The 60,948-nt window shown below is 38.1% G+C and overlaps 2 pseudogenes; one reads left to right on the forward strand and one right to left on the reverse strand.

Annotated features, from left to right (window-relative positions):
- Positions 1-38,231: 38,231 nt before the first annotated feature.
- LOC102508930 lies at positions 38,232-38,920 on the reverse strand (annotated as a pseudogene).
- A 6,740-nt stretch (positions 38,921-45,660) lies between these two features.
- On the forward strand, positions 45,661-60,068 carry LOC102510380 (annotated as a pseudogene).
- Positions 60,069-60,948: the final 880 nt, after the last annotated feature.

Below are 60,948 nucleotides of genomic sequence, written 5' to 3' on the forward strand. Positions count from 1 at the left end.
GATATAATGTTACTGGTCCTTGTTTCATGGGAAAACATGAATTAATCCACATCTTAATTAATTCACAACTGTGCTCATGAATTTCTCCCAAGAGTTTAGCATTAAACAATGAGCAAGGGTGATGCATAAGGATCAAGGGTTCTCTCCAAAGGTGGAAATGTTGGCAGCGTAGTAGATAAGCAGAGGAAAACACAGTCTTCTAAACCCAGGTTTATTTGATCTTGGTGAATGAAGCTTCTAGTCTAAGAGAGATGTTTCTGAGACTGAGAAGGGTGTGGCAGAACTAGGGATTTATCCAGGACCAGGAGGGGATGGTCCCCTTCCCAACTTCAGAGGAGACAGGGGACTGAAAGCATCCTCAGCAGAGGTGAATTTCTTGTTTTTTAAATGCTGCTGAGTGTTTATTTTCTGCCATCTTCTTTCTCCAGATCTATGGCCATAATTTACACTGGACCCCTGGGGGTAATTAAGCCAGCAATTCCTTTGCCAGTGAAGTGAGGAAAGCCAGCTCTCAATAAATTCTGAATTCTACCATGGATGTTGCAGAAACAGGACTACAAAGAGCTGCAGTTTATCTGTGCTGCCGAAGTGACTATAATTTGCTGCTACCCTCACCCATACCACACAGCAATCCGTGTACAGAAGTAGAGAATTTTAAGATGATGAATGTTTTATTTCTTAAAATAAACAGTAGCAATGTAGAAACACATTTATGTATTTTTCATTTATTTTATTTTTTTTTGTATGGTGAAAGTGTACTAGAGACTTCCTTGGTGTCAAAATCCTTCCGTGCACTTGTCAGAAATATCAGGATGCCAAGCTACTATGGAATTCAGATTTAAATAATAGACTCTTCAGAAAGATTCCATGAAATTTCTGATTGTTTTGTTTGCACTGAAGGAGCAATGCCTATTCCTTACACATGGCCGGGTGTTTCAAGGGTGTCAGTGGTAAGAGTCATGCGTTCCAAAAGTTAGTACTAGGCTAAAATGTGAGGATTTGTTTTAAAGCTAACGTTCCACCCATCTAGCAAATTCCAGTCCCTGAATTAGTTTCCTTGTTTGGAGTGGCTTTCCCAGTCTGATAATCCACGTGCATCCACTCACCGTGTTTCTAGCCCTCCCCCAGATCCTCATGAAAGTTGTTTTTTTAAGACTATCTCTTATCAAATCTAAGCTCCATGGATGTTAATATGCACTGATGTTTCATTTACCACCAAATAAGAAAAAGCACTGCCCATTAAACTGTACTACACTACAGATTGTTAAGCTGTCCACCCATCTCAGAGAGAAAAAAACTGTAACCTTAGGATCAGTGAAATATGACATTTCCACTTTTCGGAGGAGAAACGGGTCAAGCGAGTGATCAGGGTTTACACAGCTACTAAGCGGCAAAAACAGGAGAAACAGGAGACTCCAGGCTCCCGTTTCTGACTCCAGAAATCTTTCCAACCTTGCTTGTCCAGCACTGTGACCTTGAGTCATCACGGGTTCTCTCTGTTCTCCCCCTTTCCTTCTTCGTTTCAAGTGAAGTTAACAGTGATAGTAACAGCGTAGTAGTGAGGCACAGTGGGATACTGGGCTAAAAAGGAATCTTTGAAGTCAAACAATCCTCTTTGCTCCCTTCAAGGTCACCTGATTTCTCTTTTTTCCAGATTGAATGATGTTCATTTCCCCCTAATTATTAAATATAAATGTTCAAATACTATGTATCAGTGTTTGAAAATTGGAGAGCAGTAGGAGAGATTTCAGCTCAAATAAGTGACCTTTCATCAAAGCAATTAAGATAATAAAGTATGTGACTCCAGTTGAGGATTTGGGGAGATGTCCTTGTATGGACATGGCTGGGTTTAGTACATATCATAATTGTGTGATTTTGTGAGTCTACCCAGAGGATCTATGCCAGCTTCCTTAATACATGAAATCAATCGTGAGAACTCAGCTCAATGTTTCTAAAACGTAATCAGACGCTATTACAGAAGGCCTGCCTGAAGCTCCGAGGGTACTTCACGTGTGCAGTTCCCTCTGTCCTCTGCAGTTCTTGCCGTACCTGGTGGTGGGTTTATTTTTTGTATTTTCAAATCTTTCAAGTTAAAATGCTACAGGCAAAGCGTTTGGTCCTTGCTGCTCTTAGACATTCACATTGAGACAGGAGGGAAGGGGGCAGGGCACAACCACTGAAGGAGTGACACAGAGATTGAGGACACGACAAACTGATTAGAACCAAGATGGGGGAAGATTTGACTTCCAGTAGACCTTGAACCTCATGGCACACCCATAGGCCCTATGACAGTTCCTAGGCTGGTCATAAAATGTCCAAAAGTGGGCGGGGGCCCAACTCCTGGAAACCCTGCTCCTCCCCCAGTGTAGTTGGAATTATTTTCCTGCTCTTAGCATATGAAATTCCAGCCTATAAAAACTAACAATCATGCACCTCGTGGTCACTCTCTCTCTTACCTTCTGAGACAGCCCTCTATGGAGTGTGTATCTACTTTTATTTTAAACTAAACACCCCCACACGTCATGGCCTCTCTCCCTTTCGCCCGTTGAGATGGTCTGCATTCTGCCACTGAATGTGTAAGTCCTAAGCTGCTCTCCCTTCTGAGTGGGACAGCCCACACTGTCTATGGAGTGTGCATCTCCCTGAATGAGCTTTCTTTCACTTTATTATGCCTCGCTCTTGAATTCTTTCCTGCACAAGACAAAGAACCTATTCTCCAACCACAAAACTTGTATGTGTAAGTCCTTGTAAGTAAACATGAATTAGCTGTGCCTTGCCAGGCATCCGGAGGCTATCCTGATCTTGCTGATGAGGAAGTGGAGGGTACAATTCACTTTGGGGCAATAATTTGGATCATGGTGACACAATGACAGTTTCAGAATTAGCATTCATGTCTTTGATCCCTTACTTCTCTGTTTAAGCCACACAATCATCACTGGCTATTTGTTTACTTTGGAAAGGGACCCAAAAATTATCTGTTTTGCCTGCACGGCTCCCCTGACCCTCCGACGACTCCTAGCCACACCAGCTACTGTCCTCACCCTGCGGTGAATCCTCAAGTTCATCCCACTGTCTCCCCAGGTTCCTCTTAGGCTGGAATTCTCTGCTGAGGCTTAAGGCACCTCCTTTAGGAAGTTTCCTGGGCCTCGAAGTTTCCAGAACTTGACCATCTTCTCTTCCTCGTGCTGTTGCTTCATGTGTTGGTTTTCTTTAAGTAAGTTCCGAGAAGCAGGGACTCTGTCTTTCATTTTTCTTTATCCTCTGCCTCCCTTAGATGATGCTCAACATTCAGATGCCCCTCAGTAACTATTGATTCATAACAGGAGGCGTATTTGATCCAGCTGAACACCACTGATCAGCAGGTCAGCTGTGTCTTTGACCAATCAATTGAAAACCAATTCCATGAATGGATCTTCCTACAGCAACAGTCCAGGGCCCTTTATCCCTGTTAATGTCTCCCTTCCCACTCTTCCAAACTGAGTTTTACCACCTCTCATTCCAGAACACTTGAACTCAAGAACTTTATATTTGCCTGCCTTCCCTGAGGATCTAGTGATAACATCATCTAAACCCCTCAGGGGTTCTGTGTACTTGACACAGAATATGAACGAGGCTGTCAGGATGGAAGCCATCAGGAGTGGATGGCTTTAGGGTGTTTGAGTAGGTGATGGAAAGTGGGAGATTTGCTGGCAAGAGGAAGAATCTAGGCTTTGTTTGTTTAGGGAAGGAATCTAGGTTTTGCTTACCTATGTTAATTTTGCACCTTGTTTGGAGCAATTTAGAAGGTGGCAGGATCTCCAGCAAAGTAGAATCTGAGTGTATTTCTAAAAGTTAAAAATCTTTAAAGAAACTAAATGCTTGATGATTTTGATTTCTGACACATCTTTTGATACTATCATCTTGGCCATTTTACTGATATTGGAACTTTCTGTTCTGTGTGGGGATTTCTGCTAAGGTGATCTTGAAACCACAGGATAAACTGAGGTTTCCAGTTTACTTTCATTTTTTGTGCTCCATGGTTTTTCCTCTCCCACTTTATATTAAACGAAGGAGGAGGATTTCACTTAACTGGATAAAAGTAATTATTCTTATGGATTGGCAGACTTCATCTTCCCTCTTAAAAAAGGCTTTGAAACACAAAGTAGTAGAGGGAAATCTTCTGACTCTCATGAGTTGACTGTATCAGGATCAAGGAAATGCTGCTCTTTGGGCAAATCGGGGCTAGGACTACTGACAGGTCTAGGACTAGCTGTGAGGATGCCTTGGCTGTGACATCTAACACCCTGGGATGACTAGAGTTGGTAGGGTGATATCATTTCTTAGGTATGTCATCACAATAAAAAAAAGTGACAAAAATCTCCAGTGCCCTGTGAACCGTTAAGATACATAGAATTTGGTCCATTATTAAGGCTTAACTTGAATCTTTTAATGGACACTGATTATTATTATTGAGCCACACACAGAAAGAACAGTAAATGAAAGAGTTGGTGTCTTGGATGACCTCATGAATCTCCAGAAGTCAGCCACCTTCACTCCTGTTTTATTGTGTCAGATCAATCATTAAACTGCTGGACTTCAACTTTAGACAACAGGCAGCTTCATATAAAGGAGCAAGTGAAAGTCATCAGAAGATTATTTCTTTTAAGCCTGGGATGGAGGCCAGAGTGTTGATTTGACCACCCGCTAAGACTAATAGCTGGTCTTTCTATCTTCTGGTGCCAAAGGAAATTCAAAAAAGGAACTAGAGGGATGATGGTGGTTTAACAGGAGGGTAGGAACTAGCAAACAGCAGAAATCAGAATGTCTTTAATTGGTCCTCTTAGAGTTCTCAGTGGTGTCTACACTGGACTTCTCAGAAGAATGAAGTCTCGTGTTAGATGTGCACTGGCAGCAGAGGAATCGTTTTCTCTTGTCATGGTGTGGGACTGTTGACACTTGGGGCCATGCACTCCAAATCCTGTCACCACAGATGTTGTCACCAGAAGCACAAATATTTACCGAGTTCCGACCATAGGAAGAAAGATTGGAGAAGAAGCGTGCTGTTCGATCACAGAAACTTCCTAAATTGCTTGTTTTATTTATACACTGAAGCAATGAGCTTGTTAGTAGATAAACAATTGAATAACCAGAAGGGAAAACGACGGTAGCTTTGCCAGATTCTCATGGTCCTTCAGGAATATACCCGTTTCGATATTTGTCTGTTTTGAGGTTATGGTAATTCAATTCAATATCTATATATTAAAGGCCCAACCCTTACAATCTCTTGTTGGCTCTATAAAAACTAGTCAGGAGAAAAAGACATGGTTCTCGCTTTCCAAACTCTTTCAATCTGAAAAGAGAAACCATGAATGTAAAGCATTAGCCTCAAAAAAGAAAGAACATCAAGCCTTTCTTGCTCTTACTGTGCGCCGCAGACAGTTCTAAGTGGCTTACTTGCATTTATTTACTTAATTGCTCTTACAACAGCCCTTGAAGTAGGTGCTATTACTATTCATTTTTGTAGATAAGGGAATGGAGACACAGATAGGTTGAAATACCTTATCCAAGGTCTCATCGTGAGACTGGTGTCCCAGCTTGGGAGAGTGGCTCCAGGCCTGTGTTTGTTGCCACTACACACATCACCCCCTGGACAACAAGCCCCAGGCTACAGGGGGCTTTACATTCTGAGTTTATTGACTTTATTATCAGACTCTATTCTTGTTTTTACTTTTCTCTTTTACAATCTGTTCCCCAAACAGCAGAGTGGTAAGTTTTTAGAAACACAGACCAGATCGTGTAACACAACATGCTGGTTTGAAGCCTTGCTTTGTCTCCTCTCAAGCAGAATCCAATCCACACTCACTGCGGCTGCCACCTCTCTGAGCAACTCTAGCCCATCCTGTTCCATCTGCCTCTCCCCTAAGAGCTGCTGCTTTTTGACTCACGCTCAGTCTCTCTTCAAGCCTTGTGCGTCTGCTACTGTCTCAATCCAGAATCTCCGTGATGGCTCCCTGCTCAGATCTCTGCTCAGATATCACCTCCCTTGACATAACCCACAGCAGTCATCCCATGCCTGGCCCTCTGCATTCCCTTCTTGCTGTATTTTCTTGATGACACATCATTTAAGATTTATGACAATGTATTATTTATGGATTTGTTTACTGTCTCTCACTGCTATTAGAATATGAACCCCCATGGGGGAGGGACACATCCTTTTTGTTCACTGCGGCAACCCCAGTGACAATAACACAGCCTATCATACCAGTGCTGATAAGTATTTGGTAAATGAATGAATAAATGAACCAATGGGTGAAATATCACCTTGGGGAAGATAAACTTTTTTATCAATCTAAAATTAATACAATAAGATTTTGATATTTTCTCTCTCTCTGCCCTCATTCTCATGTTGTTCAGCACCATCTCGAGACAACACAAGCTAAAAGAAACACTGCTAAGAGCTTCATTCACTATAGAGAGAGTTGTAGAAGGGGCTAGAAGCCACTGGCTTCCTGAATCAAGTATTAAAGGATGACTTTCCATCAGTGACAATGTCTCATTTTCATTCATAGTAACAGCACTTTGAGTTTTGTGAAGAGCATGTAAATATCATGAGGACACGTACATCCAAAGGGACCATCACTAAAACCAAGCATAACCGAGAAAGAGCTAATAGATTAATATTAAAGGCAATTATGGTTCAGATAAGTATAATTTTTTTTCCAGAAAAGGGGAAAAACATCTAGGAGTATCATGCATGGGTAAGGGCAGGCAGGTTCAAAAGCTGTTTTCTCCCTTGGTCAGTAGAAATGCCCACGCAAATGCTAGATTTTTTTGTGGAACTAGCACAAATCAAGTTCATTGGCAACAGTCACACAAGGTCCTTTCCACCTACTAACTCACCAGTGTGCGTGCTGATGGGGAACCAGAGAAAGATACCTAATTCTTTGAGTCCTTAGGAATGTGTTCTTAAGATAGCACAGAGATTTTCTGCAGTGGGACTGCAGTGGGCAGTGTCCCACTTTTCTGAGACTGCACCAAAGCTGAAACAGTGGCTTGGCAGGACATGTGGTTAATCTTAAAGGAAGGCTGCCTAAACATGGCAGGGTAGTCTCAGGGATTCTTTTCTAGTGAAGGCTTTCCTTGGGAGCAGGCTGGCAAGTAGTCTGTAGTAGAATCTCAACAGCAGACATGATGGAAATCAGAAGGTTAACTCAAAAAGACCGGGGGATATCCGGTCCTTTCTACCTCAATACAATCACTCTTAAATTCTTTCAGTACCTGAAGTTATCTATGACAGGGAAATCAAACATGTAGGCACAAACAGTAGAAAATAAATTTAAATAGAGCCTCTAATTTTTCAGTGTGTCTGATTCTGAGAAACTACGTATTTTTCAGTTGACAGAATGTTCCAGGCTTACCCAGCCATACAGCCACGTTAGGATTCAAGACATTTGATTGTTATTATTTCAGTCACTGGAAATCTTTTTCTTTTCCTTTAAGAAATCTGGGTGAAGGAAGTATTGACAATATAAACAATTAGACCCCAACACAACAAATATCCCTAGCTGACATTCCTCCCTGTGAAATACTGGGGCATCTCCCCAAATAATTCCTAATTGGAGCCATGGTTCAGATAAATCCGACAGTACATTAAAGCTGGCTTGGGCAGTGTGAGAGCACTCTGAGGCTTTCCGATCAAGGTTGTTTGGCTTAAGGATTTGGGGAAGCAAAGGGAAGCAGCTGCACTGAGGATTTTCTGCAATTACGTTCATGCAGATTCTGGAAGTTGCTTATTAGGGCTGTCACTTTCAATCCATCTGGTATTTTCCTGTTCAAGTAGTATTGCAAGTTGCTCAGTGGGGTCAGTGGTTTTCCTTTTACCTGCTAGACAGCACTGCACAACCATCAAGGCTTATCGGCTGGAGGCAGGATGCACAATTTGGCTGCTGATTGCAAAGCACATGAATTTTTGATTTGTCTGAGGGAGACAGCACAGACACCTCCTAGGAGTTCCCGTTTGGACCAGTTCAAGACTTAGGCAGTGTTTCCAAGATGTTCTGGGCTTATTTATTTTTATTTTATTTTTTTTGTTTTTGCAAGTATTCTTTCCCCTGGCACCTTACGTAACACATAAAACCAAAGGTAAATGCCATGGCAAGCTAGTTATTTCCATTTTATGTCCCCACCTGTCTAATACTGATTCGGAAAATGATAGCCTGTATTAAGTAGTAACCTTGGAAAAGGGCTTGATTCCTTCAAACTTCTGCTAAATTTAAGGGCTCTCAATAATGAAGCTCATATCTGATCTCTTAGAATGTGCTAATTTTTAGCACTCTTCTCTCTTTCTCCCCAGCGTGCTACTTCTCACTGTCAGCCTTCAGTTGGATGGAGGAAAACTGAATTCCAAGACAGTCAGAGAAATTCTGCATCAATATGGCACATCCTTCCCTTCCCACAACTTCCTCTCTTTTCCACCCAGATCCCCCAGTTTGCCACACATTTTCAATGCAATCTGCTACACGGGATTATGCAAAGGATTCCGTACCCTCTGGATTATCCAGTTATGAGAACTTTCAATTCCCAGGCCTAAATCTCTAGTATGTTTGGCCTCTTCTGCATTTGTATCTGATCTCTTAGAACTTTGAGAGCTATCTTTTCCCATTAGGCACAGAGTGGACCTGGGCCAGAGTTTATTGGGTTTTTTCCCGGCTTGTTTTATTTCTGTTATCTCATTTATACTCAGAGTCTACATTCACCAAAAGATGATAACCATAAGAAACCTGGTTTCTTATAAGATATACTGAAATGGGTTGCTGCAGGGACAGGGATTGATTTAAGAAGATGAAGTGGCTGCTTATTCTCTTTCATCTTGGCAATTGTGAAGCAGGTTCTGCAGGACGTACGTCTGGCCTGTCCCTTTTGCCAATGCTTCCGTGCTCTCCTTCCCAGTAGGGGTGGGGGTGCAGGAAGGATGGGAAGGCAGGGAAAGTGACTCCTCTGCTTAGCACGGGGCTGCGTGGGAGGGAAAACACAAAACAAAGCAGGTAAACCTGTGAAACTGACGGTGGTGTCAGAGAAAAGTTGGTGGATATTTTGCTTCTCAAAATTGTGGGTTCCCTAAAGGATTTCTGGATGTTAGTATGAGATCTGCTTAGATGCTCCTATTTATGTTTCTGACTTAGAGTGTAACAGAATCAGGAAATAACTACAGCTAGGTTACTGAAACAAGAAAAAGACAGAAAAGAAAAAAAGGGCTCATTTTAAGGTGATGTGGAAGTCCTTGAAGCTTGAGGCAGGAGCAGCTGGAGTCAGGAAGAGAATTCCTTCTGGCCAAGTCTATGAACTGAAAAACCAAACCTCCAAAAGCCTGCATCAGCCAGTCTACAGAGCACACCCCTTGTCTGTCCACCATGGGACATGGCTTTAATCGACGCAGGACTTGGGTGGTGTAGCGGACAGTAGTGTACTATGTCTGTATTTTTCTCCAGAGCTCAGGATTAGAACTTAAAGTTAAATTTCTTCAAGTTCTAGAGCCTCCTCTCTTCCTAACGGAAACTGGGATGAGATAGGAATGAGTGGGTGACTGTGATGACTGTCTCTGGAACTAACACTTCCCCAAGTGATTTCTGGTTGCCTTTTAGGTATTAATTGAAAAGCATCAAATATTAGGCTTTTAAGGACCCTCACTCATTGCAAAATCAGTTGGCTATAGAGATTCAGGAAGATTTTGAATTATTTATTATCACACATACACACACACACAAACACACACACACGCACACACATACACACGCACACACACATGCACACCTGACATGAACATCCTGAGGACTTGGTAAGAGCTGAGTGAAAAGCAAAAGATCACAAGACTCAAAGGCAAAGAACTGATGACTTCCTACCAGGACAGACAACCTGAGGGAGTTTTTCTTCTGTATTTTGCTGTTGCAAGAGGTATAACAATTGACTCATAAATAAAATATTTAAAAAAAAATATATATATATAAGCCAATACTGACTTCTGCTTCTAGGTAGATGGAGTAGGTATACATATTTTTATTCCTCCTGCTGGAATCCCTGGGCATTACATATAAAACAAGCATAAGAAGACCCTAATAGAATAACTAGACAGAAAAACAGCAAGGGTATAGAAAAACCAACAACTTTGTCCATCAACAGGACCTAACAGACATTTACAGAACATTCCACTCAACACAGCAAAATACAAATTCTTCTCATGTACCCATGGAACATATATCAATACAACCCTTATCTTGTGAATAATATAAATCTCAATAAATTCAAAATAATAAAAATTATATAGTGGGTTCTCCAATCACAAGGCAGTCAAACTACAATCAATTTCTGAAAGATAACAAGAAAATATCTAAACACAGTGAAGTTAAACAGCCCATTTCTACATAACACATAGGTCATAAGGAAGTCTCACAGAAATAAGAAAACATACTAAGTTAAATGATGATTAATATACAAAACATCAAGTTTGTGGGATACGGCTAAAGGAATGCTGAGAGGGAAATTTATCACACTAAATGTATATATTAGTAAAGAAGAAAAGTCTCAAATCAATAATCTAACTTTTCATGTCAATTGTATGGAAGTAGCAGAGCAAAATAAAACAAAAGCAAGCAGAAGGAAGTAAGAAGGCTAAGAGCATAACACATTGAAATTAGAAATAAAAATAATAAAACTATAAAAAACCAATAAAACTGACACATATTTAGCAAGACTGACAAAGAAAGAAAAGGTGTATTCAATTTACCAACATCAGGAACGAAACAGAGGACATCAGTACAGACCCTGCAGACATCAAAAGACAACAGAGAGCCTACGAATGACTTTAAATTCATATGCTTGATAATTTAGGTGAAATGGACCACCTCCTCAAAAAACACAAACTACCATAATTCACCCACATGACATGGTTTGAATAGCCTTATAACTATTAGGGAAATGAACTCATAACTTTAAAACATTCCAAAGAGAAATCTCCAGGTCCAAGTGGTTTTGCTGGAGAATTTGCAACCCTGATATCAAAACCAAACATGTAAAAAAGAATTCTCACCAATTCTACACAGTCTCTTCCAAAAAACAGAATAGGAGGGAACACTTCCCAATGCTATTCACGAAGCTAGGATTACCACAGTACCAAAATCAAAGACAGCTCATAAAAAGAAAATTAAAACCAACATCACTCATGAATAGAGACAAAAATCCTTAATAAAATATAAGCAAATAAAATTCAGCAATATATTTTAAAAAACTATACACAAAGATCCAAGTTGATTTTATTCTAGGAATGCAAACCTGGTTCAATATTTGAAAACCAGTTTAAATAATCCATCATATAAACAGGCAAAAGGGGAAAAATAAAATGATAATACCAACTGATACAGAAAAAGTATTTGTCAACCGTTTGTGATAAGAACTCTGGGAAAAACAGGAATATGTAGAGGATAAGTTCCTTACTTGACAAAGAACATTACAAAAAAACAGCAAACATCACACAGCAATGGAGCTCAAACTGTTTTCTCTTAATCAATCCCAAGAGATCTGGACCAGTTTCACCACTGTTAGCCCATCTGCAGCTTTTGGCTGGGACCACCCACCTCCTTATGTATGACTCTCTCCACCCCTGATGTCATGAAGGCTACACTCCCCTCGTTCTCTTAATATGGGGCTGCAAATGGTCAGGTCATAATCTGCACTGTGATAGGTCATTGGCATTTCAAACTTAATAGCTCTATAAATTAGCTGCTGATAATACCACACACTTGCTGCTCGTCCCCCTCCTCACCTGGTCTGTGAACAAATCCTGTTTGTTTCTCTTCCATATGTATCTAGAATTGGAGCACTTCTCACCACCACCATTCTCACCACCCTCACGCATGCCACCCCTTGCCTGGATTATTGCAATAGTGAAATTACTGACACAGTAATTACAAAAGTAACTGTAAGGCAGGGCAAGTCTCTGCTCAAGCCCTTCCAACAGCTTCCTGTCTTGCTTAGAGTAAAAGCCCGTCCTTCCAATGGCTTGTACCATTGGCTCCTCCCATCTGTATTCTATCGTCCTTCACTTTGATGAATCCACACCACACAGGCCTCTCTACTCCTCCAGATCATGCCAAGCAGACTCTTTCTTCAGGACCTCCTACTTGCCAATGGCTCCCTTTGTCTGAGATTCTCTTTAACAGAGAGGACCACAGCTGACTTCCTTATTCCGTCAGGCCTCCGCAGGTTACCTGAGATCTTCCCCCACACTGTGTAGAAGCTGAAAGCCCTCATCCCTGACACCTCCTCTCTCCCGTTTCTGTTCATTCTTCATTTGGAACACTTTCCACTATTTTCCATAGGATATATTTGACTCAACAATCTTATTTTGTGTCTTTCTCCTCAATTAGGCTGCAAATTCAATGGGCAGATGTTTTTGTTTTTTCATTGTCTTATTTTAGCACCCAGACTAGTACGTGGCACACAGGAGACTTGCAGGAAATATTTTTGTATGAATTGCATAAATGATTTTTTTCTCCATCCCTGTGTCTTTCCCTCTCTGTCTCTCTGTCTCTCTGTCCCTCAGTTGTCTCTTCTCTGTTCTTAGCTTCTCTTTATTTCTCCCCTGCATACATGTGTGTCCCAAGTGTCTCCTTGGTGCTCTCATCTTTTCTTTGTTGCTTTCCTTTTACTGATCCTTTCTTCTAGCATTTCCCTTCCCTTCACCATTGACCCCCACCTCCAATGCACAATCACCCCTTCTCCCTTCTTGCACTTATCACAGCCCTCTAACTGTGGTTAGGGGTGTTACACACTCCAGACCCTGCATGACACGTGGAACAAGGGTACAGACAGCATCCACACAGAGACCATTAGAGTATAGTTTATCAAAAAGACCTTTAATGTCTATCTTGGGTTAAAGGAGTAAGTGTCCGTGTCCTCTTTCCTTCTGTCTGGTAACCTTCTTAGAGGCAAGAACCATACATTATCCTTGCTTGTATTCATCCATCCTTCCTTCCATCTATCATCCACATACACACTCACCAGCAGATATTTGTGGAGTACCCACTATGGTCCGGGTCCTGAGCTAGGGCTCTAGGAATGTGAAAGTTAGGTCAAAACACAGATGGCATTCATTGCAACAGCAAGAACTTGTAGGTTTCAAGTTATGATGATCAGGGATGCAGCTAAGAAGAGACCGATGAGGAGACAACTATGGTATTATAAGCAGAAAACGAAGGTAGCTTCTAAAAGAGGGGTGAAATGATGGAAATGAGTAGACAGATGTGAGAGAGAGCCAATAAAATGCTTACATAGATAGCCTTTCATTGTGGTACTGTTAGCAGTAGATAACTATTTCCTCTGCCAGAAACTGATTCTTTTTCTTAAAGGAAAGGGAGAAAGCAGGTGTTCAGCAGAGAAATTCTGTCCATCTGTGGACTATGCTGTCTGCTCAAGAACAGGGAACACGCATTAAATATGGATGATTTTCAAGGCACCACTGAGGTCCTCAACAGGCAATATCTACTTTAGTCATCTTAAGTTCTATACTAGTTCTTAGTTTAGGGGCTATTTTGAGATTCAGAGTGGAAAGGTAATTTTCCTTCAATATACCACATAGTAAGGCCACAGATCTGTTAATTAACATGACCAATGGTCATCTAATGTTCCAGACATAATGTAAACTTTGTTTTTTTTTTACTCTTATTTACAAAGTGATACATCTTTGAATGGGGGCAAGGTGGACTTTCAATGCAACCCTTGATTGCTTGTAGATTAATATTAACTTAGAATAAATCAAGTAGATGGTATCCTAATCCATCCAGCTTGATTTTCTCTATTTTTGTTCACTTAATTTATTGTTCAGTTAGGATTGTTGTAATGTATAGATTCATGTTAATGTTTACCTGGGCTGTCAAAAGTCTAGAGTTTATTCACCTTATGCTTTTATGGCATTTAGACTTATGACATATAGAAAATAAATCTTTGAGGACGCGGATGGTGCCTTTTACATATTTTATCTATCCCGCCCTCCTCTCCCCAAGGTCAAGTATAGAGCTGAACACCTAATAGGTGCCCTACAGATCCTCATTGATTGGCTGAGTGTTTATGAGAACAACTTTATTATAGACTTATCATGGTAAGAAGCTTGACATGTGCATAAAATAATGGACTGAAGGAAGAGATGTCACATCTCCCAATCATATATCTATTGCCTTCTTTTTATGTTAAATAAATCTATTAAATTTCCTGTATATCAATCTCCCATTTGTAAGAGGGGTTATTGGAAAGTGGCCCCAACAGTAAGAGAATTTGGACTATTTTGTGGTATCTCAAAATGCCCATTTCTTTAACTGAAAACAGTCAAAGACATTGAGTTACTCACTGCCAATATTTTACTGATTAGTAATAAAATCTACCAAGAGAAAATGTCCAGATGTTGTTAGGACTAGAAGTGCTTGCACCAACGCAATGCAACTTTAAGGGGAAACATTTTATTTATTTATTTATTTGTTTATTTATTTATTTATTTAAATTTTTATTGAAGTATAGTTGCTTTACAATGTTAGTTTCAGGTGTACAGCAAATCAAATCAGATCAGTTATATATATACATACATATATATATATTTTTTAGATTCTCTTCCATTATATGTTATAATAAGAAACTGAATATAGTTCACTGTGCTATACAGTAGGTCCTTGTTGTTTATCTATTTTATATATAGTAATGTGTATGTGTTAATCCCAAACTCCCAATTTATCCCTCCCCACCCTTTCCCCTTTGGTCACCATAGTTTGTTTTCTATGTCTGTGGGTAAATTTTTGGTTCATAAATAAAATTTGTATCTTTTTTTTATTCCACATATAAGTGATATCTTTGTCTGACTTGCTTCATTTAACATGATAACCTCTAGGTTCATCCATGTTGTTGCAAATGGCATTATCATTCTTTTTATAGCTGAGTAATATTCCATTTTACATCTATTTATTTATCTATTTATCCATCTATCCATCTATCTATCTCACATCTTCATTATCCAGTCATCTGTCGATGAACATTTAGGTTGCTTCCATGTCTTAGCTACTGTAAATAATGCTGCTATGACAGCACACGTGCACTTTGGGGTGCATGTGTCTTTTTGAATTAGAGTTTTCTCTGGATATATGCCCAGAAGTGGAATTGCTGGATCAAATGGTAAGTCCATTTTTAGGTTTTTAAGAAACCTCCATACTGTCTCCCATAGTGGCTGCACCAATTTACATACCCACCAATAGTGTCAGAGAGGTCCTTTTTGTCCACACCCTCTCCAGCATTTATTATTTGTAGACTTTTTAGTGATGACCTTTCTGACTGGTGTGAGGTGATACCTCATTGTAGTTTGTTTTGCATAAAGGGAAATATTTTAAATCCCAATATTTTAAAATCCTGCTCCATTTATCTTATAACAGCTACTTGAAAAAAAATCAACTCTTTATTCTGAAGGAAAAATGGTAAACTGTACATATAGTGATTCTTACAGAACAGTCTACATGGTACAGGACCAAAATTCATTCACAAAATTCAGTGTTCATGAAGCATCAACTCTGTTCCAGGTAATGCTCTGCTTCTGAGACATCCAACCTCTCTTGGGGGAGATACTAACATAAACCTCTCGAGTTTTATGGTAATAATGCTGTAGGGCCCAAGAGAACAAAGAATATTGGACCTTCAAGGAGACAGCAATACTTTCTGCTTTGAATTTTTAGGGGAAGTTCAAAGGTAGGTTGGCAAAGTGGCACCTTCTAGGCAGAAGAAACACTGTGAGCAAGGCTTGGATGAAAGGGGGCACAGAGTAACCAATGGATATTAAGGAATTTGGGCTTTACGCTAAAGGCAAAGAGGTTTGGTTTATTTTATAGTGGTAAAATATACATAACATACCAATGGTTACCATTTTAACCATTTTTAAGTGCACAGTTTGGTGGCATTAAGTACATTATATTGTTGGGCAACCATCCACCGCCATCCATCTCCAGACCTTTTTATCTTGCAAAACAGAGATTCTGCATCTGTTGAACAGTAACTACCCACTCCTCCCTTCCCCTGACCCCTGGCATCCAACATTGTACTTTCTCTCTTTGATTTTGACTACACTAGTTTCCCCATATAAATGGAATCATAACACAATGTCTTCAAGATTCATCCATGCTGTAGCATGTTTCATGGTTTCTTTTCTTTTAAGAGTGACTAATACTCCACTGCATGCATATACCCTATTTTGTTTATCCATTCTTCAATCGATGGACACTTGGGTTGCTTCCACCTTTTGGCCCTTGTGAGTAATGCTGCCATGAACTTGGGAGTACAGATATCTCTTCAAGATAGTGTTTTCATTTCCTTTGATAGATATTCAAAAGTGGAATTGCTGGATGATATGGTAATATTATGTTTAATTTTTTGAGGAACCACCATCCTGTTTTCCACAGCAGCTGCACCATTTTATATGCCCAAATGAGGTTTGATTTTTAAAAGGATTTTAAGCTAGTGAAGGACTGATGAGTGTGGTTTAGAGAGCTCCCTGCCTGCCTGCTGTGTGGAGAATGGAGGAGAGGCAGCAAGGCTGGAGTCAGGCTGTCATGTGAACAGCTCAGAGATGAGGAGGAGGAGGCTGACCCTGTGTGGATAAGGATGGATGAAAGCTTGCAGAGCTTTTTAGAGAAGCACAATCAAGTGCTTAATGAAGGTCCATCATAATGGCATCACTGATAACCAGTCCCTGCCATGGGGGGAAATTAAGGAAAGACCAAATCCTCAGTTATGAAATACGTTACCTGGATAGGGTGGAGAATAAAATAGCACAAGAAGTAAGAGGAGAGAGGAGATAAGAAATGAGGGAGCTGAGAAAAGAAGGGAGTTGTCTGGGCAATCCAAGGAAATGGGAAAAGATAACTGAAGAATCTGATCTTATGACTATGTTTATGAAAAGATGATCATATGGGCTTATATGCAACTGAAAAATGTTTTTACTGTATTAAGATGTACTTGAGAAGCGGCAAACAAAGCAAGAGACAAAAGAGGTAAAAATAATGGACCTAGAGATGATCATAATAAGTGAAGTCAGACAGAGAAAGACAAATATCATCTGACATCACTTTTATGTGGAATCTTAAAAAATGAAGCAAATGAACTTATTTACAAAACAGAAACAGACTCACAGACATAGAAAACAAAGTTATAATTACCAAAGGGGAAAGGTGGGGGGTATAAATTAGGAATTTGAGATTTACAGATATAAACTACTATATATAAAATAGATGAACAACAAAGTCCTACTGATAGCACAGGGAACTATATTCAATGGCTTGTAGTAACCTACAATGGAAAGAGAATCTGAGGGGAAATACACATATACATATACATATATATATATACATATACATATATATATACATACATATATATATATATATATATATCTCAGTCACTGTGCTATTCACCAGAAACTAGCATTGTAAATCAACATTGTAAATCAACTATACTTCAATAAAATAAGTAAAAAAGTAAAAAAAAAAAAAAAAAGTATAAATGGTTTTCAAATATGAATGAGATAATTCTAGGATGACCCAGCATGTTCAATCACTTTTATCACTGTGGCTTAACTGGATGGCCTAGGTCACCAACAGGAAGATCACACTAGTTTTGTGTGTGAATATAAAACACACTTTAGTTTTAGAGATGAAAGAGAGGAATTCACATTTCAAAAGAATTTACAAATACTCCATCAGGGAAGTGAGAAAATCACTGTAAGCAGTTGGAGGCAATGGACTTCTGAAAGTTCAGCTGAGAAAATCCTAAAATTAGGAACAAGGTCCAGTTGCTACCCTGATGCAGGGAAACACAGGGCTGTCAGCTCATGTTTTTAAGAGTGATTAGAATGAAGATTATCTTCCTGAATATACTGAAGAGGAAAAGCCAAAGAGCACCAAATGAATTCAAAACTATTTCCAGTGCAGACGCTGCTGGAAACCTCATTTAGTCATATTTTAGAATGGATATGCTATGCAAACAAGTATAATTTCTGTGCAAGACAATTCTGCATTTATTGGCTGTGTCTGGATGGGATTTTTGAAACACACTGAATAAAATACATTGAATAGATTTTAATGTTAGTGAAAGGGGCTGGATTGAAGTACCTAGACACATTTGTTTGCTCCGCTGGGGAAGTCTCGTTGTCAAGCGAGATTCTCTAACCTTGACCTTGGGAGATAAACTGCCTCAGAGAAGGAAGAATCAAGTGATTTTCTAGCTGGGATGAGATTTAAGTTTTCTTTAACCTGTCCCCCTACAGACATTTAAATAGTATTGATTTTCTTACAATAGTCACCAGGGAGCAAATAATGACTAATTTTGTGAAAACTTCATACCATCTGCCCAACTATGGCTGGATTTTTATGTGACCTTCTCATTTTCAGTTTGGGAGGTCATCTTTCGGAAGTGAAACATCTCGGAGTCTAAGACTTTGCCATTTAAATCGAAGTGTATCTTCACTCCCGTGTAGGCTTTATTAATTCTCTTGGGCAAGTTGTGTCCATTTTTGCCTTTTGTTTTCAGTGTGATGACTAACCTATTCACAGGATTCAGAGGTGGGAAAAGAATGACCATTCTCAGCCAGATTCATAACCTACGCTCATATTCCCTGGCCTGTCCCCTTCCCCTTCTTCTTTATTCCATGTAATGTTTTTTTCTTACATTAATGTGTGTATATATGTGCATATGTGTGTGTGTGTGAATCATTTCCAAGTTACTGTGGATGTGCTCCCTTCCTGGATAGACAAGAATATAGGCTCTAATCTCTGGATTGATGTGGAAGGCACTTTCCCTTCTTTTCTTTTTCTCTTTATTTCTCTTTCTTTCTTTTTTTGTTTTTAGGGGGGAGGTAATTAGATTTGTTTTGATGGAAGTACAGAGGACTGAACCCAGGACCTTGTGCATGCTAAGCACACATTCTACCACTGAGCTATATCCTTCCCCACTCCTTTCTTTAAAAATACTTCATCCTCTTCAAAATTATCAAAGACAGGTATGACTCCATGGTAAATCCCCATTAGTGTGTTTGGCTGAATACAATCCAGAAAAGTAACAATTGTTAAATCTTCTGGTGCAGACCAGGTAATTTTCCAGAGAAAAGCTGATGAGAATAAATGGCAAATTTCTTGTGATAAAGGATTAACATGATTCCTGCTTATGACAGTTTTGCAAGGCATAAAACCAAAATTTCCAACTATAGCTCCCCACCCCCCACTACCTTTTTATGATAAGATGGTTTCCAGGTTAGGCAAAACTGACCTTCTCTGACAGCTGGTAATTAGGCAAGCCAAAAAGCTCATCTTACCCACGTCTTCAAATCAAATGGACATCAGCCTAAGAAATGATGAACAATTTTTTAAAATTCAAATGTTTTAACAGTTTTTGTTTTTTTATATGTCAGGAGTGATTTTCCCCAATGACAGGCCAGAGAATTTTACTGGAAGAATAATCAAGTGTGATTTTTTTGGTAACTAATAAAGGTTTTTGAAAGATGTTAGGCCATAAAACACTCTTGACTCCTCCCAGGCATCTAAATCTTGGTACCAAATAGTTACAGAAATGGATGTTCCTTCTAAATCATAAATAATGTGATATCCTATATATATATCTATATATACTGTAAATACACACACACACATACACCTGCTACACTTTCCCTCCAAGTCTGTGATATACTCATGTAGATTAATTTTTAAATAAGAAAAATGGATAAAAAAAGAGTTGTTTTGCTAAAATTACAGAACTCATGAGGTTATTTCGTTGAAATGGTTAACTGCTCCTGAAATCTTGCCATTCTCCTGACTTCCTCCACATTTTGTTTTTAAGGACAAGTCATAGAAAACATGTTAGCACAAATCATTCTCAAAGAATCCATGGGCCATTTGATGACAACATTTCTTCAGAATATTAAAACCTGAAGCATTACCAAAAAATTGGCAGAAAGTTTTGGTGTCTCAAGCTTAGATGATAATCCTTAACTACAGTTGTTATTTTTACTTGACTGGCTAATATAAAAAATCAAAATGTAATGAAATTAAGGGCATGTCTAATATATGCTATAAACTTATTGAATTACATGAATATTTGGGGGACCCTCATTGAAATGATTAAATAAGGTGAATTAAAAAATTAGTGAAGAAACAAAAATATAATATGATTGGATGCTATTAAAGCAATAAATGCTAGACTGAGCTGACACTGAAAAATGTGTCTAAGTTTTAAATGACCAGTGGTGAGGATTTTCAGGACACTACACAGTACATATAGACTGTTTTAATTAAAATTCTGAAATCCTGGGGCTTCAACCCTCTGGATGAAGAATATGACCTAGACTCTCTGTGAGAAAGGAGCTTTGTAGAGCTGAGGTTTCATTCTTATTAGGTGGAATGATTATTATCCTCCAATATTCATGTTCTGCAGAGTCTTGGTTATGCAAAGGGGATTTCAGCTGAAAAAGCTGGTTTGAAAACGACTTATCACTGAGATGTTACAGAGTTCTCAGAAGGCATTTAAAAGACTGGGTGTTTGGGTGCATCTAAATGTTCCCTGATGATTAAATGAAGATTTGACAGAAGAGTTTCCCACATCTTTGCTTGGGAGTGAAGTTAGTTACCATCTCACTTACTCTCAACTATACCACTTGCAGTAGGGAGGGGTTCAGATGTGTCATCTCTGTGTCTTGATTGAGGATTTTGACCCCAAACCTCTTGTGTCTCCACCATGTGGTTTTTTTCCCCAAGACTTGAAGAAGAATGGAAAGATTTGGTATTAAATGCAATCCTTACTTTAACATCTAGTTTAATTTGCTAGTTCAAATGAATAGCATCTATTTCTAAAATATATCTGTTTAGTTGCTTTATACTTTATTCCCATAGAAGTAAATCTCTATGTTGAGACAGCAGAAAAATAAATAATAAAAATGTAGAAATAGAGTAATAATTATAATAATAATACCTGCCATTTAATGAGCAATTCATCTCTTTGTGCTTCAATTTCTTATCTATAAAATGGGGGTATTTGTAACTATGTGAGGATTAAATGAGAAAGTAGTGTAAAATGCATAATATATGGCTAAGTACTCAATAAAGGTTCAATAAATCTAGAAACCAGGTACCAGGCAAAACATTCTTCACAAATCAGATTTGCTTCTGAACCCAAGTCTATGAGGCAAGTATTTTTAGCTCTTTTCTTAACTGAGGCATTGGGAAGTTAAATCATCAGACCAGGTCACACAGAAAATGAATTACTCTCCTAGAATCTGAAGCAAGGTATGTCTGACTCTAGATCCAAGTTTTTCAACTAGTTTAGTCATTTATTTTGGCTGCTAAATGATTCCTTCAGAATGAGGGCTGGGATTACCACCTCTACTTTATTGTATTGATAGGCAATATAATAAGAAAATACTTCTATCAAATGATTTTTAAAATAAATGATAAATCAAGTTGATGTACCAAAATGAATGCTTCCTAACAGTAGACTATAACAGGTTTGTTTTCACTTTGAGGATTTTTGTCTCTCCACAAACTATTTACTGGAATTTACTTATTTAATTAGTAATACTCAGGTTTTCATTGTTATATAAAATTAATCTTGCATTGAAAAGTTGTCAAAGAAAAATAGAGTCCTAAAAAGATCACAAATAAGAGTTTGCAATCTTTGAATTACAAATACAACTTCAATTTCTCATTCTTGTGTTGAACTATTTGCTAAAAATATACTTTTGTACCACTTAAAGGGTTATTCATAAAAGGCCATCATTACTAATTCATTTGGTATTCATTATAAGACCTTTAATCATGATGTATCAATTTGGTATAAATGTGGATATAATATATAATTTCTAAATGAGTCCATTATAATTTACCAGTTAAAGAGTCTATTGTTATTTCAGTATCTTCTCAAACATGTATCAAAGTATCATGTTTTGTTTCTTTATGAAACAGCCAAAGTGAAGGGAAGAACCAAAGTATTTTCCCTTCTTCAGTAGATATGGTAGCCTAAAATCTAACAGAAGGATGGGATGGTAGAAATCATGAACAAACTAGTCAAAAATGACCCACAGTTAATAAGACAAACAAATGCACTCTGGTGTATTTGATTTGAAATTTCTAAGGAATAACGTACAAACCTTCAGAGACAATTTGGACCATGGGAGATCCAACCAATCAGGCAGCAGTCTGGCTTTTTAAAAGCTGAGACATCAGACAGGGAAGGGAGGTTTGTGACTATAAATAACCACTGAGCTTTCACGTGGTTCCGATTTCTGGTCACTTGACTCATCTACAATTTAGATTCTACATCTGTATTATGAGCGAGACACTGACAACCCTTGCATGATAAAGACATTGAAAACTCAACCCAAGAAGAGGGGTCTCGAATAAACAAAATAAGACATGGCAGCCTCCCACATGTGGCTGTCTGAGAGCCATTCCAGAAATCATGGGAGAAATTGTTTCTACTTCTACTTCTGAGAAATCATTTCTACTTCTCACCATGACGGCGCTGACTAAAATGCTTACACACTCTCTAGCCAAATGAAAAACATCCCTAGACACATTCTATGCAGAATCCCTAGACACAGGCTATAGAAAGTCTATTCATTTTCTGTCCGGGGAATGAGGAGATGATAGTGCAGAAAAGCACATTCTATCTATCTATCAACTTGTTGCCTTGAGTTCTCTGTAATAATTCCTCTCTGCTCCCTTCTTCCATTGACTGAACTTCAGCTGACTAATTCTTGCCCATCATTGTGGAATTTTGCTTTTAACCTCCTGGCAATTGCTTCCTAAACTAATGTACTAACTCCAGTATCACAAACCTAGGGGTGTTTACATAGATTATTTTTTTTAATACAATACTATAAAGACAGGAAACCATACATAAAATACTATGCGATAATGTGAAATGTGTAAGTTACTTTTGTATATAACACAGGAAATCCAATTTATTATGAAAGACTCACTTGAGTTCTGATGTTTAGCAGTTGTGATCTCTAAAGCACAGACAACTAGATTACAGTATTAAAAGACCATCATGGGGGCCAGTACTAAGCTTTTCTGTGTATGTGTGTCTCTGTGTGTTTAATTAATCAGTGAGAAAATGACAAGGTCTGGGATCCTTGCTTCTGAGTTCACAGTCACTGTTCATTGCTTTTCTTATTGCTTTATCTGATCCAAATTTAGCAGCAAGGGGATTTGGACCCTCAATTCTCCACTACCAGCTCTTCCACACACTCTTGGTATCTCTCTGACCTTTCAGGAGAATAAAGAGGATAATCCTGCGGAAGCTATCAGGTTTCTTTCATTTCTAGATGCTGTTATTCTAAGTCTCTGTGATTCTAATTCTACTCCAGGCTCTAATGGATGCAATTAACTCATTTTAAAATGGTGTTTTTCTTCATGTGTTTGCCAAGTATAGCATCTAAAAGTTTCTGATCATAAACACTGATGATTATAAGGATGATTTCATTTGCACGCCTGTATTTCTCTACACTGGAATCGTCAGACTTTTTTTTTTTTTTTTTTTTTTTTTGCACAAATAAGCTTCCTATTCATCTTGATTATGCTGATGTTCTGAAATTTGGCTTTTTACTTTTATGCCTCTTTGGAAGATGGACAGGACCTCAACAGTGAACTTCAGTGACTACTGCTGCACGACTCCTGGGAGTGCTCTGAGAAGAGGTGCTCGATGAACACAAAGCGGTCTGCAAAGACAGCCGTATTCATCCTCACCACTCATGAGGTGGCTGCGCGGTGAACACTGTTAAGACAAATCTGGCAGTGCCACAAATAGAACAGAGATGATTTTCTCTCACTGCGTGAGGAATAACAACTTTTCCCTCAAATTTCTTAAGGGGGATTATCCACTGGATTGCTTTGTGGCTGTGTGTGTGTGTCTGATTGCTCACAAATGTGACCTAAAGATTTATTTGGCAGAAAAACAATATCCAATTTGCTGATACACACTATGTTATATAAAACAGATAAACAACAAGGTCCTACTGTGTAGCACAGAGAACTATATTCAATACCTTGTAATAGCCTATAGTGGAAAAGAACATGAAAATGAGTATATACATGTGTATATATATATCTGACTCACTATGCTGTTCATGAGAAGTTAACACAACATTGTAAACTGACTATACTTTAATAAAAAAGAAAAAAAGAAAAGCAATATCTCAAACATAAACATTTATACATATACAGGTGCTTCCTACTGCAAACCAGATTGGAAGAGGCTAACCTGAGAGACTGAACTAAGAATGTGTATAACCATGTATGAGGAAGAGCATCTGATGAACGAGGAAATGAACACACATCACCTCCGAATATTCACACCTGATAATTGCGGGTCCTGGACATCACTCATCATTGGTTTTAACATTTTAATAAAAATTATGCTTTAACAGGGTGAATTTTATCCCTGCAATAAGGCTCAGAAATGGCAGTCAATGTAATTAAGTCTATTATCAATGATTGAATAAGAAGTTGACTCATGTGAGGCCAATCCCCTTAACAGAGACGTAAAATCTATTACTTGGAATGCCCCAGTGAAATGTCATAGTGTCCCTAGAGGGTATTTCCTGGTAGCATCAGAAAGAGTTCATAAAAGAGATAGAAAGTACAGATTGCCCAAAAAGCTTCATCAAGAAGCTATCAAAAAGAAAAAAAAATCAACAAAAGGGATCATATTTCCACTGGAGAATACCCTCTTCCTCATGACTTATTGGGAATACAGGATTTAAAGTAAAATGCACATCCAGAAAAACAGATATACTGCCTCCCTAATTATTGGGTATACTAATTAAGGATGGCATTTTACGATTTACGACAGTAATTTGTTTGGTATGTTTAATTTTTAGACTCTTCACCTGTTGAAATTTGAGTTAATTTTTGATCATTAAGATGTACCAATGTGGTTAGCTGCATACAGACAGAAGAATGGCTTGTATTCCTAACACATCTAAAGGTCCCAAGTACATCAGTTGAAAGCTATCTTAAGAGAAATAAAATTGTGTATCTTACAGAGATCAAGAGAAACATCTTTTTGAAATGGAATACTTAGAATTGTTTAATTTCCTGCATTTTTGGAGTCCTCCTTTCATTCTTTTGTTGAACAAACACAAGTCTAGGGACCAGCCTAGTAGGTGGAATACATAAAAGGTGAAATTCACCTTAGGAAGACTTGACTTTTCTCTTTCTGTTTCACTACCAAACTAAGGTGAAGCAAGACCCAAGACACAGAGAGCAATCTTAGAACTGTCTTAACTGGTTGATTTTATTTACAGGCAAGTTAGCATGACTTCTTTCTATCTTGAGGGTAATAACTGGTCAATACAAAACTTCACTCACTCTTATGTGTGTGCACCCTCCTATTTACAGACTGAATGTAAGCACATACAGAGACACGGAAGTCCTATCTGCCTGTGCTTTAGATATCCTGTCTTACGAAATCTTCAGAGCACTTTCTTCTTTTTTTAGGTTTACTTATTTGTTTATTTATTTTGGGGGGGTGGTAATTAGGTTTATTTATTTATTTTTAGAGGAGGTACTGAAGAATGAACCCAGGACCTCCTGCATGCGAAGCTATACCCTCCCCCAACTCCAAGCACTTTCTGAGAGATTATGACTATTGTCTCCATGAGGAAATAGATGCTTGGAGAAGTTATCCCATGTTATTTCAGGTAGTAAGAAACAGAGCTTGCTTTGATCCCCAGTTTGACTCCAGAGTTTATTCTCCCTCTGATGCAGGAAGCCCCATAAAAAGACTGGCAGGGCCACTACTCTCCTGCCAGCACCATCTGGTTCCCTGGCCAGGAAGGCTGTATCTCACTTTTTGTCTGAAACAGCTTACTTACCCCTAAAATCCTATTGGTTCCCTGAGCTCACTCCAGATTGGCCCGTTTCCCTCACTCCTGATTGGTTATTTCTCTCCCTTCTGATTGGGCTATTTCTACAAAGCTTGTTCCTAGTTGGTCAACTTTTGTTATACTTTATTTGCATACGATGTTGCAAAGTATAAACTGGCAGCCTATAAAGGCCTGCGTAAACCTGCAGACAGGGTCCAGAGTTTGGAGTGTTAACTCCTCTGGGCCCACTGGCATAATAAACCTGAGTTCTCCAACTCTCCAAGTGCTGCTTGGTCTCCCGCCCAGATCCAGGTTGCTGTCACGACTGAGCTGTAACACCAGGCTTTAACACTGAGCTGTAACACGTTTTTCTGCAACACCTTCTGCTCTACCAGTGTTGCCCAAACTATGAAACTGTTCTCTCTTGATTGCATCAGTGTCATTTTAATTCCTTGAGTGACTGAGTGATGTCATAGAGAGGTCCAAGCCGCTGAAAGGAGTCTTTATTATCTATACTTTCCAACAGAAGAGGGCATACCAGGCCAGGCAGGGATACCGAGGGAAGGACCAGGTTTGGTCAGGAGGCAGGAGAAGTGAGAGAAACATGGTCCTGAGCCTTTATTATGGCTTCCACAGAAAGGAAGGCATGAAGGAGGTTAAGGGGCTTCATGGCTGGATACCTGGATTGATTTCAGTGATCTCCAGCATTGGGCAGTTCCTAGTTTTATTGTACCTAACCTGGAGGTGATCTAGGGCAGGAGAGAGATCTAACTGGTGTGTGAGTTAGAAGAAGGTCCTGGTTGGGGGTGCGGACTCCAGATATGAAAGGCTTGTTCGCAGGTGTTGTGGTTTGAATGTTTGTGTTCCCTTCAAATTAATACAGTTGGCCCTACATGTCCTCGGGTTCCAAATCCATGAATTCATGCAACCGCGGATCATGTGGTATGTTTACAATTCGAGATTGGCTGAATCCATGGATACAAAGTCCATAGGTGAGAGGGCCCACTATGGGACTTGAGCATCCAAAGATTTTGGTACCCATGGTGGGTCCTGGAACCAGCTACCCATGAATACTGAGGGATGACTATATGTTGATACCCTAACCCTCAGTGTGATGGTATTAGGAGGTAGGGCCTTTAGGAGATGCTTAGGCCTTGAGGGTGGAGCCTTCATGCATGGAATTAGTGCTCTCATAAAAGAGACCTCGGAGAGCTCCCTCACTCCTTCCTCCTGGTGAGGACACAGGGAGACATTGCTAGATATGAACCAGGAAGAGGGCCCTCATCAGGATGCGATCATGCTGGTACCTTGATTTTTCCAGAACTGTGATAAATAAATTTCTCTTGTTTATAAGCCCCTGGTTTGTGGTATTTAGTTATAGCCACAGAATGGATTAAGACAGGTGAAAAATTTATCGTCTTGTAGAATACCTGGCCCTGGGAAGGATAATCTGTCAAGGATTAGCAAGGCCCCCAGGATGTCCAAGTATCATAAAATACAGAAAAAAAAAAAAAAAAAGAAAAGAAAGAAAGAAAGAAAAGAGAGAGACACTGTTGTTTGAAGAAGAAAATTGTCTCTGGTGTAAATTTGGTAAAACATGCAAACTATGCTTGATATGAATATTCACAATGTCTATTAGCATATTTAAGTTTCCATGAAGTCTTATAGTAACCTTTTTAATATTGTTTAACTCAGAGTTTCTTAAATTGATTTGACCCTTTGCAGCCAACCCTTATTAACACTTAGCAGAACGTTAATGTTACAAAACCACAGTTTTTTAAACCAACTTTTCCCCATATTTTAAATTGGGTGATTGTACCAATGTGTTGTTGAACATTAATCACTACATACATTCCACACACTTTGTGTATTGGCAATGATTTATAATGTTCCAAAAAATTAGCATAGGCATTAGGATACTTAGGAACAATTATCTTTCTAAACAGAACTCCTCCCCATTCAATGAAAGGTATGAATATAAACAACAATTTCCAAAATGGAATCATCTCCTCAAAAACATTTACTATGGGAACCATTTGCAATTCTTTTCACAGACATGAAGTATATGTGCAAATCAATATCATTCACCCACTTACAGCAGTTCCTATAATTCTAACTCCTATATCTGCTTAAAAATGTAGCAAAATGATCCTTAACACTAGCAGGTTTAAGAAAACCCCAAATGTGGACATTGAGGATTCAGAATCATGCCAATGCTAGAAATAACTTTTGCCTAAATTGGACCTTCTACATATGCAATGAGACCTGATTCTGTATTATTTCATGTACTGCTAAGCCTGTGTTTCTGCCAGTGAATAATTATTTTGAGTTATTACGAGGACAATGAAGCATAACATTTGCATGATTTCCCCCGTACTAGAGAATTGAGTCAACAATTTACAATTAAAAGGGGGAAAAATCATCACACAAAACCTTGAGCTCTGAAAACAAAGGAACGATATTATTTCTCTTTCTCCTCATCTTCCCAAGTCTTGCTGACCTAATTATAAAATTTCCAGTAATAACATATTGACCCAAATGGCAAAAGTACTGCCCCAAACTTTTAGTCTTGCCAGAATACTTGTGACTGGGATGATAATGTCAAGTCTAAAACAACCAAATCAAAAGGAGATGAGAAAAGTTGATAACCTCAGCTTTGGAGTAAATTGTTGCTGAATTATTTCCTCCAATAATTCTCTGTACAGTGGCTGAAAGGGAAGGCTCACTAAATATGGTTCATTTATTCATTCTGTATTCAGTAAATATTTATTCTGAGCCCAAATGGCCAGGCACGTGGAAACAACCAATAAGAAAATAAACAATTAAGTTTATAAATAAATAAATATGAAAATACAGAGACATAAGTGATATACAGAAAATTATCCATTTGATATGAGGGTGAATAACTTGGTGATTGTGGATTCAGAGGTCCAGGGAGATGATTATTTAAACTGAATGACAAGATAGGGTCAGGGAAAAGCTTTCCATTCTAATCTTTCTCCTTCCAAAATACACTGGGCAAAATTCCTCATCATCTGAATAATACTGAGGTGTAAAAAAAAAAAAAGATTAGTGGTGTTTGGAGATGGAAGGTAAGCTAACGGAATGTTCAGAAAACAGTTCTCAAAAAATGAATTTATTGGAATGTAGATGACTCTTTTTCCACTTTGCATTTTCCGTAAAACATATAGATTTTAGTTATTCTTTCTCCCTTTCACTTTTAAAGGTAGTTGTGAAACAGCCATCCTCCAATCTTTATGTTCCATACAGAATGAGTTTGTTCCCTTCAGTTTGGGAGTTAGGAAATCTGTGATTGTCTCATTCCTTATACCTGTGATTCTCAAGCAAGGGAGCAGCTCAACTCACGGGGGATACATGTTAAAATCTGAACACTTCATCCATTCCTCCAGTGATTCTAAGAAGGGCTATATCTCAGCATTGCTCTGACTTACCCTCAAACTGAGGGAGCACCAGGCTGGGCCAGCAGAGTTTGGGGTGGAGGAATCTTCATGCAGGGAAAGTAGCTGAGTTAAGCAAGGAGAGGGCTGAGTCGCCGGTGAGTCTGGACATTGAGTTAAGTTCACCAGTGGTTTTCCAAGGGGACTGATGGAAGTCTGGGGCCCTTCAGATGCTACTCAGAGGCCTGTAGGGTGAGGCTTGGGCTGGCATGTCTACATGAACTAGTGACACTTCCTTCACCTGATTTGTGTATTGGTGTTACACACGTGATTTCACTTGGGAAAAGTTCCTGCTTTTAAGCAGATTACACATCATTGAACTACATAGTGGAGAACGAGTTGGGAACTACATTTCTACAGACCAAGCGAGGTCCAGAGTCTATGAACAGGATTCTTGACAACAGAAATTATAGGTGCGATCCTGGGAACCAGGCCAAATCTATAGGTCAACCTTGCTAAGGCTTGGTTAAGATCTTTAGTGCACAGTTATGTTTTCTTTGCACAGAAAAGGGTTAAATTATGAATAATAATGCCCACTCATTAAGGAATCATTCAGTTACAGAACTGCCCACTTTAGACCATTAATTCGGTACAACCAATCCTTGAGGAAGGTGTTAATATTCCCATTTTCTATGTTGATAAGCTGAAGCTTAGAGATGTTAAATGACTTGCCCAAGGGTTCTTGGTAGGTCTAGAATTTAACCCTCGATCTGTTTGGTTCCAAAGCTCATGTTCTTCATCACAACTTCTAACCAGATTAAGCAGGGCTTTGCCTGTTTTCAGTGGTGACAATTTAGAAAAGTTGATGGCATAGTAGTGATACTTGGCTCATTCCTTTATTATGAGCTAGACTTGTAAGTTTTCTGAAGTTTGGAAATCAACCTAGATGAACTCTGTCTAATGAAGGAGGTCTGGTCCTTACTTCTCTATCTGTTTCAGAATGCAACAGGCAGTCCTTGCTCCAGGGGAATGGAGGCAGGGCCACAAGTCAGAGCCGCACAAGTGACTGGACTGAGTGGAGGGGCATGGCTCGTGGGGCAGGGTGCAGATGCAGAAGAAAGATTAAGAAATCCTTCCAGTTTTACCAACCCATACCAAACAAAACCAATCATTTTAACCTATTCCTGCTGCTTTTACCCTCCTACTGCTCCCCAACCAAACCATAAAATCTTCAGTTGCTGTCAATAATTTATACTTCACTGTGAATTCTTTGAAAGCTGAAATTGTCCCAGGCAGGATTGATGGAGGTGTTTTGAGAAATGCCTGGAGCTACAGAAAAGCATGTTCATGAGTTACTGACTTCTTTTGGCCTTGGTCCCTCCCTGGTGGTCACTTGTGTTATTCTGATTTAATCATTTATTTAGAATTCTCTTCATGTACTGTATTCATGATGACTCCTAATAAAACTGAAAAAAATTTTCCTCTAATGACTATAACTCAATTTTTATATTTGGGCAAGTTTAGAGAGGCTTTATCATCTATAACTGGTTTTTCTTTTTTTTTTTTTTTTCTAATCTAAAATTAGATGTAGTAACAATACCCCAACTGCACTGAATGCTATAAAAGAGAAATGCATACATTAGGCCCTTCCATCTGAATTAAGAATTTTCTGGTAAATGTTTGAGTCTCAGTAAGCATAAATCAAGTGTACAAAATGTGGAATATACTTTACAATGAGAAAGTATATTCCACATTTTGTACATAAGCTTAAATAATTAAAAGAGCCTTAGCACGGCCAGAGTTCAGGGTGGAAACCCATAATGTAATGGAAAACTAAACAGCATTGGGGTCCATAGATTTTTTTCCATCCAAGCCTTGGCTTACTTGCTGACAATAACAATTTATATGCTGCAAAACATAACCTTCTATCAGATAAAAGATAGAAAAGCTGATGGCTATCTGTTTTTCTCGGAGGATAGGTCAGAAAACTACTCATATGGAAACTGGAATCTGAGTGATTTTTTTAAATAGTTACAATTAAAATTTCATTATAAAAATACAATTCAGCAATAGCTAAATGGAACAGACACACAGGGCAAGGTCAGGGATCAGGGAGAGGAGGAGGGGACAGAGTTTCCATGCCTCCACTGGATGGAATCTGGGGCATCACCATCCTGGCACATGTGTGATTATGAATCAGGAGGCTCCATTGAGACTCAGATCCAAAATATTTAATGGAGTTTCACTGTGTACGTGTGATTGATTTTTTAAAATAAGCATTACTATTGTTTGAATTTTAATTTTTTAAAAGAATGCCCTCCTCCACACACCTATTCCCCTCCATGCACCTATTACTGTCTACCAGAAAAATGAAAGAACTGAGGGATATTTTTAATTGGGGTTCAGCAATGACTCAACAGTAAGAAGAGAGAATCAAAACAACCTCCCAAAGAATCATGTCTATAGCATTAAATTGTATTACAGATATTGTCAGGGCAAGAATAAATATCCTGCCACATTATATGCACGATCTATTGTCCTTGGGGAGCAGTTATGGATATTCTTATTAAAATAATATGAGGAATGTAAAGATGCTATCCTATAGAGTTTAAAATACAAATCCTACTGCTCAAGGGTGGGCAAACATTTCTATCAAGAGCTGCAAATTTTAGGTGTTGTGGGTCAAACACAGTTTCTGTCTCATACTTCCTCCAGTCCCTTCCCTTCCTCTCTCCTTGCTTTCCTCCTTCCTTCTTTCCTTTCTTCCCTTTTCTCTTTCTTTTGTTTTACAACTCTTAATAATGTAAAAACATTCTTAGCTCAAGGGCCATTACAAAAACAGGCTATGGGTCTGTTAATCATATTCACTTTTTAGGGAGATTACATAATGATAATTCTCTGTTGGAAAATTGCCGAGTCAAGAGATAGGGCATGGTGAAGATGCAGATATAATTGATAAGGGTTTTAATTAAGAAAGGATTACCTAAAAAACTTGGAATGTCTGAATGCCCGCCAGGTGGTTCTACTTCTTCACCTACTTCACTATGAATATATCTTGGGCAAACCAGAGAGGGAACATCTCTGGATTCTCCCATTATATCTCAGCAGTTAAGGAAAAACCCTCTGAATCACAAGTGGCACCAACATAGGATGGACAGAGTTGTAATTTTAATTGTCTATTATCTCTAACAATTTTATTTTTTTAAAGCCTTAACTTGTTTTGTAGAGCAGTTTTAGGTTTGCAGCAAAATTGAGAGGAAGGAACAATGATTTCCTGTATACCCCCCGCTGCCCTCCACATACGCATGCAGAGCCTCCCCAATTATCAACTCCCCATCAGAGTGGCAGATTTGTTGCAATCAATGAACCTACATTGACCCGTCATCATCCCCCAAGGTCCACTCTTGGTGTTACACATTCTTAGACTTGGGTCAAATGCATAATGACATGTATCCACCATCATAGCACCATACAGGGTGATTTCACTGCCCTAAACAATATTCTCTGAGCTACCTAAAGCAGCGATCCATAGTTAATTTCAGTAGACCAGGTGCCAAAGTGACTCAGAAGCTATAGTATACAATGTGAAAGGGAATTTTCAACAACCACCACAAAGCCTAGCGCTAAACAGTTTAAAAATGGAATATACTAAAGAAGGGGAAGAAAATGTCTTTCCAAAGGAAAATGCACTCCCTGAACTTAACTGCTTAAAATTGAGCATTTAAGGATTCATTATTTAGAAGTTTAGACTTTTATGTCCTAAAAATAGAGACAGGATCTGAACAAAGTGTTATCCAGTAACCAGGAGGAATTTTTTTGTTAGCATTACATTACTTATAAGCACAGCATATATTCAGTATATGAGTTACAGGGCACAGTGTTTTAATTATGCTACCATGGGTTTTTTGGCCTTGTTCTACCTATGGACTGAATGACACTTGTTCCCCAGAAAGAGGCCCTCAAATTACATAACTGCATTTTTGTTTCTTCTGAGATAATGATGCAACCCTGAAAAGTTGATATGGAAACAGAAGGAGAAAATGACTTTTCTACTGTTATTTCTCTCAGTGGCCAAGCACAAGAGCTTGTATAATTCTGCCAATAATTGACTTGTGACATTGGTGATTCAATTCATTGTCTTTTTTTATACATCCACATCCATATACGTGAAGCAGAGGCACATTGGTGTGGGTCATGGTCAAGGTATCAGAGAACATGGGACTGGGGAACTTTAGGATGAGACCATTGAGAAGGAACCAACCTTGTGCTTCTGAGTGAGTTCTGTCCTCCCTTTCTGTCCACTGGCTTCATTTTTAGAGTGAATATAACAATGACTGCCCTCCCCAGATCAGAGAGATGCAGAGGGAAGTCCTGACGTGTGTTCATAGCAAATGTTTGCAGAAATCAGAGTTCAGCACTGAAAAAGCACCCAAGAACAAGATAATTGCAGATAGATGAAACCCCAAACCCATAGTGTCTGGCTGACAGATAAACTATGCATGGTGAGGAGAAATTCTATAGGGCTTGACAAGGAAGCAGGAAGAAGTCAGAAAGGAATATGCTCTTGAAAGATGAAAGATGCAGTGTGCAAGGTATATATTTTTGCTGCTCTTTTAAGCTGAATACAACTTGCAGTTACATAAAACATAACCAGGAAAAAGCTGAAGCCTCAGGGATTTGAAGTGTCAGAAGTGAGACCCTAAGGATATGCCGTAGAAATTAGATTTAAAGGAAATTCCTAGAAACAAAGAAACCATTGAAATGGTGAGCCCCCAAATATGAGTAAAATCTTTGCCGAAATCCCTAGTTGCCAAATTGCACGGGCACAGTGGAGACTTCCAGGAAGTCAAGCAATAAAATGCTAATAAAAGTAGAATCTGGAAGCCGTAAGAAAAGACCAGAAGTGACAGTAGCTATATTCCACAGAGAAAATAACCTGCACTTCATATCCAGGCAGATTAACTGAATCCTGGAACAAAAAAGCAGCATTTTCAGAACACTACAGAATCCACAGTCAGAACAATGTATTATCTTAAATGTTCAGTTTACAACCAAAAATTACTAGATAGGAGATGACACAGGAAAATGCGACTCATAAACAGGAATAAAGGCGTCAATAGAAACTGACTCTCAGTGGTCCCAGGTGTTGAATTAGCAGGTGAAAACTTTAAAGCAATGATTATAAATATGCTTAAAGAATTAAAGAAAGTATAATATCAATGATTGAAAATATAAGAGAATCTCAAAAGAGAAATAGTTCCATAGTAAAAATAGAAATCTGGCCACTGAGAAATTTGATGAATTTTAAAAGCTTACTAAGTGGCCTCAACAGCAGATTGGAGATGGTAGAATAAAGTATCAGTAAACTTAAAGACTGATAAATACAAATTACCCAAATTGAAGATCAGAGAAAAAACAACTGAAGGAAAATCAACAGAGCCTGTGAGGGCTGTTGGAGAATATCAGTCAGATTATCATGTATGTAATTGGAGTCCCCAAAAAAGAAGAGAGAGAGACACTGAGTAGAGAAAAATATCTGAATAAAGAATGGCAAAATCTTTCTTAATTTGGGGAGAAAATATTAAATTCAGATATAAGAAACCTAGTAAGTTTCAAACAGGACTAAAACAAAGAAAAGTATTTCTGAATAAATAATAGTTAAACAGCTAAAATCCAAAGATAGCAAACAAAATCTTGAAGTCAGCCAGAGAAAACACACACATTAATAACAGGGGAAGAATGCTATGATTTACTGCCTTCTCCTAAGAAAATTAAGGAGGCCAGAAAATATTGCAATGATACCATAAAAATGCTGAAAGAAAAATAAAGTTGCCAATAATAAAGTGCATATTTAGTACAGTTATCCCAAAAAGTAAAGATGACATTAAAACAGTTTTAGATAAATAGAAAGAGAAGATTTGTTACCAGGAACATTTCTTTACAAATAATGTAAAGGAAGGTGTTTAGATTATATAAACATATCTCATTCTCTTAATTTCTTTAAAAGAGAAATGATCATTTACAGCAAAAATACAAATTATTGATGAGTTTACAATGTACATAAATATAATATATATGATAATAATATCTCAAAAGAAAGAAGGTAAATAAAAATATATTGTTGAGATATTAACAATATTAACTTTAAAATGTATATTGTAATTCCTAAGCAATCAAGGGAAAATAATTCAGAGAGCTATAACTAGAAATCCAATAAACAGAATGGTAAAATTTTCAAAAATTTTAAAAACATCTGATTAATACAAAAGAAAAGAAAGAAAAAAATTAACCAAAATAGAGTATTTCTAGAGAAAAGAGGGATACTTCATAATGAAAAAAAGGTAATTCAACAGTAGTATATAACAAATATAAATTTATATACACCTAATAATTAAGCTTCAAAATTATGGGACAAAATCTAAGACATACTAAAGGGGAGAAGTAGACAAATCTACAATTATGGAGGGAGACTTTCCACTACTGGCAATAACTGATAAAACAAATACACAAAAAATCATTAAGAAACTGTAAGACCAGATGGACACTACGAACAGAAATGGCCATTACAGAACACTACACCCAGTAATATACATAACATACATGCTTTTTAAGAACATTTGGAATTTTCACCAAGGTTAGTTAGATGTTGAGACATAAGACTTAAAATTATAATTTTATTAAGTTCCCTAATGAGAATGGAATTAAATTAGAAATCAGCAACAAGCATACATGTAGGAAAAGTCCATTGTTATCTGGAAATTAAATAACACACTTCTAAAAAACCATGGGAAAAAGAAGCAATTACAATAAAAACTGAAATCATTCTTTTCAAAATACAGAATAGAAAAACAAGATTGTACTGTGTAGCACAGGGAAATATATACAGGATCTTGTGGTGGCTCACAGCAAAAGAGAATGTGACAATGGATGTATGTATGTTCATGTATAACTGAAAAATTGTGCTCTACACTGGAATTTGACACAACATTGTAAAATGACTATAACTCAATAAAAAATGTTAAAAAAAGAAAATGAATAAATAATGAATATTATTATATGATTATATTGTATTTATATAGTTCATCTGAGTTATTATACTTATTGCCATAAAATGTTCATTATGTTCCCTTATTCTCTGAATGTTATAAGATCTGTAGTAGTATCTTCTCTTTCTTTCTTAATATTAGTAGTTGGTGTTTTCTACTTCTTTTTTTAAAAAAAAGGATCTATATTTATATTATAAATTCCTTCTTTTTTTTTTTTTTTTTTTTTGCTAAACATGGTTGTCTGTATTTTCTTTTTCCTTGCCCAGCCCTATCTAAACAAAATAGAATGCAGGACTGAAATTAACAACCCATTAAAATCAGCAATAAGTTATGAAAATCATAAAGCTTTTTCTAAATTCTTTTTTAAGTAATTAAGGGTAGTTAAATTATTTAAAGTATACAAAGTTCAAAGAGCCAGGGTAAGGTTTCCAAGGCTTCCTGGGGTAAGAGATAGGGCCTTGGCATTTGAAAGATAAAGGGAACACATGACATGAAAGTGCAGGCTAGAAATCTCACTTAAAAGAAAATAACATTTCTGAAAATCTTGACAAGAGCAACAATAGCACCTGCACAGTGGGATTGGGAGGAAGGAGAGAGACTGCCTGTAGGAAAATGGAAGCAGATCTTAACATTAAAATGAGACAAGTGCCAAACTTAACTATGTTAACTATGATAGTGTGTCTACTATATTTATCAGATGGTTAAAAGATGGCAAAAAGGTAATGATTCTAAAAGAAAACAAAAACAGCATTGTCCTTTCTTCTACTTCACCCAGACCTCATTCACTTTGTGCGTTATAGTGAGGTCTGAGGTGTTTTACCATTACCAAATGCTGCATCAAAATAGACGATTTTTTCCCATGTGTTTTTGTTGTTGTTGTTGTTGTTGTTGTTGTTTTTACTATAAAAGACATCTATGTTTTTTATGGACAAGCTTTAAAAAAAAAGTCATTTTGGATTTCAACATGTACAAACATTTATTAAAATCTGAAATAAAAATACTGCCCTGGCTCAGACCTTTGGCCTGCAAATCTGCGTGCACAACTCTTCTGGCCCACACAGACACAGAAGCATGTGGATCTTTTTCCTTCTGGCCTCTCAGTCTGAACTGAGGCCCTGTGTGGTAGAGGCTGTCATGCACATGGACTGCCCCATGCTGCCCAAGGGCCTTAGGGCAGCTGACTGCTGAGCTGGCGGTTGGGTGCCCTACTGCTAACAATGCAGGGCGAGGTTAGCTTGCTTAGCATGGAATCCAACAGAAAGCTCAGCTGCACGATGACCCCTTTCAAAAGGCTTTGTGGGAGTCTCTCCTTTGCAGAGCATGACATGAGTTTTGTTGTTGTTGTATTTTTAAAGAATTGTATCCACAGGCTTCATGATAAGCTGTCCCAGACTGAGTTCTAATAGCTCTTTAGCCATCCAAGGTTAAAGCCTGATTATCTTGTCTTGTCATTACTACAGGTTTGATTTTTGTTTGGTTTTAGGACCAAAAAGCTCAGGAAGGGCTCATAATCCTATCCTTAAATGTGTCTGCTCTGTGTAGTGTGAGCAAATTAGGAAAGAAAAAGGGGATGGAATTTCCAATGTCCTCTTTTGAATCAACTCAATCAAATCAAGAAATTTCACAAAAGCTTTCTGCTGCCATTAGAAACTGTGATTTTCAAATACGAATATTACGAATATTTGTTCTGTTGGGGAGGCTCTGCCCCACTTTTTGCTAAATATTTGCGTAAATGGAGGTCTTTTGACACTTTTTGTCCAATTATAGTTTTGTTTAGTTTTAAAGGGGAGACTGCATCATGAACCCAATTTAAGAGCTTGTTCTGATTGAATTGGCCCAGTCAATGTTTTGCCCTGCACTGTTATGTCATTCTGGGTTCTAGGAAGTGAATGAAAGTTTGACACTGGAACTGGAGTAACCCTCGTCACTCCCAGTACTCTGCAGGCTGCGGTGGTCATCGATGTCACTGATGCTGGTGGTACTGATACTGTCCACTTCTCCATGAAGAACTCTGTGCTTTCAACACCCACTTCAATCTCCTCTCACTCTGAAGCAGAATGATCTGAAGAAATAGTCGATCCAATGCTGTCCATTCGTATTCGTTCCATCTCCTGAGGACCCTGCAGCTGTTCCAGTCACGGCTTCAGAAGTCTCTGTTCTCCTTCCAAGTTCTCTAGCTGCTGGTGCTGGCTCTTCCTTTCAGCTTCTTCAAGTTTCTTGATGTGTGCTTTGGCTTTGTTGAGCAAACCTAGCGTTGTGTGCCTGGCGCAGTCTGGTCCTAGCGGAATCAGATCTTTTAAGCGTCCTAAACACAGGCGAAGATGAGCTCGTCGATTCTTTTCCAGCTCATTGCGTGTAGACCTGTTGGCAGTGCTGCTGCTGCTGCTCCCGCTGCTATGTTTCTCTGCCAGGCTTAACATCCGTGGGGTCTTTGAATGCTGCAGCTGGGCGCTTGGCATGCAGGGGAACGCTGAGGCGTAGCCATGTTCACACTCTCAGTCCCGGAGCTCCAAAAACTCGGCCGTCCCCAGCAGGCGCTGCACGATGATCATCCGCACCCGCTCCATGGGCACCGCGGGAGGCGACCGGGGCCTCTCCGCACTCCCGTCCCCGGCCGACAGGAGGCGCCCATGGCGGCTACAGGCCAGCGCCGCCTGGAGACCTGTGCGGGGCGCGCGGGTGGGCCGGCCAGCCCTGTCGCTGCTCGGCGCGCTCCCCGCCGCCCCCGCCGCCCCCGCCGCCCCCGCCGCCCCTCCGGCAGCCGCGTGCGTTTTGTCTACCTCTCCCCGCGAGCACGGGGGAGGGGCGGGAGCCTATAAATTCCTTGAATAACACAAATGACCAAAGTTAAGGTAAGAGGAAATAGAAAATTTAAATAACTCTGTTATGTATGAACTAAATTGAATTTGTAACCGAAAGTCTTCTCGCAAAGAAAACTCCAGGCCTGGATAGCTTACTGCTACGGTTTTACCAAACATTTAAGGAAAAAAAAATCCTACATAAAATCTTTCAGAAAATAAAGGAGGCAGGAATACTTCCCAACCTATTTTATGAGATCAGTGTCCCTCTAAAAGCACACTAGACAAAGACGTTACAAGAAAAGAAAGATGCCAGGCAGTATTTCTCATGAACAGATAAAAAAATCCTTACTAACATACTAGCAAACCAAATCCTCAGCATATAAAAGGACAACACACTTTTCTTGTGTGCGCTCTCAGCAAACTAGGAGCAGAAGGTGACTTCCTTATATGCTAAAAGTTATGCTTGAAAAAACCTCAATTAAAAATATACTTTGTGGTGGAAAATTAAATGTTTTTCCCCCTACGGTTGGGAACAAGTAAAGGATGCTCACTCTATTTCTAGTCAACATTTTACTGGAAATCCCAGCTATTTCAGTTAAGAAAAGGGATAATAAGATAGTTTGGAAAGGATGAAGTGTTTTGATCAAAGAGTAGATAGTGTGTTTAGAAAATCCTAAGATACGTGTGTAAAAAATATCCACTACACTAGTAAATGAATTAGTCAAGACAGCAGTATAGGAGGCAATATACAAACACCAATGGTATTTATATACAAGAACAACAAAAGCTGAAAAATGAAATACCATTCCACTTTAATAATATCCCAAAATATTATAGACTTAGGGATCAACTTAACAAGCTGGTGAAATCCTTGTATACTCAAAACTATAAGCCATTGCTGAAACTAAAGACTAACTAAATACATGGGAAACAACTAAATAAATGTTTATGGATGGAAGATTCAATGCAGTTGAAACGTCAGTTCTACAAATGGAACTATATATTCAATGCAATTCCAATAAAAATTTCAGCAGGCTTTTCATTTGGGGAAACATTTTATAAGTTACTAATAAAATTTATAAGAAAATGAGAACAACTCAGAAAAACCAGAACAATTTTGAAAAAGAAAAACAAAGTTAGAGAAGTTATATTGCCTGTTTTCAACACACACATGGTCAAATGAATTTTGGCAAATTTGGTCAAAAGTAATTAAACGGTGAAAAGAGAAAGGTTTTCAGTAATGGTGCTGGAGCAATTGGATATCTATATAAAAACTGAACCTAGATTTTTACGTCACATCAAACGTAAACATTAAGATGGATCATAGATTTATATGTAAAAACTAAAATTCTAAAATATGTAGAGGAATGAATAGAAGAAAAATCTTTGTCATCTTTCAATAGGCAAATATTTCTGAGAACACACAAAAAGCATGAGCCATAAAAGAAGAAAATAATGGGTACATTGATTGTACGGTATGTTTAATTTGGTTTAATCCAAATACTAAAATATTGGCTTCCTGAAAGACACCATTAAAAAATATTGGGAGAAAATATTTTTCATATTCATATTTTAAAGACTTCAAATCAAAATATGAAAAGAACTCTTACAACTCAATATCAAGAGAGCACACAGCACAATAAAAAATGGGTTGGACAAGGGTTGGACAGACACTTCACAATAAGCCAATGAGCACATGGCAAGATGTCTAAGGCCATTGCTTCTCTGGGGAAAGCTGATTAAAACCACAGTGAGATACCACCACATCCCATGAGGAAGACTAAAATTGAAAAGACCAGTAATGCCAACTGTTGGCAAAGATGGTACTGTTATACCCATAATAATATTTTTCTGTGTGTTAGAAAAACATTGCTATATATTTCAATTTTAAGGAAAGAGATAGTCTCTTTATTTTCATGGTCCCATGTAGGAAGCATTTCAATAGATGGTAGAAAAGCTCTTTTTTTTTTTTAATACATGTGCTATTCTACTGCAATGTTTCTCTCTAGTCCTGCCAGCTTTACCATGTCAGTAGGTCAAAAGGTATGAAACCAAGGATTGGCATGACCACCCATCAACTTAGCCCAAATGCAGAGGCTACGGCTTGCAATTTATTCATTGATAATTCTCTTGTATTTTGTTCAAACCACTGGATCACAACCCCTTCCATTACTGACATTCCCCTTTGCCTTCCTTGGAAGTTACCCATCTTTATGTCGGTGGAATTGAAAATTTTTACTGTTGGATGAGGCCACTTCCTCTATGTAAAGATGAGGAGACAGAGCCCCAAGAAGATTAAGTAACAAAGTCAGTGGGTATTTAGGGATTCAGGTGGATATCTCCTGATAGCCAGTTCAGTACTTCTTGCTTGTCTTTTATAATATTAAACAGTATGGATATTGGCTATCTGTATAATAATCATCATCTTTTAAAAACACCAGAAATAGAAAACACACATGGATGAACTGAAGCAAGAGTGAAAAACATGCCAGTTCCCAGAGGTCAGAAACAGAAAGTTATCATTTTTCTTGATCCCGAGAGGCTAACACAATGTTATGTTCGTCACAGGCTAATTAATCAAATTACACTTTCCAGTCTACCAGTTAAACTTTTGCCACATTGCAATTCCCTGGATCACCAAGATTTGGCTTTTTCATTGTTCAATTTCCCATAGATCCTAACACAGCTGACACCTACTAAACATTTATAATGAATTGAGCAAATGTCCAATGTCATATTTTCAGAAAGCATCACTTATACTTTTATTACCAAATTGATATTTTCACCCTGGCATCCTAGATAATTTTGTCTGTTTGTATATCTGTGTGTAAAATAACAGTGTTTACTCTCTGCATAGGGTATTTTCTGTTTCAACACCTGTGCAATTATAAGGTGAGAACTACTTCCGATCACCATAAGAGCTAAGCCATAAATGCAGAACCGATGTTGAAGAATCTTGCTTTTGAACTTGTAATGTCAGAGCACCTCAACCAGGGCAGAAGCAAAGACTTTCTTATGTTAGATCTGCTTAGGTACCAGGATTTGGGGATATTCCTGGTTCTTTTTCTCTTGAAAAAAAAATTGGAGACAGTAAAAATCTAACTAAAGTCATTTCAGGGTTATTCAATATTTTACTAATGGGGGAAAGCAGCATTTTAACGGCAGCAATCTATAGAATTATGGACTGATTACTAGTTCAAATGACAGAGTTGGACAGTGAAACCCATAATTTTACATTACGTTCTGCAAGAGATGAAAGCAGTTCTTCACATGTAATGGTATTTCTTGCCCAGAATCTTGTTAGCATTCCTAGTCTGAGCGGTTGTGCTCATTCTTCCTCATTCTTATTTTGAATCAGAAAAGAAAATGTTTTCAAAGATCTCCTGGCCTTGATTTTTCACATAAGGGCTTTTAGTCAATTAGAAATTTTTATAGAAGAGGCACCGTGAGTTGAAAAGTCAAGAAATTAAAGTAGAATAATGAAACTATTAAAAAAATGAATATTTTTATTCTAAAATTAAGAAATGCAAGGCCTATGGTCTGACTTGCCTTTACCTCTTTGTAGCTATTTCTAGTCACTGATTCCTCTGCAAAGTAGCTTCAGAGTTAGTTGCTTGTTACTGGGCAACAATTTATTCCAATTATAACTGAAATGTCCCTAATAGACAGTTACTGGTAGATAAAAACAGATTTTAAAAATGAACTATTAAATCCATAGTATTTTCTCTTGTTGTAAAGAGGCAGAAATTATTCTAACAATTGACATTTTCTAATGTTCCAAGGTCTTTTTAGACATTTCAAGTGATCTGGGGCATCGGTGAGGACCTACGGGGCAGGACGGTTCAGAGCTATTAACTGTGGGAATGACGCAATTACACAGAACAGCTCCAGAGACTAGGGACCGAATGTTACCAGTGTATGGAATGCCGCATTGTCTACCAGGTGCAAATAGCATACAATATTTCAACTTCCAAAATTTTTCTTTAGAAAGGTCTTAATGGGCATTTGGTAACTACATTCTATTTTCACAATCTCCCCATTTGTTTTTTACTTATGTTTTAAAAACCAAAACCAAAAGCACAAAACCAAAACCTCCACAGTTTACAAACAACAACAGAGGACAGAAAAAAAAAAAAACAACCTTGATATTTCATAGATGTTTTTAAAGGTGATAAAAGAGAAAATTGGTCCATAAGTTTCTTGCCCCAAATTCAAGCACACTCACTGACCAACCTAAACCTTTCCTTGTGTCTTCCAGCTTCTGAGGCTGGAATCTGGGTAAGCTCAAATTAAGTTTGCCAAATGAATATATTCTCAAGTGACATACTTGGTTTGCAAGAAAGGTAAGATTTCTGTTTTCTTCTTTCTTTATAATATTCAAATGCAGTCTAAAACGTACTGACCACAGGTACAAATTGACATAAACAAAACCTACATGCATGGAAGGAAGAGAAATACATTGATCATAGGACACTTAACCTTGAAAACTTTATCTCATTGTCAACAGCCATGCATTTTGAAATGTGTCTTAAATGATCTGATCAGTTCTAACAGGAGTAAGAAGAGCCAGTTGCTGAAAATTCACACCACTTAGCTTCAGTTTCTCCCCATAACAGATTAAACAGGCAAGACCATTCTCATTCCCAGTTCCAGAGAAACAGATTCAAATACTTGTTGAACTTAATTGGGATGCATGAAAATTTGCCCTTTTAAAGAATAAAGTTGGCATCTCAAGTTCAAGTTCCCCCAATGATGGGGGCTGTCCAGAGTTAACTGTCTAATGAACTCCCCATGAGTTGTAGAGAAAAGGGATTAAAATAACGCTGCTCAGAACTCACTTTAGTCTGTTTCATTATCTGGATTACGGAAGTCGAGGATAATTTCAGTGTTACTTTAAAAAAAAGTTTCCTCATTGTACTTCCTATTTGGCTAGTAAATAACAAAACAGTTGTGGTCTGTAAGGGACCTATTAAAATCCGTAATACCCCTGCCAGAGAGTAACCTGGAGAACTCAGGAATTCTCCCTGACAGGACACTGAAACGCCAACCCTAAACTGATCAACAACTCATTGCCATAGTGCGACAGTCTTAGCCCTGTTGCAGCTGGTGACTCCTCAATTCGCAGAGAGAAGCATCATCAGGGTATCCAGGAATGCTGTTATTACCCATTATAAGTATGACGCGAAGGTCACATATCAAGCAATTACACCTTTTCATTACATGCTAACCCCTCACGGCAGGGAAGCCACGCTTATGACTGCATTAGACAGACAAAGCCTTCAAGCTCTTTAAAAAAAAAAAAAGGAAAAGCAAAAAAAAAAAAAAAAAAGATTAAAAAAATTAAATTTATTTTCTTACCAGCACGTTGCAGCACCAACTCGGTCACAGGAATGTTGCCTTTACAGGTTTCTCTTTTAATTATCCTGGAAGCGGGGAGACAAAAAAAAAAAAAAAAAAAAAGGCAAAGAAGAAGCAGGGTGGTTAAATTAGCGTGCTGGAATCTTTTCAGTTTGTCGCAGAGTAGAAAAATAAAAAAGGCAAAAAAAGGCTCAGTAATTTAAATTTGCTCTCAGTTCAGGCTGCGTGGTTGGGTCCCGCCCCTGCCTCCCGCTGGGTTCCACTACCTGCAAGGCTGGAATTGACAGCTACTGTGCAAACAAAAAAAGGCAACAAGCATGCTGGGACCATTCTGTCTGCTGTTTGGGTCTCCCCTGTCCTGACAACTAAAAATCATCAGTGGAAAGGTATTCTATATTTCCTATTTAAAGCATTTGCATGTAATTCCTTTCCACTTTAATTGATACACCATAGCTCAGGCTGATGGGGTTTGATTACTGTTTGGGTTTTTTCCCCCTTTTTTCTTTTTCTAAATCTGAACAATAATGATAGTTATTATCAATATTTTTACTTTTGTTATCTGTTTTGTGCCATCTTGTACACTCCTTAATGTCTCGTCCTCTTCACCAAGACACACTCTCTCCTGTCTTTTCCTTTAACTCATCAACGTTAAAAATTCTAGGAATGATGGAAATACCAAGATTGCCAGGGCCTCCACTTTTTCCTGTGATACCTTATTTACTTATTTATTTATTTATTGAGCATGTAGTATTGAGAATAACTCGAGAGGCAGAGGGCCCAGGAAGAAGTTTCCATAAGCACCAGAAAGATCTGAGAAGGATGAAAGATTAATATAAAAAGTCTGCAACCAAATCCAGTAAGTTAATTTTCAGATTTATGAACTGGGCAAGGAGCTAAAAATTGTAGAGATAAATTTGGTCTCCATGGCAAAATTCATGTAAGGCGTCTCCTATAGAAAACCGCTTTAATTTTAGCAACAGGAGTAAAATGGTTACTTAACGTGCAGCAGATTGTCATTCTGCAGCAGAGGAATTAGGAAAGATAATTAAGCCCATCGTTCTTCTGTCGGGATGTGGATGGCCTACCCAGAATTTACAACAAGCTTTTTTGTTGTTGTTTTGTAAATCATCTTTTCAGATGAAGCAGTTATGGGCTACTTTGATATGCAGCTATCACAAAGCTGTATGGAGTACGGATTATCTACAGGTTTGCTTCTCCATCCGAAGCAGAAGCATCGCTTCCACAGTGGTAGGTAGCACTGGTTCTCCTATTAAAGGACTGGGTGTCTTTAGTTCATCCTACTGCTCTAACATGAGTACTGTGCTGACGTGTCGTGCCACATAGTGGGGGGTGGGGTGACTAAGGAGTGAAAAATAAAATGTACATGGATTTTTGCCAGTGGCGAAAAACATGAAAGAAAGTCACTCTTACCAATGGGACAGTGTTTAACTTATCTTTGCTTGTAAGTTTCTATATATTTAAAAGCATTTCCCCCATCCCTACCTCAAGCCATTTAAATGGATTTCACTATTTCTGCACAACTTGTCGGATCCCTGAAAGCCAACAGTAGATGTAATGTCATGGACTTTAATGTATTTCACTCTTTAAGGTCAGATTTTCAAACCAAAATGATTTAGTATAAATTAAATGACCATAATTTAGCTTTCTAAATTGGCAAACCTTTCGCTGAATGCCAGGTAACCATGCTGTCATTTGAGGTTTCATCCTAAATGCAAACCAATTAAAAATGGAAAAGAGGCACAGAACAAAACTACATATTTTTCTTGTATTATCACCTTTATCAGAATTATTTTTCTGTTGGTAATGAATTCTCCATTCCCACAAACAGCTGTAGTGGAGGAAAAATACGGCTGGTCAAGTACTCAAGAAGCCATGTTAACTTCCCAGGTAGTTAGGCAATCAACTTTAATGAAACAGTGGTAAATTACACCAATGTGCTAATTAGGCTACTTTGTCACAGCATCAAATGCAATAAAACCAACCCATGCTTTGGCTTGGAAAGCGTCATGCACAGATTTTTCAAAAGATTTAATTGAAGAGAGATTTTATTTTCCTGAAGCATTCTGTAATTTCATGGGGCTTTTTCGTCATTCTTTCCTTTTAAAGAAGAGTTCTAGAAAGCTATGTAGAGCTGAAAATACATGCAGAAGGGAAAAACATGTAGAGCTGCCCGAAAAAACCAATGATAATGCTTTTTTAAAAAAATTCATTACCTTACTTTATAGTTACACATTTTTATGACAAATATGCTGGAACAGTATGAAATACTCTGGTCTCATTGTGGATACTAGAATGCACTGAGAACACAGGTGAGGTAAAATACAAATTTGCACAGGATAGCATGTGCTTGTTTCTGTTCTGTTTTAAATGAAGAAGAAAGAATATTTTTATGGTTGCCAGTGCTGCCTGAGTACAATTAGAATATTGTTTGTCTTAATCAAATACAAAATCCTGACATTGAACTTTAAAGAGGCTTCAGGAAATGTATGAGCCCCACGATTCCACTAGACATTTAGCCTGTTAATTCAGAAGTTTCTACTTGGTATTGGGGGAGCAAGTAGTATCTTACTGAGAATCTTATAGCTATCCTGGGGGAAAAAAAACTTCATAAATATCCTACTGACTTGTTAGGGAATTCTGCGTAGGGATATATATTTATTTGGCTTTCAAATCAAGGAGATGTGTCTTAAAGAAATACATTGAACAGGTGTATTGGAAATGTGTTTTAAAGAAATTCTTTCAATAGGTTTAATGTCATATACTATCTAAATGTTCATACCTATGGAAACTTGACATCAGGGTGGGAAATGCAAGTTCAGTTTTTTCATGGGCTTCTAACATATACATTTTTATCTTCTTAGTTAAAAATGACAATGAAATTTTTCAAAGTTATGGCATGTTTTAAAATTAGTACTTTCTGGTAAACACCTCCTTCATTTGGAATCAGCTGTCTTCAGGGTGATTTTACTGTTTTGTCTTTGGGGGCAGCAAAACACTCCCTAATGAATGATATTTTGTGACCCTGATGTCTTAAAGACTACAATGGCCAATGAATACTTTTTAAAAAAATTCAGTGGAATATTGAGAAATTGCTCACACTTATTGTAACACTTAGCTATCATAATTAACCCCTTTAAACATGAATGAGAAAAATGTCTCTCCACTGTCATAAAAATGGTCTACAGCCCTTGGGCGGTCTTTTGAACAAGGTTCCCATTGTTAAATCAATTTTATTAAATTCATGGAAATTTTAACTTGAGTTTCTAAATGTAAACATACACAGAGACATAGAATTCCTTATTCTAAGAAGATCTTAATCCTTTCTTTGGGGCCAGGTACATAGAGTGTTGTGGACAGGTTAGTCTGAGCATTTAGATTATAAACAGATCAACTCAAAAACTGATGTTTGGCTTAGCATAGAACAAGGACCACAAGGATGCCTTAAACCTCCATAGGTCATTTCTATCTTGCTGCCATATTCTTACACAGATGTGCAAACATGCCAAAATTGAACTAGGCTTTTAGACTAAATTCAGTTCTGAAGTATATGGTAGCCTGGATGAGAGCGGGTTCAAATGTGATGAAATAGAACATCCCTTAACCAGTGGTGCCGCAAATGTGATAGACCAAGGATCATGGCACTTTGCAATGGGAGACAATATTGGTTTCTACTTCTAAACTGAAAGTATACATGGCTCCTCTGATAGGCACAATAAACATACAAGATGTAAGCCGAGAACACTGTCAGCCACGGAAAATACAGAGAACACCCAAATGACAGAGACACATGAAGAGCTGAGGTGTTTTACAGAACTGCATCTTCTCTGGTTAAACTGGCAGCCAGGTTTTGCAGAGTGTATGGGGAGGGAAGCAAAGCTTCCTTACAAATCAGTTGATAAGAGACTGTATTTTAAGAAAGTTTAAGTGAAGACACAAGCCTAAGGAAATTCCAACCCCTATACTGACCAAGGTGAGAAGAGTGACCTAAGTCTTATCAGATGGGATGAATAGAACACATTCAGTGCTCAAAAGGAGAGGGGACTTCTCACTGGGGTTCTGAGGTGGATAGTTGCCCAACTCATCTCTGTGGGGGCTACAGGGAGGTGCAAGTTTTGCATAGTGAGTGATGGTGTGGTTGGTTTGGGACACGTTCATCCAAGAACTCAGTTGGACAAAGCAGAGGAGAGGCCAGGATCTGGTCTAGCTCTCAGGAAAAGTGATCAGTGGAGAGACCACAATGATGGGAGTTGGGAGCAGGTTACGGAAACATAATGATGAGCTCTTCAAGAGGAAGCCAAGCGACAAGAATTCCAGGGATGCCAAAGGAGGAGGAGCTCAAGGGACGGACTTGGAAGTGGCCTGAGAGGTGAGAAGGAATGTAGAACAAGAGGGGGGCACTGTGCTGTCTCCCAGAAATTAACACACTGTAACTGACTGCGCTTCAATTTAAAAAACCCACAAAAATAACTTCATAGGGAACGAGAAATGAATTTAACCACAATATTAAACAAAAATAACATTAAAAAAAAAATAGAGGGGATGAAAGAATCCAGGCAGATGACTTGGACTACTCTAGGGTGCCCAACTTGGCAAAGATTCCAAATGTGTATAATCTGGATTGGAAGAGACTAGAAGATACTATTTCAAAATACCAAGTTGAAGGCTATTGGCAAAGCGATTTCATTGTAGTGGTGGGGTCAGCTGCCAGATAGCAATGCTGATAAAAGGGCATTGTCAAAGATAAAAATTCATGGAGTTTGCACAACACAGCTTGATTTAATTAGAACGTACTAGCCATCTTACTGTGGTCCTATCTGGCAATGTAGCTCAGCTTAGTCTAGGTTTCATATAGGTAGTAAGGGATACAAAGTGACTAGACTCCAAGGTTCCTATTCACAATCTATTTGTAACACATGGTGATGTATTTGGAATATATACCACTGCATTTTAACCTTTACTAGAAATCTTTTTGTCTCATGTGGAGAAAATGGTATGAAAAGACATCAAATGGAAGGGCATATAATATATAACTATGTTATCAATGTATGGTATTCAACTTGGCAGAGACTATGTATGTATATAATTTCAAGTGAGATAATTTTACGGCATACCTAACAGTCCGAGGAAATATTTGTTGGATAACTAAGTACATAAAGTGTCCTATAATGCACCTTATATTTAAACAAACATACCTGAATTCACACAAGTGTAAATGTATAACATTGCTTCAAACAATGCACAAACCAGTTTGAGCTGGGATTACTCTCTCCTGTTTCAAGCTGTTAATTTTTGTTGTTGCTTATGACTTTTCTCAAATTAGAATATTTGTCAATTAAGTATAAGAAAGTTTAACCCTCCCGACCCACAGATGCTCTGCAAATTCTTCTTCAACATACTTCTCTTTTCAGATCCTGTTATAAAGGTGGAATTAAATAACTTTTTTTTTGGCATTTTATCAAAGGAATATAGCCTTTTATTACAAAACTTATCATTTCCTCTCCAGCACTGGTGAACAAGTCAAGTTATTTTTCCCAAATTATGATTTTCTGTATTTATCAGAATTGACATAATATTTCTGCTTGAGATGTAGGAAGAAAAATAAAGGGGTTGATATAGTGGGGAAGATTCAGTTTGAATCCTGAAAATATTCTTAAATTTTTTTCTGAAAAATTTACCACTTTCATTTAATTTAAAGTCATTTCAAACTTGGTGACTGTAGGTACATGTTCTTCTGGACTCTGAGTTAATTTATATATACAGTAGTTTGTTCCATAGGACACAGCACATTAAGGTTTTATTATTTATTTAAACAAGAGATGAACAACTGATGGGTATACTCTGTCTTGCTTCTTCTCCATTTTTTCTGCAATAACAATACACTTTCTAGAATTTCCATTTCTTGCCAAATACAGTCAACTACATATCACTGGAGAAAAAACAAATCAAAACAAACAAGAATAAAACTATCCCCAAGCTCACTACTGTAAAAAGAAAGTGTTTCACTCTGTAATTTTGATAGAAAGATAAACCAGTATATTTTCATAGACATTTATTTGTATATTTTATATTCCAAATGGTTTATCAAATACAGACGTTTAAATGATCATAGGTCAAGAAAGCACTGATAAAGGGTGCCATGAAAAGCCACGAGCACCTTTCTAAGAATTTTGCATCTCATTTTAGAAGCAATGGGTGGAGGAAGGTAGAGCTCAGTAGTAGAGTGTGTGCCTAGCATGCATGAGGTCCTGGGTTCAATCCCCAGTACCTACATTAAAAAAAAAAAAAAAAGGTTAAATAAATAAATCTAATTACCTCCCAAATAAATAAATAAATAAATAAAGCAATGGGAAGTCAATGAGGTATTTTATACAAGAGTAAGACATAATTATACATGTCCTGATGAAAGACAAATCTGCTAGCAGCATTTAAAGTAGGTTAAAATGGTGAGAATGCTTTCAATAATATATTATACTGATAATGTTTTACCTTGCTTGGTTGAAAAAAAGATTTAAGGTAGGTTACAGAGAAACACATCATTCAACAATATAAAATACAATTTAATGATATCGAGGAGAGGGAAAAAACAAAGGTACAAATACAAAAGAAAAAGAGAAATTAAGTGGAAAAAAAGATACTATAATGTTGTACATCCTGGGTAGAAGTAAGTTGCAATTTGGTTCTAAGTTTCCCAAACAATGTGAAATAGACAATATAGTCAGCTTCATGTGTCACCCTGTCCATTGGAGAAAAACAAAGTATTCGTTTAGGAGAAATAGAGATCTTTGAGGTAAGAAACGAGAGAGGCGTTTCTCTCATATTCTCACAGAGAAGTCCCAGTGTGGGGAATTAAACAGCTTTCTCAACACACACATTTCTATTTTAGATACGCTGGGCCTGATTTTGGTCATAAATAAGCCAAACTTCTTATACCAAAGTGCAAAGTGATTATAAGTTTAGGCAGAAAAAGAAATAATCAAATGCTGTGCCTCAGCCCAAAACATACTAGGAAAATAGAGTAAGCCATTAATGAATCAATTAAACAAATATTAAGCACCTAATTCCTGCCAGGTACTGTCCCAGTCACTGCAGATACAACAGGGAGCCAGACTCAGCGTTTACTTGCAGACCTCTGGGGAGGAGGACAAGTCAGCAGATGACCACAGTCCTAAGTGAGGAGGGGAAGGATGGGTAAAGTCTAGCACACTGTGGGAAGACCAAGGGGACAGCCCCGACTGAGACCTGAGGGATCAGATGTGGCCTTCAAAGGGAAGTGGCATCTATGTAGCATCCTGAAGAGGAAGAAGGAACTGAGTTAAGAAGGAACTAGGGAAACAGGAAGAGATGAAGCTACCACACTCAAAGGGAACAAAGAAGTGGACAACTTTCTTCAGACGAGTTCACAATTGTATCCCCAGGGCTTAGAACAGGGAAACCTAAACACATTCTAAACCAACTCTTCAGTAAAAATAGTCTCTTCACAAATGTTGATAGAATAACACTTGCTTAATACAGTTAATGTCATTTACCTAAAACGTATCACAAGAAACTCAGAAACACTCCCACTAGAATCAGGAACAAGAAAAGAGTGACTCCTATCATCCTGGTTATTTGACATTTTCCTGGAGATTCTAGCCAATATAAGAAGACAGGAGGTAAAAATAAGCAATGTATATTTTAGGAAGAAAGAGACAAACTCAATAATTTATCTCCTCTTTTTTCAGATGATATACTTATCTGTATAGAAAATTCAAGATATTATTTATATAAATGGTTATAATTCATAGGAGATCATTAAGGTTACTGACACAAAACAAATACATAAAAATCAAGAATATCTATATACTTAAGCAATAAACATAAAATTTAGTGGAAAACACAACCCTCTATATACTGGGAACAAAACTGCGAAGCCTTCAGGAAAAGATTTAACAAAAGATATACCAGATCTTCTTGCACAAAATTACAAAATATTATTGAAATATATAACATAGGACATGAATAGGTGAGTGACAACTGTTATAGGAAGTCAATTTTCCTCAATTAATCTATAAATACAAAGCAATTTTGATCAATATGTGATAGATTAGAACCCAGGGAAGATCCCAAACTCACTGCTTGAACCTACACCAAATCCTCTATATAAAATGGAGATTTCAAATTCAGACTCTTTAAATAATTTTATCACATTTAAATGAATTAAGGGGGAAAACAAAATAAATGTGTTAACAGATGAAGTAAAATTATCAACTGACAGTTTAAAAACTGTCAAAATTTGTTTAAAAATAGAGTATTATAATAAACATAGTAAACATTGAAACAAATATATTCAAAACTTTAGAGCAGTGTTAAGAAAGTATGAGGAAAACCTTCAAATAACCAAAATCTGCATATCCCCCCTTCCTAGGAGGAGTACTCTGTCTGGTCCAAGATCAGATTCTTAGTACTGACATGTTCAGGATTGAAAACGACCTCTACGGAAAGCTCAGGTTCTCATTTGACACCTGAAAGCTTGTCTGCTCTTTAGAATTTGACTGTCTTTAGCCTGTATTGCTTCTGCAGCTCTATGGTGTGTTTAAATATTTTTTAAAACTTTTTATTAATTTCTTACTGAAGTACAGTCAGTTACAATGTGTCAATTTCTGGTGCACCGCACAATATCCCAGTCATGCACATACAGCCGTATATTCGCTTTCATATTCTTTTTCATTAAAGGTTATTACAAGATATTGAACATAGTTCCCTGTGCTATACAGCAGAAAGTTTAACAAAATCTATTTTTATATATAGTGGCTAACATTTGTAAATCTCAAACTCCCAAATTTATCCCTTCCCACCCCCTTTCCCCAGTAACCATAAGATTGCTTTATTTTTATAATGTATCTGGCTTTTCACATTTTTCTCAATGGGAGGGTTGGCATTCTAGGAACACTTCCATTCTGTCCTTTCCAAAATATAATGTAATTTCTATGTATTTTTGATATCATGCTGTACTTGGTCTTCTGAAATTTGTTGTTTCACTTAGTATTATATTTCTAATCAGCCTGCAGATGTTGTAGCCGTGGATAATGAAGAGTCACTCATGTGGAATATTCCATTGTTAATACAATGTAATTTACTTTCCTAGTCTTCTGTTGATAGGTATTTGAGCTGTTTCTAGATTTTTGTTTGTTTTGGTTTTGGTTTCTACAAAAAGTACATATATCATATAATCATCTGTTGCACATTTCTGGTTATTTTGCTGTTAGGAAAAGTACAGGCTCTGTTAAATATTTCTTTTAGCTTTTGAACATTATATACGAAGGGCTATATTGTGCATTTGTTGGATACAAGGCTCATGAGTATGTACTTCCATGCCTACACTAGAATAAACAGACAATTGCAGCAACCACAGCAAGACAAGGGCAAGGCAACAAAAGCCACAGATCCCACAGAAATCAGAGGATCTTTATCCCTCACCTAGCAAGCAACCTGGATCAGCTGAAATACTGGATGACGGTAGGGAGTCTTAACAAATGTATCAGGAGAGTTCCATAAGATAAGAATAAGGATCAATGAGAGCCAAGGTTTGGGGGGGCAATATTTAAATAAATAAAATTTTCCCACTAATTCATGATGAAAAATATGAAACCACAGCTTCAGGAAGTACCCAAAGAAAATGAATAATAAGAAATCTACAATGAAACACAAGGAAACAAAAAGAGAAAACATTGTTTAAAAAAAGCTTCAATTTCCAGCCACAATGCAAGAACTGAATGTTGGACTTAACTTCCTGCCATGAATAATTTCACAATGGGGTAAAATATATGAAACAACTGTGTACAGATCTTAAACTATAGGTAGCTCAGGACTGTCATCCTGGAGAGAAGGGAAACACATGAGGTGAGCACCACCTTCACCCCAGCACTCCACCTAGGGAGAGACTCTCACATGCAGCAGAGCAAAGCCGAGCTAAAGCAGAGCATCTTGATCTCACTGACACGAGGAGGCTGAAAACAGAGTTCAAGGCTACGGAAGAAGCTGAACTTTGCAGGACATGTGGCCAGAAAGGAGGAGGCAATGAAGAGAGAGACCCTTGAGTTCGTGTCCCTTGTTTAAGGTGAGGGAGAAATTCCACATTGCCTAGCAGAGAGTGGCTGCTGCAATACTGAGAGTGGAACTAAGAGACTGCACAGTTCCAGGAAATGCTGGTGTTCTGACTCAATCATACTGGAAGGAACTTGTTAACACCCTGGACATTCAGCTGATGCACCAGCGCAATTTTACCTTAGAGGTAACACTGTGTCCAGAAGTTACTGTAATGTTCCTTGACAAAAACTCAAACAGAGTTTCAAGAAAATCAAGTAGATACCAGTGAATTAACTTCCTGTTGTAACAAAAAGTAACACTCTTTTAAAAAAGATATTAATCCAGACTTATTATAATTGATCATGCATACTAACCAACATTCTTACATATTCCCCAGATATTAGAATAGGCAATATATATACATATATATACACACACACATACATACACATACATATACATACACATATATATACACAGAATAGGCAATATGTATCCATATATGTATATATATATATATATAAATATATAGGAGTATATATATCTCAAAAGAAGGCATGAAAAGAGAAAACAATAGGACAACAGTAAATGAGACAGAAAACAAGTAGAAAGATGGTAGAATTAACCCCAAATATATCAATAACTACGTTAAATGTAAATGAATCAAACATTTTAACTAAAAAGCAGAGATTATCAGGCTATATAAAAAAGTAAACCATCAAACATGTGAAAGCATATAAAAGGCTAAATGTGTATCAAACTAAGTAGATTTTCAGATAAGAAGTACTAGCAGAGCTAGAAGGGAAATATTATATTGATAAAGGGGTAATCTCAACAGGAAAACATAAAATCTTAAATGTGTATGTGTCTAATAGCAGAACTTCCAAAAAATGAAGCAAAACTGACAAAACTAAAGGGAGAAGTAGACCAAATTTAAAGTTAAAGTTGTGAGATTTTGACTCTTTGTACAGAAATGAGTTAAATAAGCAGACAAGAAGTTAAAAAGGCTATAGAAATTCTGTTCCCCAAACAGTACACCCAGTAACTGAACAGATGTTTTTCTCAAGTGCACACAAAGCAGTCACAGATATGTCATACGTTGGGCCATAAAACAAGTGTCAATAAATTTCAAAAGATGATGAGAAAAAAATGGAAAAAATTATGAATATCAGGAACAAAAGAGGGGATACCACTATACACTCCCCAGACCTTGCAAGAATAAAGGAATATTATCTAAGACTCAAAGTCAGTGGCAAATCAGGTAAAAATTTACACATTTCTCAAAAAATTCTATTTATCTGACACCACAAGAAATAGAACATGTGAAAACCATTTATTAAAATAATTAGATTTGTAATACTAGTATCTTCTTGCAAAGAAAAGTCCAGACCCAGATACACTGGTGAATCCTGTCAAATGAATAATGACCATTTTTACAAGAAGTATCTTGAAAAGGAGGAAGATGGAACACTTCCTCAATTAGTTTTATGAGGCTATCATAACTGTAATAACAAAACCTGACATGAACATTACAGGGAAGGAAATGGACAGTCCAAAGACTATTGTGACTTAAAGATGTGCCTACCCAATGCTCTGTAGTTGAACTCCCAGGAATTTAACTAAAAGAAGTAAAAACATATGTCCTCAAAAGAATTTTACCTGATGTTAATAACTGATTTATTCACAATAGCCAGGCACTAGAAATAGGAACATGTTTAAGAGATGATGGATAATCAAATTTTGGTGATGCCTGGAATGGAATACTACTTAGCAGTAAAAAAAAAAAAAAAAAAAAGCAAACTGAAGATACACTCAAGAGCACAGATGCTTCATATAGGTATTATATTCAGTGAAAGAAGTCAAATATAAAATAATACCTAGAGTTTAGTTCTGTAAATATAAAGTTCTATAAGAGTTAAAAGCTCTATAATAGTCAAAACTAACTGATGTTGATAGAAATCAGATCAGTGGTTATATGGGGTGGGGCTGTGAAGACTGAATGCACAGATATGAAGGAAACTTTCGGGGAGAAGAAAATTTTAGGGGTGGTTGTTACATGGACATATGTATTTGGCAACATTCATTGAACTTAATTAAATCTATGCACATTATTGTATGTTTTGTATGTAAATTTTATTTATAATAAAAGTGTTGGAAAGCCAAAGAGAATTGTTACAAAAGAAGGGCAATTGATATACTGCATATAGCTTAAATACAACAATGTAAGTCAGAAGAAAATAGAATATTAACTTTAAAACACAGAAAGAAAAGAATATTCTAAAAATATGTAAATTTAAATTATGCCTGTATAAAATATTTTTAGTATCCAATTACTGAGATTTTCATCAAAAGTGACAATTTAAATGTGAGACAAAAATAGTATGTTTATCAGGGGAAAGGTGATTAAAGTCTTCTTAGAACTTGTTTTCTAGAAACAAATCTTGTTTTCTAGAAAGGCTTTATTTTGGTTTTTACCTTTGTAAGTCAAATATTCATGGAAAAATTTCAATAGTAGTCACTAAAAAAAGGAAATCAGGCACATCAATTTCAAATCAGTGGAGGGAAAATATGGAAAATAAAACAGGCAAACAAAATGAAAAGGTTGTAAGAGAAAGATAACTGATACTCATATAGTGATTCCTACAACCCAGACACAGTTTAATCATTTTACACATATTAACTAACTGGATCCTCACCAAAACTTTATGTTCTTACTTTACAGAGCAGGACACATAATATCATAAAGCTACTAAGTGGCAGATTTAAAATTAGGCAGTCTGGTTACAAAAATCCATTCTTGGAACTAGTATCTTATCCTTCCACCAAGAGAAGAGCAAAGATAAATTAAAAAGGGATGTAATGATGTGACAGGTGAGAAAGATTAAAATGTACAAACTTTCAGTTACAAAATAAATGAGTCACAGGTATGAAAAGTACAGTGTGGGGAATATGGTCAATAATTATGTAGTATCTTAGTATGGTGACAGATGACTAGAATTATCATGGTGATCATTTTGAAACATACAGAAGTATCAAATCAGTATGTTGTGTACCGGAAACTAAAATAGTGTTGTAGGTCAATTGTACTTCAAAACAAACACGAAAGAGATCAGATTTGTGGTTATCAGAGGCAGGGAGGAATTGCATAAAGGTGATCAAAAGGTAAAAACTTCCAGCTACAAGATAAATAAGTACTAGAGATGTCCAGCATGATCAATATTAACATGGCTGTGTGTTATATATGTAATCACCATATTAATAGATTTAAAAGATATCGACATGATCACCTTAATAAATGTAAAAATTAACTAATTTTAATACTAGTTCATGTTTAAAATTCTTAGAAAACTAGAGCACTTCTACAAAATATTATTCTTAATGATGAAACCTTTTAAAAATAAAAAAATTAAAAAAAACCCTAAGAGGTAAGGGCGAACACCTGCGGGCAAACACCTAGGGGCGGCGGGTGGACAGCGCAGCCGGCCGCCCAGACGGAGGCTCCTGGGCTGGTGGGGCGTGGCGCGCAGAGTTTCCCCGGTGCGAGCCCTTAAAGGCGGCGGCACGGCCGAAGCGCGTGGCAGCAAGTGGCCGCACCAGGGCGCCCTCGGCCGAGCTGCGTGGCCATGCACGTGAGCAGAGCCTCCAGCTGCTGCAGGAGCTCGTCCTGGGCGCGGACTTCCTGGATATAGAATTCACAGGCCTTCGTTCTAACCTGTCCAGGCCCCAGCAGATCAGTCTTTTTTGACTTGCCGTCGGAGTGATATCTAAAGACTCGTCAGAGTGTTCAGTAATTCCCAATCTGTCAGACAGGATTGTCAGTGTCCTCAAGTATTGAAGGAGAGTTAAATAAATGTGTAGCCCATTCGTGTAACTTCTTTCTCTTCCCTACAATGTTTGGGATTTTGGATTCAGAGCTCTCTTTCCAGGCTTCCAGCATTCAGTTTTTGAATCAGTATGGCTTCAACTATAACAAGTTTCTCAAAAAAGGAATCCCGTATATGAACGAAGGACAGGAGAAGACAGTTAAACACAACATCCTGACTGGGAAACAGAGAGTTCTCAGTTCTCTGCACAAAGACCAGATCAAGGTGGTGATTGGAGAGGTGACACGCTGGCTGGACTTGGCCGAGGAAGGCGACTGGATGATCCTCCCTAATATCGCTGGCTTCCAAGCCTTCGATGTCCAGCTCGTGCTGAGGAAGGCCCTCCCCGACGTCTCCACGATGCTGAGAGACCAGGGGGTGATAGTAAAGAAAATGAGTAAACAGCATCGCTGGTACCTTGAGAACACCTCTTGTGATCGAGAGAGCTGTTGGAAGAAGATTCTCCTCTCTTCGAGGGGTTTCTCTGTGTTTTTCCAGATGCTGGTGAAAGCTCAGAAGCAGCCCTGAGTGGGACACAATGTGATGATGGATCTCCTGCATCTCCACGAGGAGTTCTTCAGGCCTCTCCCAGAAAGCTGTGACAAATTCAAGCTGAATATCCACAATCTACTTCCTATTCTTATTGACACCAAGAATCTGACAAAGGACATCTGGAAGGAACTGAATTTCCCAAGAGTTTCAAATCTTTCAGAACTTCATGACATCCTAAACAGTGACTTGAATCCCACGAAGAATTCTGGGCCAGTGATTATTCACACAAGCAAATGTGAAAAATATACTGAGACAGAATACCCCCATGAAGCAGCGTACGATGCCTTCCTCTGCAGATCAGTTCTCTTGAGGGTGGCACCCCTACTTCTATGGAGAGTGTACGGCTCTGTGCCCATACCCAAGCCCTCCTTCCCTCTCTACTTCGATGTACTGGCTCCCTATGTGAACCAGGTGAACCTTATCTGAGCCAGGGTCCCCAAGATCAGTTTTTCTGGTCCAGATTATCTCAGCATCAGACCTCCCATCCTCATCCTCAGTGTCAGGGAGTGGCGTGGGGTCAGCAAGCAAGCAAGTCTACCGCGAGTTTCAGAATCTCTGCAAATTTGACGTCAGGAGACTGATGCAGAGCCAGTTCCTGCTCCTGGCCAGCAATTTTAAGGAGTAGGTGATGAGGTTCCAGGCCACCCCTCCTGCCCGCGGCCGCCCAGCCTCTCTGCCTGCAGCCACACTGAGCAGGCCTGGCACCGCGTGCCTGCCCCTGCCCCTGTGTCAGCAGTGCTCCAAGCATCCTGAAGGAGTACAGGTGCCACCCGACCCTGTGCATCTCTCTGTACCGGTGCTGGAGACACTCCCCGAACATCAACTGCTTGTTAACAGAATTTCCCCCAGTACCGTCCTTGCTTCCGCACCCTCCTGGTGCCAGGAGGCCCCATAGCTGGCCCCACGCACAGCACCATCTCTACTCTGCGGAGGGGAAGGTGGAGAAAGACTCGGGGTGGGACTTTGAAGTGACTGAACTGAAGATCTCAGTCGCCTACCAACCCAAAAGAAACTGCTTAAACAGTTTGATGAGTAACACTGGGGTGCTAAGATGAAGGATATTTACAGAACAAAGTAGATACAAGAGTTTAAGAGCAAATAAGCTTGGTTCTAGAAAATCAAAGACTAATGTATTTCTCACTATCTGAGCCAGAGCGAACTGACTGCCACCACATTCATTGCACTCGGAGCCTATCTGAGCAGCTCTTGACCGTGAATCTGAGGCCATTCTCCTGACCTCTCACCTCTACTGCACCATTGCTACATGCTGGCTCCATGTTGTTAGTGGAATGGAGCGTTGAGAAGGGAATTACGTCTTAGAGTGGATTAAATAGTGTTTCCCTGCAAATTCACATCCACCTAGAGCCTCAGAATGTGAACTTATTTGGAAATAAGGTCTTTGCAGATATAACTGAGGGTCGAGCTTGGGTTACACTAAATTAAAGTGGGCCCTAAATCCAATGAGGGTGTCCTTGTAAGAGCCAGAAAAGGGCACACAGACACAGGGAAGAGGCCATGAAGACAGAGGCAGAGAGTGGAGTGATGCTGCTACCAGCCAAGGGATGCTGGGAGCCACCAGAAGCTGGAAGAGGTAAGGAAACCTCCCTTGGAGCCCTAGGAGGGAGCCTGGCCCTCCTGATACCTTGACTTCAAACTTCTGGCATCCAGAACTGTGAAAGGGTAAACTTCTGTTGTTTAACCCACCCAGATTTTGGTAATTTGTTATGGTGGCCCCAGGAAGCTAAAACATCCTCTCCAACATTATTATAATGATAAGACCAGGCCCAACCCTAGCGATCTGGGGGCTCAGATAAGAGTACAAACCAAAGCCCACATCCTCTATGTCTTAAGTATTTAAATTCATCCCCACTGGGATAACTGTTACTTAAAACCACAAAATAGCAAGTGTTGGCTAGGACGTGGAGACGCTGGATC

The sequence above is a fragment of the Camelus ferus genome, chromosome 35 (assembly GCF_009834535.1).
Source record: "Camelus ferus isolate YT-003-E chromosome 35, BCGSAC_Cfer_1.0, whole genome shotgun sequence".
Classification (NCBI taxonomy): domain Eukaryota; kingdom Metazoa; phylum Chordata; class Mammalia; order Artiodactyla; family Camelidae; genus Camelus; species Camelus ferus.